Genomic DNA, 72089 nt, shown 5'->3' with positions numbered 1-72089 from the left:
ATGTGTATCCCCTCCCTAAGTAGATAGAGATTTCGCTAGTATTTGCCTAGAATTTATCCATTTGTATCTCCTCCTTGTGTGACTTTATCTCTTGTACATTTGCAATTTTTTTCTGTTTGTACCTTTTTATAACGCATGTAATCCTAAGTCCGTATGTTTTCAACTGGTTCTTATGTAAGTCAAAAATTTGCAAATTCGTTTTGTACCGTCAGTCCTTATGTTTGAAACTGGGTCCTATGTAAAGCGCTCTGACACCTTCGGGTAAAGTTCGCGCTATATAAAATTGCATAAATAAATCACTATTTTAATGACGTTGCTGTTGCATTTTACACTGCAGCTAACATCATGACTTCCGTCACACTGCAGTTGAACAATGTAGAAAAATAAAAATATGCTTCTTTTACTGTCCATTTTTGTGGCCACTGGAAGAAAGACCAGTAAAAGCAGTGCAACCGACCCCGCCTCTTAGACGACTGCTATGTTCTCACACTCCTAGATCAAGTTTCAAGACATGGATTTCCCAGAGCACACTGCAAGTAGTGCGTTCAATGTGCAAACAAACTCATTCATGCAGCCAGATAGAATGGCAACAGGGGAAAATGTGTCAAAACACGAATTAGGAATTGTAATCAAAGAGGAAGCGGAGGTTCTCATTTCTGGACATAACTTACGATGTGAAAACAAGGTATTATAATTGCCTTTGCTTTGGATACAAAAGGCACTTGTGACCTATAAATCGAAGAAACGCTGGCAAGGCAGAAGCACATTCCTTCACCTTACTGACAGAATATCTCCCAAAAATCGTTTCAGGCCCAAGTACATACGACAGAAATGTATTGTTTGGGAGCAAATACGTTGATTTTTGAGCTCACTCTCTAAACTGAAACAGATAGTTTCACGAAAGCTCTATAGTCTACACAGTGCTACCATTTAGATAGCGCTTGGTCCTGATCATATTTAGCGCTATCTGTTCGTGTTGTGAGGAGCATTTGCAGACAGTCTAGGAATGTGGTGGTAAGGAGGGGAGGCTACAAGGTGGCGAGTAGAAAGATATTACAAGTAAGGGCCATCAGCAGGAAAAAAAGGACTTCACATTTTCTGTGCCCTAGTAAAAACGTATAGACTTGCAGACAAAGCAAGTGCACATGGATATAGTCATCTTTAGTGCAGCAACTGTAGTGACCTGAGACCTATTATGTCAAAACATCCACTGCACCACATTTCTGGCTGTGCTTTACTACCCACTGAAGTCCGGGAGTCCATTTCATTTGCTCAGCTACCGTCAGAGCAAAGTTTCATCATACTTATGTTGTTAGATTAGGGCGTTTTTCCTTGTTACTCTCACGGTGACTCCAAGCAACACGTCTTTAACGCTGGTGCCACATGCTCTTGTGTGCAAAAGGCCTGTGGTCACACCACACCAGTTTTGTTTCTGTTGCCCTCACAACCAGTGCTGACTAGTTCCTCACGCTTCCAAATCCCACATCTCTACTGCTTGTAATTTTTATTTTGGGTACTTCTGGAGCATTTTACCCAAAGCAGCGACCCCAGCTCTGTATTTACTCCTTTTGCGCTTTCATTGCCGTCTTTTGCATCCATCACTCCAGTTGGAAGGAGTGTCTGTGCAATGGGAGGGAGGGGTGGGGGGGGGGGGGGGGGGGGGGGGCAGACCGTAAACCAGATTTTGTGTATAAAAGGACGCTTTATTGGAACAGGTGCACAATAACAAATTAAAAACTCCTCGGCCAATGCCTTACAAAACTAAACCTCACTAAATAAAAACACTTTACTTAAACCCGTCACCCCTCCCCCGCCTTTAACAATTTTCGAACCCGCCCCCACCCGTTCATTACATTACAAAATACAAAACACTATAATTCAATGCATAACAATCTAACGTACAAAATCCAAAACATTTGTTACACAAAAATCCCCTGCCTGCCCCTTGACCACCTTACGCTCCCCCAACCTCTGTAACTACCCCAACAATAAACCTGCCAATACAGCCCCTGTTGATGACCCAATCGTTAAAATATACAACCAAAAACTCAGCCAACCCTGGCAAACATCAACTAATTTCCGCACCGTACCTGCTCCAAGCGACAATACAAAAAGAAACCCCTTTCACACCAGAACCAAGAAAGCAACCTATGTAATAATAGAAAAATAGATAAAACTAAAAACCCAGATAAAAAGAAAAAGGAAAGGGGGTTTTCAAAAAGACGGGAGGGAGGGAGGGGAAACATTTCTCCCTAACTAAAGCTCCCAGCCACCAGGTCACCAAACCTAAAATGGTGGCTGGGAGAAGTAGCCCAAGGCAGTTATACCTTGGGCTACAATTGGGCTGCGATTGGGCTACAAAAACAAGCCCAAGAAACAGAATGCCCGCTTGATGGACAGCTACCCCCTCCCCCTGCCCCTCCCAAACAGCCCTGGGGGGGTACCACTCTGCGGTCAGCAACCTCCCGAAGCCCCCCTTGGGTGGGAGGGGTGGGGGGGAGCAGAGCATAAACCAGATTTTGTGTGTAAAAGGCCGCTTTATTGGAACAGGCGCCCAATAACAAATTTAAAACTCCTCGGCCAATGCCTTACAAAAATAAACCTCACTAAATAAAAACACTTTACCTAAACCCGTCACCCCTCCCCCGCCCCTAACAATTTTCAAACCCGCCCCCACCCGTACATTACAACATTACAAAATCCAAAACACTATAAATCAATGCATAACCATCTAACGTACAAAATCCAAAACATCTGTTACACAAAAATCCCCTGCCTGCCCCTTGACCACCTTACGCTCCCCCAACCTCTGTAACTACTCCAACAATAAACCTGCCAAAACAGTCCCTGTCGATGACCCAATCTTCAAAATAAAAAACCAAAAACTCAGCCAACCCTGGCAAACATCAACTAATTTCCGCCACCCAGAAAGCCGGGGGGAAAAATTACCCCCCCTCTTTCTGCCCCCCAACAAAAATTAACTCAGCTATGCATCCCTCGAGCGTTCCTGTACATTCAAACACCTAGACAAAACTTCTCGAACCTACAGCAAATAAAGGTCTATACCCATCCTAGATAAAGGGGACCCCATTGCCCCTAAAAAACTCTACAGACTCGAAACGAATATCTTTGTGAGTCACTCTCCCAAAACCTAGACTCCTACAAAACCTTGAAATTTCCAAGTTGAAGTTTCTGCATGCCCTGTCAATCGCCCTGGGATTTAGAGTACCCCTCCAAACTCTCTGCGGCATCAGCTCCGTCCACAACACGTGGCAACCCGACCACTGCTCCTTCAATAGAGCCAGGTCTTTCTTCATAGCTCAACCACTCCTTTCACCCCACAAAGATCATTTTCTCCCAAGTGTATTAACAGAACGTCCGGGCACTGACCCCCAACAAGCCACCTATTTAGAGCAGGTACCAATTCCTTCCACAACATCCCACCCTTCCCTTTCCAAACAATTTTAAACACCCGTTCATTAAAACCCAACGATTTTTCAAAATGAGAACGGCAAGCTTGAACATGGGCCCATTTGACGAAAGAATGCCCCACTATCCAAATGGTCAATTCCGAAGAGCCAAGGCCCAGTACCGAACCTGTAACAAGAAAAATAAAATGAGATTCGAAGCAACAAGGATGACGCCAGTAGCTCTCACATAGCGCTGAAAACCGATCGATGACCAGAGCCCCAACCTCATAATGTCCCCCCTAGACCAGCCCCGATTGCAGGCTTCCATTGCCACCCCAATTCTAAAAGAATGAGTCCCAAACTCTGCCCCATCCAAACCAATGTTCTTCAATGCTCTACGCAGCACCATGCGCAGCTGATACTCCGTTACCCGGCTCCCATCAGCGTGACAAAAAACCCTGTCACCCCCATCCCTTCCTGACAAAGTCTTCCAACGCTGAGCCCACTTTAATGGGCATGTCGCAACCGGGGAAGCTGCCTCCAGCCAAACGCCTTTCCCTATACTTTTCTGGTCCGTCTTTGCAGTGGACAACCAAATATGAACCCCCAGCTCCGCAAAAAATACTTCTTGCCAAGTGATAGCGTCCCATGACCTGGAGCCTAGAAGTTCAGAGACCCTGAAAGCCCCCAAAAACCTCCGAACCATAAGGGTAGAAAAGAGACATGACTCCAAACTGTCCCTACAAACAACTGGTAAAGCTACCAACAAACGCGCTAAAGTCTGCCATGACAAAGGCCTACGATCTGAAAGATCCCTAGCCCAACCTTCCAACATCCGCTTCCCCACCTCCCCTGCGGAAGGGGAGTAGCCCCACAGCAGTTTCCCCATAAAAGAAACACCTGCCAACTTCCCTGCAATGGTGACTTTTGAAAGGCCTTTTTCCAGGACGTCCAACATAAACTGAATCACATCTTCTGATTGCCTCCATCCCGCCTCCCGGCGACATGCACCTGAAGCAATGAACTCTCTCCATGCTAGCGCATATGCTGCACGTGTAGAAGTCCTACCAAAAGCTGTATGACCCTACGTTGCCTACATACCACAGATGTTCCGGCATTGGGGTCGGTGTCTTGTCCGCCTCCTTGGCCAGCCCACGGAATTTCTCCCAATGCGAACGAAATAAAGCATGCGCAATGTCATTGTCCACACCGGGGATGTGGAGCGCCGTGAACGCAATATCATGACGAAGGCACCCAAGCACAAACACCTTCAACAACTTCAAAATCTGTTTGTCTCTTGCTGACTGCCTGTTGATGATTTCCACAACAGCCATGTTGTCAATTCGAAATAAAACGTTGTTATGTGCCAGGTCTTTACCCCACAACGTCAAGGCCACTAACACCGGAAAAAGCTCCAAAAAAGCAATGCTCCTCCCACCATCCTTCCACTGTTCAGGCCACTTCTCCGCACACCACTTATTCTGCCAATAGATGCCAAAGCCCTTGCTGCTGCTGCATCAGAAACAATTTCCACATCCCACTGAAAATCCTCGTCCCTGGCCAATGGAATGCCATTAAATGAGTGCAAAAACACCCTCCACATCCTTAAATCTTCTTTGACCCCAGCGGACAAACGGACATGATGGTGAGGTAAGTAGTGCCCTGCCAATGCTCGACCCAACCTTCTACAGAAAGTTCTCCCTGCTCTGACCACCCTGCAGGCAAAATTGAGATGGCCCAACAAAACCTGGATGTCCTTCACCGTCACTTTGGACCTTGCCAACATCTCCTCCAACAAGTCCAACATCTTTGCTTTCTTATCCCCGAGTAACCTTGCCCGCAACTTCACTGAGTCAATTTCGATTCCCAAAAAGGACATCATCATACATGCGCCCAGCGTCTCTGACGCTAAAGGTACTCCCAGCTCTCCCATGAGCTCATGGAAAGTGTCCAGTGCTACCTGGCACTCCGCGGAGCCCGGTGAGCTGACAAAAAAGAAGACATCCAAATAGTGTGTTATCAGCTCATGGCCAGATCGTTGTGTAAAACACCATTGTAAGAAAGTGCTGAAACACTCGAACAGAGCACAAGACATTGAACAACCCATTGGTAATGCCTTATCCACATACCATTTACCTTCAAACTGGATTCCCAAAAGACTCCAATCATCAGGGTGGGCAGGAAGCAACTAATGCCGATTTTATATTGCATTTTGCCATTTCTGCAGTTGCGCCCGCGGTCACAACTAGTGACATAGGAACGTCAACTGAGGAATAGGACACTGAGGCTGCCTGCTCATCAATAAAATCATTGACCGAAGACCCCTCAGGCCACGATAGGTGTTTTATCAGTCTGTACTGGCCCACTTCTTTTTTGGGGACTACCCCGATTGGTGAAACAATCAAATCATCAACTGGCCAATCCTCAAAAGGGCCTGCCATCCTTCCTTCTCTGACCTCCTTATCCAATTTACCCTGCACACTTGACCTATGCTCCTGAGCCGATTCCGTGCCCATCTTCTCCCCCTTGGACCACTGTAACCCAAATGAAAACCCTTATCAAAACCGTCCATCAGTAACTATCTGCCTGCAAAGTTACCATACCCCTGCAACCCCTTCGTCAAAGCTTCCAATTTAATTGGTGTAGGAGCCTTTTGGCCCAGCTCCCTGAGACCCCTTACCTCCCTTGCCACCTTGGAATTGCTGAGAGGGCCCAGACGTGCTAGTTCCTGCCTGTTGCCACTGATGGCCTCCCTGCTGCTTGACTCCCCAACACTTAACCAAGGGATGTTTCTTCCCACACTGGGAGCACTCGTGCCTGAACCTACAATATTCCATTGTGCACAAGACTTTTTTGAAATCCCAGCACGCCCCCGATCCAGATTGTATAGCCGTTAGACTTCCCACCCCTTCCCTGGTGGGCTTTCCCTGAAAGGGCCGGTAAACCAATGGCAAGCCGCTCACTGTAAAAATAGTCTTGCCCCCCGCTGGTGCACCCATGGTGTGCTGGCACAGATCAGTATCCAACTCCCCCCATTTCGCCTCCGGATCCCAGGCCATACGGGCCCAAAACTCTTCATCATACTGTGCCCAGGCGTACCCACTACCTGTAATTTGTGCCTTTCGTATAACATCCATATATTTAAAAATGGACACGCAGCGCTCAGGGAATTTTTCACAATAAACACTGGCATGTATCAAAAATGTGCCGTCCAGTTCTCAATAATTAACGGCACTTTGAGTCACTTAGCCTACTCATACTCTTCCTCCTTTGACCCTTCTCTGGACCTCACCTCTCTATGCAGCAACTTTAGTAACTCCACATATTCTCCTTTCCAAATTAGCTCTTTAGGCATTAGCATCAAATAAGCGCCCAGAGGCTTAGTCACGCCCATGTAGGGCAATTTTTTAAACTTCAGCTCCATGCTCTGTAAAGGCTCCTTGCTTGGCACTTCCGGTTCTGTATTCATACCACTCTCCACTTTTGTGCTTGATGTAACCACTTCCCCAGCCCCCACACCTTGATCCTTAACATATTTACCCTTGTGGAGCTTACCACCCAACTCCTCCCGTAAGTTCTCACCCCCTGTTACCACCGACACCATTTTTGGTTTGGCCCGTGGGACAACATTCTCACCTGGATCTAACAAAGCTGGCCGACCAGGCGCCGATCTCCATGCCACTTGCTCAACCGGGTCTACCATCCGAGGAGCCCTCACAGAGGGGGCGTGCTCTCTTCTGGGTCCCAACGACACCGCCCTCCTGGGCTGCACCACCTCCGGTGCCTGTAAAACACTGGAAGACACATGAGAAGGCACCCCCCCATTCTGATTGTCCCTCCATTCCCCTTCCTCTGGGATATCTTCATCATAGTCTATTACCACTGCTTCCCCTATCTGTAGAGGATCCGTATCAACATCAACACAACTGGGTTTTCCACACCCCACTTTGCTTGAACCAGCCCTAGCGGCCACTGACTTCCTTCCAGGCGGGGGAGCCGACTGTACACACCGATACTCCCCCCTACATTGATCCTGCTGAAATTCTTGGTCCAGTGGCCAAGCTGACCACCGAGTCCTATTTGTCGTTGGGGCCAGCGAGGTCGCACCTGACCTTCCTATGCTGGCCGCGCCAGGATCCTCCGCCGGTACGGAATGTGCCGTGCAAGGCTCCACCCTCCCTTCTCCTCGGCGCAGTTGGGCCACACCGAGTCCGCAATCCAGCGACGCTCCCTATCCTGGAAAAAAAAAGTTTGGGCTGGTGTGCTGGGAACCCTCAAAAATCTGACTGGCCTACCACCCTGTCTGTCAAAAACTGCATTCCCCCCAACCTTAGTCACGCCCTGCCCCGGGCACGGTTGACTCACACTACCGACCTGCGGGATATAGGGGGGCAGGGGTCCTCAACCTCCTCTTCCCCACTCCACTCTAACATTGCCTATACCACCACACTTGAAGTACTCAAAACCTGGCCAACTCGGCCCTCCCCCGACACCGCCAAAGGAGCACACCTCCCCTGAAAAAACCACTCCGGGGGGGACTGCAAAAATCACTGCGACCCCTGACTTCCAAACCCCTCACCCTTTCCGACCAGGATGGTAAAACATCCAAACCCTCCCAAGCATCAACCTCACCAGACGGTATTAGAACCCCCACACCACTCCCGCCAGACCACATGTCTTGCCTCTGCCTAACCTCAGGGGAGTGTCGGACACCACACCCTCCAACCTGCGCCCATTCACCATCACCCACCGAACTACCACCCCTGGAAACAACCCCAACCCTAGGGGAAGTGTAAGGAGAAAAAAGCAGGGGGATAAAAGTATCCCTCCCCCTGCAGCCTCCACACCCAACTCAGCTCCCCCAACCTTGCCCAGCTCCACAGAAGAGGAAAATGCCCCAGAAACAGCCCCTCCCTGAAAGGCCCTCTCGCCTATTAGCCTAACCACGCCAGTTGGCGAAACCACATGCCTAAGCTGCCCCTTGTCCTCTACTCGGTCAACATTACACTGGTTCCCCCCCACAGGCGAAGGGGGGATAAATTCAGGAGGCATCAGTTCCCCTGCTTGTGTGCCCTTCGGTGACATGCTGCCACTGTGAATCACCACCCCCTTTCCTTTTGACCCCTCCCCTCCGCTCACCAGCACCTCAGGGACTTCTGAGGCGGCTGACAACAAGGCTGAGCGCCTCTTGCTGCCGCGCCCAACCCCGCGCGGGGGCAGACAAAGCCCTACGCTCCTCACCGCAAACAGCAGAAGGCCCCCAGCCACAAGAGAAGCCACGCTCTCTCCCGCCGCACCCTTCCCACCTGCAAACCCCCTCGCGCTCACCTCGGCAATATTGCCGTCACTGCTGCGCTGCATACGGAGCACCGGGGCCGCCTTCCTGGAACGCGGGCGGCCCTGCTAGGCCACAGGGGTCATCCTTGGGCGTTTGGGTGAGGTACACTCAGCTACTGCTGCTGCCATGCCCACGGAGGCCTGCGGCGCGGAGCGCGGCTGCCCGGACACGTCTCCAATGACCAGGTCAAGATGCCCTGCTTCACTCAAAAGCCTAGTGGTCTCAAGCACGCGGACATCGTCTGCCGCCATCCTAAACAAGCCACAAAAAAGTGAGTAAACCCTACCAAAAAGCACTGACTAAACAGGAAAAATGTCTCCCTAACTAAAGCTCGCAGCCACCAGGTCACCAAACCTAAAATGGTGGCTGGGAGCAGTACCCAAGGCAGTTATACCTTGGGCAACAATTGGGCTGCGATTGGGCTACAGGAAAAGCCCAAGAAACAAAATGCCCGCTTGATGGACGGCTGCCCCCTCCCCCCGCCCCTTCCAAACCACCCGGGGGGACCTCCCTGTGGTCGGCAACCCCCCCCAAGCCTCCCTTTAACAAGCTTCTGTGGAAAACCTAATTACACTTCTGGCCCCTGTTTTTACAATCACAACCCACCCCACTCACCGACGGTGCAGTGAAGGCCCTGTAACCGGCGAGCGTGTGCCAGTCCGATTGCGGATGGTGAAGTCTCCTGCAGAGGCACTGCCAGGCACACCAGGACCCACACACAACCATATGCACTGAAATCCAATCCTTTCTTCCACACAACATTCAAGACTCGGGATAACAATGAACTTCCCTCGCCTAAAAAAACAATACATCCATTTAAACAACATATATACCAAGCCTGGCGTGTGCAAACAAAGTGGCAGAGGTTCATCGGAATGCCCATTTTGTGCATTTAGGATCAAGCTAGCAGGAACCGAGTCTGACTTCTTGTAACAGTCACGTGGTTTCCTGTGTGAGCATGCATAGTGTTCTCAGCCTGTAAGCAAAGTGACCATGGCAAGGGTTAGGGACAGATGCATGTCAGGGAGGGGGGCAGATAGTACAAAATGAATGGATTTAAATGCATTAAGTGGCCCCTGCACAGCGTGGCACTGCGCATTATGCTTCAGAAAAGGGGGTGGTGATGGACAGAGTGTCTGAATTAAGCAGACCACTCCTACCCAGTCCAAAGATCAGGGCTTGATCCATCACCGTTTTTAAGCTCACTGCACCATTCCAGCTCAGAACTTGGCTACATGCAAATTAGTCTGCCCCTGGCCCAGTGCATCATAGGAACAGGGCGGACCAAACTACCAAGCCAATTCTTATACTGAAAAGGAAACAAGCTTCCGGGGACCGGTTTCTGGCATTACAGCCGTCTTCAGCCCGGCTTGCTAAATAACGGTGATGGATTCAGCCCTGATCTCTTGACTGGGTAAGAGTGGTCTGCTTAATTCAGACACTCTGTTCATCATCACCCCCTTTCTGAATCGTTTTTGGCCACTACAGGTGTGGCAGGGTATACTCAGACATGAGTCCCTTGCTCACTGCACCACCAGGATTCAAGCAAGCCGGGCCAACGACGGCTGAAATGCCAGAAACCGGTCCCCGGATGCTTGTCTCCTTTCCAGTGAAGAATTGGCTTGGTAGTTTGGTCTGCCCTGTTCCCATGAGGCACGGGGTCAGACTAATTTGCATATAGCCAGGTTCTGAACTGGGGTGATGCAGTGAGCTAAATAACGGTGATGGATTCAGCCCTGATCTCTTGACTGGGTAAGAGTGGTCTGCTTAATTCAGACACTCTGTTCATCACCACCCCCTTTCTGCTGCGCATTATGCAGCATCTTGCTACAGAGTCCCAACATACTTTCATGTGAAGTTGAGGGTGGCAATACAATGCTGTACTAGATTGTACCAGGCATTGGTCTAGCTGATATGAGGACATGTTTGGTTAAAGGCGAGAGAAATTTCTAAAATAATAGACAATATAAGTTGCTAAATAAATAAATGAATAAATAGGTACATCTGTACATAAATAGACAAATAAATAAATAACTGCATGGGTCCAAGCATTTCTTTGGACCATGCCATCAGTGTTGCTGAACGCTAGAGTTGCCAAATATGAAGGCTGCCTGGTCTTGATTCCACCTCAAGCCTTTCTCGTTCACCAACCTACAATTAATATCTAATTTGTTCAATATTGTAAGCCATTCGTCATCTCTGCATTGGCCCTTTTTCACTGTATTTATACCAAACCCTTCCTAATTCCTTCTCTCTTTTCAGCTTTTATCTCTCTTGGTCTGGTTCATAGTCGGATGATGAAAAAAAAGACCACTGCCCATAAGAGAAGGCATGTTTTACATTTTTTAATTCAAGGTCAACTGCCCCCCCCCCCCCCCATTACTTTAGGGAGAATTTGTTTCTATTTAAACATTGGAAAATACATTAGTTCAGATTTTAATTTGTAGATGAATATTATTGGCTGGTTGCCTGAGTTATGCACCCAGGGCAGGAAGGAACCACGATTCTAGTCAGGGAAAGCTAGATATACACAGTAAAAGATAACCTGTGCTCACCCTCTGGTAGCTTGGCAATGTGCTGTCAGGCGTATCTAAAGAAGAAAACTGAGAGAGCGCCATGTTGTTTTGGAAAATTGTAGGGTGCACCATATCTCCCATAGTCAGCACCCGCATATTTAGAGGGTATACCAACGTGTGCTTTTAGAGATATAACAGTAGGTTGGGAATTAGTGCAATGTGTAAACGATGTATTCATAACGTTGCAGATTAATGCAGAGCCTTAACAGGAGTGTAATGCTTTATATGATGTAGAAATGCTACTAAACGTGTGTATTGTAGGATTAATAAATTTCCATATTAAGAGTTGCACGTGTAGGAGATAGGATAGGACGCTTTAATATAGAAAAGAACTTACGTTTAGAGATGAAATGTAATGTTGTCTTTGTAACGGAATAGAGTGCATTGCTTATAATGTAGAATCATTTGTGTAGGGACAGATAAACCTTTCTTTCCTTTTGTAAATGTAGTCCAGACTTCAAATAGAGACGATAATTGGATGCCTGAAGTTCCTAGAATTGACTTTGATTTTCATTCTGAGTCATCTGAGACTCCTTCGTAGGATTATGTTTGTATTAGTGCCAGTCTATTTCTTGAACCGCTTGCTGAGTAGGCATGGGCGGAAAATCCGTTCCGCTCGCGGATTTTGCGGATTTTCGGGAAATCCGCAATCCGCGAGATTTGCGAATCTCCCGCAAAATCCGCAAATCCGCAAATCCGCGAGCAGCGGATTTTGCTCGCACTGCTCGCACTGTTCGCGTGAGTTCGCGTGAGTTCGCGCCTCGCGAATAAGTGCAAAATTGCAGAAATATGATCTTAGCAAAACTGAAAGTAACTACTTACCAGGTTCAAAAGTTCAGGCTCATCATTAGTAGCCATTTCCTGTAGTGCTTCCTGAGGGGCCCCTCCAGAGTTCAGTTGCCAGTTGAAACTATTATGTGACCCTGCTCTGAACCTCAGAATAGTTACACATATGCCACAAAGGTCCTGAATTACAGCTAAGGGAGACAAGCAGGAGCCAGGCTGGAAGTTAAAATCCATTAATCAGCCCCTAATTCATTATTGTCAGTTGGGGCAGGGCAGGTGTTGTAACTAATTTTGCAACAATGAAAGCACATAGCAAGTGCAAAAGATCACTAAGCAGGGCGCACTAAGGAAGCAGGTGCCAGCTAAAAAAATATTCTGTGACACATTAATCAGCCCCAAATTAATTCAGGTCACTTGAGGCAGGGAAGGTGTGCTTTGCTTTGCCGAAAATAATGTACACTGGACAACCAGAGGGTGTGGTGATGAAACAGAGGGTGGCATGGGTGGGCCAGAGGGTGGCATGAGTAGTCAGAGAGTGGCAGTGGTGACAGAGAGTGGCAGTGATGAAGAAGAGTGTCCCAAACAGGCTGGACACGTAGAAACAACAAGTTCGCGAAACTTGCGACCCGACAGGTAAGTTCGCAATTTGCGAAAGTGTACAAGACCCTCGCGAACTGGCAGAAACACGAGCGAACACAAAAAAAAAAAATCCGCAAATTCGCGGGAATTCGCGGATTTTGCGGATTGCGAATCCGCAAATCCGCAAAATTCGCGAACGCGAGATCCGCAAAATTCGCTCATGCTTATTGCTGAGGTGTTTGTATGTCCAATTATTTTTGGCTTTATAATAAATTCTTAACTTCAGTTCGTAGTCAGTGGTTCTTTAAACTGGATTTGATTGTTGATTTAAAAAGCTGTTTATTTACAAGTTTGGAAACCTCCCCTCTACACTTCTTAGCAGACAAAAAGGTCCAGTAGACCTGTCTTGGGATTCTGGAGAATCGATAAAGTAAAAATCTAGATGAGAATCCCAGCCCCTTCAGTTGTGTAAAGTATTTGTACAACATACACACACAAAATAACACAATGAACACACCATAAAAAGACTACACATAGGTTTAGAGAAATAGATTATTATATTCTGAAAAAAACAAGACCAAAATGACAAAAATCCAATATACATAATCCATTAAATGTACACCAAGGCAGTGAGGGTTCCTGACAAAAGTGCACTGGTGTTATTGCAATGATAATTCAAATTTCACTTTCCCACGCTCAACTCTCGGTTGTCCTACCACCACTGGGCAATATACATGAAGAATCCAATCTTAGTGGAAAGGAGCGGGCCCAAATCTGTAAACAAATATTTCTTATATTTTCAATTTGCATTTTCAATGTCTTTGATTAGGTTTTGAAAACACAAGGGAAGCGAGTTCCGGTCCCCATATAGCTGCAACAGCCTATTATAATGAATTTAATGAATTACATTCTGAATCAACCTTTTCATTATTCCACATTTTGACCAAAAATGTTCATCCTTATATTTCTCTGCTTGTCTTCAAACCATTATATCCATTTTAATTGTTCCTGCTTTTCAAAAAAACACAGGGGAATCACTGTTTCCTCATGCCACGTTTTTATTGCAAATTACCCAATGCATTTCAGGAATAATCCCTTCTTCATGGGTTTCTAAGATGCAAAAAAGAATTAATCTTGATCAGTTTAATAATAATCACTGTTAAAATAAGCAAATTATTATCTACCATATTTCTCTATTGTACAATCTATACACAAACGATGATTTACATTATTATTGTGCATTAGTAGCTTCGAGCACTCCCCATGCTTAATATTTAAACTCCCCATGATCTCTCGTTCTAACATCGCTGCAAGCGAAACCGCTTCCGAGCCACTCTATTCTCCCCTGGAGCCACGTGCTAAGTTCAGTTCAAACAACATTCTTCGGCGCGCTTACCGTGGCATGTATTATTTCAACCTTAAATTCGTCAGTTGTTAACGAGGTTCTGTCATAATTATCTTTGTTACAAATCCGTCCCACAGACAAACTGCATTCTACTCCCGCTCTTCATGTCGAAGAAAAGCTTCACTGAATGGTGACAAACGCTCACCTTATGTATTTGATTAGGTTTTGCCATAAAATGAATCTCAATGTCCCAAAAATATTTCCCATGGGAGTCTTGTCTTTCATGTCAATCTTAATGTGTATTTATTCAATCACATCACTAGTCGTCAACTCAGCCCAGCCAATGAATTTCGCCAAAACGCGTTTCGTCCACAAGGACATCATCAGGGCTCTAGATAACAGTAATGCTCAGCGGGCTCCTTCAACTTTCCATGCAGTCTGGCAAGGTGAAGCAAGTTGTGACAGACTTCTACATCTCCTATATTCTCGATTTTGTTATCTCCACTCTACATCCATTAAGATTTCCTCTAGGCTTAAAATCTCGTGTCCAAGTATTTCAATCAGTCCTAATCAAAGACATTGAAAATACAAATTGAAAATACAAGAAATATTTGATTACAGATTTTGGTACGCTCCTTTCCACTAAGATTGGATCCAATATACATAAGTTGTGAGATATGGAATTTTAAAGAAATGAACGCCGTGAACCACTTAGAAACAAGTAACACTAAAAAAGTCACTTTAGGTCATGCTGGACTGGGCAAATCAATGTTCGGGCTGACCGTGAAGGAGTACCGGCCGGGTACATTACCCAAGCAGGCCCCTGTGAACCAAGTACCTTTCCTGGTTGCAAATAGTGCAATGTGCTGATATTGAGGCTCGTAGGTGCAGGATGCATTGATCTTATCCACGCAGTGAAAGTGATGTGTCAGTTCGGAATACAGGTATTGGAGTTGAGAGGCATTGAGCGATGCATTGGATTCAGCCATGCAGTTAAGGGGATGGATCGATCACACCAAGCTGTAGTTGTGGCGATACACTGTCCGAGGAGCTGATCTCTGGTGGCAAAGTACTGGTTCCGATGCAATGCTCCGATTTTACTCCTGCAACAGGGTTGATGCACCAGTTCTGCTGCACACAGAAAGGAGATGTGTCAAAATCCATGATACAAGTATCTGGGCCACTTCTAGCGAGTCAGGCACAGGAGAAGGGTTAGAGACTTTGACATCCCTGAGTCTCATTCAACAGGAGGCAAGCCAACAAGACCTTGAAGATCACTTGGAGTGAAGGCAAAGTCCAGCTCTCCTTCTAGAGAGTCAGAGAGCAGCAGGCAGCATGGCAACAAACAGAAAAGCAAGCTGACCACTTGTGTCCTTTAAGAAGCACAGTAGTTCTTCTGGCAGAGATTCAGTTATAAGTCCAGTAGTGTCTGATTTTAGGGGGTCAAAGACCCACTACTTATATCCAAAGTGCCTTTGATGTGGGGTAACTTCAAAGCAGTTCTCTGAAATGCACAAGAATCCCTTTCAACCAAATGCTGTCTGCCAGGCTATCTGTAGGGGGCAATCAGTCATTTGTGTGGGGACAGGACAATGCCTATTCAGGTAAAGTGTTAGAACCTCCCTTCCATCCTACCCAAGCAAGCCCATTAGATTTCAAATGTATGTAGATGGAAACTCGTACATACCTATCCTTCCTGTGTTGTGGTAGTCTAGAAGGAATGCACAAAGTGTAGTTGTCACCCTCCCCAGACGTGTATTGGAGATAGACTGTCGGGCACACGGAGCAGTAAGTGCAGAGAAAGGTCCACTTTGTAAAAAATACATTTCTAAAACAGTAATGCTAAATCTAACTTCACTAGTAAAGAGGATTTATCATTACCATTTCAAAGATATGAAACATGAAAAAGATACTCCTATCTGATCAGGAAATACAGGTTAAAAGTGCATTAAGGAAATGCCCAATGCTATCCTATGAGAGGGGTAGGCCTCACAGTAATAAAAAAGCAAAGTTGGATGTTTGTCACTACCAAGACATGTAGAGATTGAACATACATGTCCTACCTTTTACTTACATGGCACCCTGCCCATAGGGTTACTTGGGGCCTACCTTAGGGGTGACTCATATGTAATGTAAGGGGGGATTTAGGGCCTGGCAAGTAGTTTTAAATGGCAAGTCGAAGTGGTTGTAAACTGTGCACACAGTCCCTACAGTGGAAGGTCTGAGACAGGTTTGAAAGGCTACTTAAATGGGTGGCACAATCTGTGCTGCAAGCCTACTAGTAGCATTCGACTTATGGGCCCTGGGTATATGTGATACCAATTTAAATGGGACTTCCTAGTAGATCAAATATTCCAATCAGGTATATACCAATGTCACCATGCTTGGGGAATAAGCGCATGTACTTTAGCACTGGTTAGCCGTACTAAAGTGCTTAGAGTCCTAAGGCCAACAAATAGAATCCGCAGAACAGGAGGCAAAAGGCAAAAACTCAGGGGAAGGATCACCCTAAGGATGATAAGTCTAACTCATGTCCCCCCAGCTGAAAGTGGGGAGATCTACCCAACCTCTACGGAGTTCTCAACACTAAGGTGGATAAACCTAGACAGACTCTCTGCACTGGTGTGGCCCACCCTGAAGTGCATTCCCTGTACTGAAATGGACCACCTCAACAGTTTTGGGTTCTCACCCATCACTTGCATGAGCCACTTAAGAGGCCTGTGGTCAGTCTGAATCAGGAAACGAGTGCTGCACAGGTATGGCTTCAACTTGTTCAGTGCCCAGACCACAGCAAAAGCTCTCTCTCAAAAACACTCCACCTCTGTTCCCTCAGGAGTAACCTCCTGGAGATGAAGGCTACAGGTTGGTCTAGGTCTCCTCATTAAGTTTAGATAGTACTGTCCCTATGCCATGCTCTAGAGCATCTATCTCAACAATAAACATATTGGAGAAGCCAAAAGACTAGAGCATAGGTGTTGTACACATGGCTTTCTTAAGGGAGTCAAATGCAGTTAGGCATGTTTTTGTCCAAATCAAATTTCTGGGCTGCTTCTTCAAAGTCAGTCTGTCAAAGGGGCAACAATGGTGACATATCCCTTTGCAAACCTCCTATAGTACCCAGCAAGGCCCAATAATGCTCTGGCCTCAGTCTGGGTTTTGAGGGGCAGCCCGGTCATGATAGTTTCTGTCTTGGCCTGTATGAATTGAGCCTTTCCCCTACCCACCAGGTGTCTCAAGTACACCACAGACCCCTGTCCAATCTGGCACTTACTTGCTTTGATAGTCAGGCCTGCCTGATGCATAGCCCGAAGAACTTCCTGGATGTGAAAGAGGTGGTCCTTCCACCTGCTACTGAAGACCAGTATGTCATCCGGATGGGCAACACAGAGGGCATCCATACCAGCAAGGACCTGGTTCGCCAGCCTCTGAAAGGTGGCGGGGCATTCTTTGATCCAAAGGGCATCATTCTGGAACTGATAGTCGCTCTACGGAGTGGAGAAGGCTGACCTCTCCTTTGCTCCCTCTGCTAGGACAATCTTCCAGTACCCTAATGTAAGATCAAGGATACTGAGATACTGGACAGCCTCTAACCTGTCAATATGCTCATCAGCCTGGGGGATGGGGTCAGCACCTATATATGCCACTGAATTTAGCCCTCTGTAATCAACATAGAACCTCAGTTCATGTGGGGAGCTAAGTGAGGCAGCAGTTTGTAACAGAACCTTAGGACCTGACCAGGGGCTACTGGAGGGTTCTATCTCCCCCAACCCCAGCATTATGGACACTTCAGCCTTAATGATGGACCTCACTTTATCTGACATCCTTTAAGCTGTATTATTAACAGGGAGGTTGTCCCCCATGTCCAAAACATTGGGATACAGGTGAGGGGTCTCAGGGATAAGGGAGACCAGAGAAGAGTATTGTCTCAACACTTGGTGGCAGTCTTTATGTTGCTCATGAGTTAGAGTGGGAGAAAGGATTACTCCTACCACAGACCTATCCTCCTCCTTGGAGTCTAAGAGGTCAGGGAGAGGTTCACGCTTCTCTTCATCTTTTCCAACTGTCACCAACAGCATGGTAAGCTCAGACCTCTCAAAGTGTGGTTTGAGGCAAATTACATGCAGCACCCTGTGGGGTTTCCTGTGGGTCTTGAGGTCCACCTGTTACAAAGCCTCAGCCTTTCTTTCGATCACCTCATAGGGGGCATTCCAGCGATCCTTTGAGGGCCTTGGTCTCTAGTGGCTCCATCACCCACACTTTCTGACCAGGTTGTAACTCCACATGGTAGAATATTTGTCAAACCATTCCTTCATGACTTCCTGCCTGGCCTCGAGGTTATTGGAAGCTTGCTTCCATAACTTAGCCATTTGGCTCCTGAAGGGTCGCATGTAACTCAATACATCTTGGGGTACCTTCCTGGAAGCTTGCTCCCACCCTTCTTTCACCAAAATTAGAGGCCCCCTGACTAGGTGCCCATACAACAGCTCGAAGGGGCTGAAACGAGCTCCTCTCTGTTGCAGCTAACTTTATGCAAAGTAGGCCTCGGCAGGCCTCTAATCATGCCCGCCAGCTCTTGTAGAACTTCTCAACAAGCCTGTTGGTTTGTGGATGGTAAGCGGTAGAGAACTTGTAGGTTACCCCACACTCCTTCACATGAACTGCATATAAGCATACATGACGTGTGTTTCCCTGTCAGACACAACTTCCATGGGAAAAACCCCATCAGGGCCTTTGCCACTGCAGGTGCAATCATGCTTCTCAAAGGGATTGCCTCTGGATACCTAGTGACATGATCAACCAGAACCAGGATAAACCTGTAGCCAGGGCAGTCTGGGGATCCAAAGGCCCCACAATGCCGATGTCAAAGAAGGTGCCAATCACATGTAATTGGTTAAGGGTGCTTTTAACCTCTGCCCTTGATTTCACACTGGCCTAGCAGGTCACACAAGTCCTACAGAATACATCTTAGGAATTCTTGATCCTAGGCCAATAAAAGCAAGGGACGATACTTGTAAGAGGTCTTGTCTTTGCTCTTATGTTCTGTTAGAGGGATTTCATGAGCCAGTTCCTATAGGAAAGCCCTGTATTACTCGGGAACCACCTGGGCCACTGTTGTCGCATGTCCAGGACCCTTAGGATCACTGTAAAGGAGGTTGTACTCAAAGTAAAAGTGGTAACTACAAATGGCATCACCTTCTGCTTGGACTTCAGCCCGTTGCTTCATGCCCACAAGGGTTGGGCACTCCCTTTGTGCCCTACTGAGCTCTTCCTTGGTGTGTCCTCCCTCTACATGCCATCCAGCAAGCCTAGGTAAGTCACCAAGGGAAGCAATGTTCTCTACAATTGACCCTGAGGCGGGTACTGCAGGTGCCCATCCATCTCACTGGTGATACATTCAGGGAATGGTTTCCCAAGTTCATTGCCTCTGCCCCTCCTAGCAGCTGGATGGGACATTGTTCCAGGGTCCAGCCCTTTTTACTCCCATCCTGAGCAGCCATGGACCGTATGCTAGAACAGATCCACCCACATCCCCCTAACATCTCCACATGAGCCCTGAGCTCCACTTCCTTGCTGGTAGTGTGCTCCAGGCCATTACCCAACAAACAGTCTGTTAAACCTGTTATCCTTAGAGTGGTCTTCCTCCAAATCTTTGCCTGCTTATTACGACCTTTAGCTGTATGTTTTTGTTGGCCTTACGACTCTGAGTACTTTACCACTGCTAACCAGTGCTAAAATGCATGTACTTCTACCCTGAAGATGGTGCCAATTGTGTATATCTCTTTGGCATATTTAGGTTACTTGTAAGACCCTTGTAAAGTGAAATACCATAAACCCTGGGCCTGTAATCCAAATGCTACTAGTGGGACTGCAGGACTGATTGTGTCACCCACATAAGTAGCCTTTCAAACCTGTCTCAGGCCTGGCATTGCAGAACATATGTGTGCAGTTTAGTGCTGGTTCGACTTGGCATTTATAACCAGTTACAATGCCTTAGACTCCCCTTTTATAACACATATGTCACTCATAAGGTAGGCCTGAGGTAGCCCTAAGGGCAGGGTGCTATGTAAGTGAAATGTAGGACACGCACTTTTAAGTTTTGCATGTCCTAGTAGTGACAAACAGCAAATTTTGTTTTTTACTACTGTGAGGCCTACTCCTCTCATAGGCTAGCACCGTGAGTTCCTTAAAACACATATAAGCTGTAATTCTTGTTTAGAAAGGAGTAGCTGCATTGTGTTTCATATCTGTAGAATAGTAATGATAAATACTTGTTAATGGTAAAGTTGGATTTAACAATACTATTTTAGAAATGCTACTTTTAGAAAGTGGACATTTCTTTTGTCTTACTGCTCTATGTGCCTTGCATCCTGTCTTCAATATACATCTGGGATGCATGACAGCCACAAACACAGGAAGGATGGGCTTGACAGAGGTCTCATCTGCCTTCATCTGCATTCTAATAGCCTTCCTAGCCAGGAAGGGGAGAGGGAGCAGACACCTACATCTTAATAAGCAATGTTCTGTGTCCCCCGGCAGATAACCTGGCAGACAGGGCTGGGATGAAAGTGGACCTGTGCACTACAAGGGCCTGCTTTGAAGTCACACCCACTTCAAAGGCACATTTGGATATAAATGCTGCAGCTCTGACCCTACCAAGACAGTACACTACTGAACCTGGGGAGAACCTGCCAGGAGTAAGGATCGCTGTGCTACAAGGATAGCCACTCTGCTTTACTGACTGTCCCAAGGAACTGCTTCACTGCTGTTTTGAGCTACCCTGCTGCCTGCTGATCTCTGCCCTGCTGAGGACAAGGACTTAACCATTGTCATTTGAACTTAGAATGACCCCAAGGGCTTGCTGGCTTGACCCTGTTTCTGAAGTCTCAGGGTCATAAAAAACTTCTTGACAATCTGCTGTTGAATGCTGGAGTATGCCATCTGAGAGACCTACCCTTGCTTGAGGTGTTCCTTTCAGTGCTGGGGGCACAGAAGTGGGTTCTGCAGCTGTTTCTGCATCAAACTCGGCCCATTAATGACTTTTTGCCAATCAGAGCTGAAACATTGCCCTTTGATGCTGATGCAGGAACCAAATGATATAATCACCTCAACTGCTTGCGCCTATGGACAGAGCGGATTGACATCGACACAGCACCTGCATCGTAAAGGCGATTGACGCCAAAGCTTTCATCTACTGTGCGGATCGCGACTGACGCTTCACTCGTTCCACAGCATTGACGACAATGTGCACCTCCTCGACTTGTCCCATCGAGACTTTATTGTCGATAATGTCGACCCATGTTCCACCCAAGGTACTTTGTCAGCGAGACCTGTCTGATTCCTGTAGCCAGCCTGCCTTCCATCACGGTTGGCCAGAACGTTTGATTTACCCCAGTCTTGCACTATTGACGTCTAAGCACTATTTTTGAGTTATTATTTAAAAAATCATAAGTCCTTGTGGGAGGTGAGGTCGGATATACAGACGCGGAGGCTGAATATATTGGCGAACTGCACTTTTATTGTCAGGAAACAAGGCTTTAGGTTTCACTACAGGGTCTGAACTTCCACACGCGGCACCGAGCTCTCCAAGGTTGAAGGGGTCTGCCGTGGTAGTCGATGTTTCTTCCTCTTCTTCCAAGGGTCGTTGGTCCTGGGGCGACCGCGTCTCCGTGGTGTTGGTTAACCGGAGGTACCGAGAGGGAAGAAGAGAAAGGGACCGTCAGTGATCTGGTTGGTTCGAAACCCTTGCTCCTACACCGTAAAGTAGTGCACGAAAATCGGGTATAGTGAAGGGGAGTGCGTAAAGGTATTGGAAGTGATGGGTAAGGGAATAGGGAGTGAGCGGGTATGGAATAAGGATAAGAAGGTAGGGATGGTTGAGTCATAGACCAATGCCCTAATCCCAGTCCAGTAGCTTTAGTGAAACAGTAGGTATTACTCGTTTACCAATGCACGTTTCGTAGTCCCCTTTACAAAATCCACCCACCACCCACAATGTCCTCCCTACCTCCCACCTCCCGTAACACACAACAGTTTCCCCAAAGGGCTTCGGTTCAAAGTCACTCACCGGCCCCGCCGTAACTCTCCTGAGTCACGGCACGCTCTCCAGCCTCCTCCGGGGGACACCACCACTCCTCCATCCAGCGGTCTTCGGTTTCCCCCGCCTCCTCCTCTAGGTCAGCAACGCTGTCTTGACTCTCGTCGTTCAGCTCCGGCTCCCGGCTCCGAGATTCAGCGTCCTCCTCGTGGTTCATCTCTGGTCCCGCCTCCTCGACGTTCTGCGACGACCCCGCTTCCTGTGAGGCGTCTGTTTTTATTCGTCCAATGTTCGTAGCACCTCCTCTAGCCGTTACCTCACGCTGTGGAAAGAGAGGAGAGATATCGGTCTTCGTCCAAGTTTCAGGTGATACGGAATGCCGCCAGGGTCGAGCAAGGGTGTCTGGGCTTTGTAGTTCCGCCTTAACAGGGGTTCCGACCCGATCTTTCTCACAGTCCTGTTCTGCTTGTTGGATTTTTGTCATTTCGGCCATGCTTTACTCATGACATTATTCTCTGTTATTCTAAACATGTGTGGAGTATCTATGTGGTATTTTCATTGTGTTACCGTGTGTGTTGTGAAAATACTTTAGATAATTGCACTTTAGATAAGCCTGACTGCTCTGTGCCAAGCTACCAGAGGTTGAGCACAGGCTATATTTTATTATGCACTTAGCTTACCCTGACTAAGACTGTGGTCCCTACTTGCACAGGGTGCATACTTCTGCTAACTAGAGTCCCAATTTCTAACACAGTCCACAACGCAGCCTGGCTCACTGCAACTTTCAGAAGACCTGAAACGCCCCACACTGAAATGGAACAAGGGCCACAGGATAGTCACCCTCAGTGTTGTCAGCCACCAGAACCTGGTGGAATGCATGGGGAATTACCTGCTGTGGGGAAACCAGCCGACTCTTTACCATAGACATACTGGCTCCTGTATCCCTCAGAGCCTCAACCACTTCACCACTGATGGTGACCCATTGCCAATACTTTGTAGTATTTGGGGACACATGGATCTTTGGAACCATCTCACTATCACCCAGGGACACTAGGGTAACATCAATAAACTCCCTCATTAACTGAGACAAACTCTTACCTCAGAACTATACTAGGCACCCCTGGAATATTTCTCCTAGTGGGAGGTGCTGCTCTTTTTGTGCACTTGGTATCCCCCTTGTAGTGTCCATAATCAAAGAACTTATAGCACTTGATGGGCTTGGGCTGCTGATCTTTGTCAGGGTAGTTTTTCTTCTGGGGCTAGATTGGGAATGTGAACCAGACCCTCTACCCTGTGTTTTTTAGGTCGAGGTATATCCGGTTTTGCCGAAGGCAAAACCGGATGTAAAGAGATCTTATGCTGTGTAGTAGGGCAGTTTAGACCCGCCTCTCAGCTCCGTTCGCTTCCATTGGCTGGCTTCCTAAACAGAGGCCATCCATTGGAAGAGAAGTGAGTCACTCAAAACAATCCCCGTCTTTTTCGGATTCGGGGGCGTGAATTTTGCTGTTCTTTAGCTCATGACGTCGTCCGTCACTCAGGACAGCAAAACACGCCCCCAAATCCGAAAAATTTCGGAAGCTTTGAGGCAGCCATTTCTGCCCGACCACCGCCGCTGCCGGAAGAAGTCCCGGCGTGGGGATACCCCCATCGGGTGCTCACCCCGCTGTTTATTTAAATTAAAGAGGGAGCCTACCCCTCATCAGCCCCGCATTACCGCCGCAGCCCAGGACACCCGAAAATCATAGCCGCGACCCGGAAGTAGAGTGGGCTAGGCAGGAAGCGGACGGGAGGTCTCCCCGCGCTCCTGCCCGGCAAGGAGAAGAAGCTCGTCCCCAGCCGCCGCCGACCGGAGAAGCCCAGCAGCCCTGCCAGCGGTAGAGAGGAGCCGCCGCCTCCCCAAACAGCCAGTGAGTGCCGTTTTTCTTGTTTTTATTCCCTCCTGTGCCCTGCCCCTGCCAGGTTCTGCCCTCGTGTCTCCTGCCCGTCTAGTCAAGAAGCCCGTCCCCAGCCGCCGCCGACCGGAGAAGCCCAGCAGCCCTGCCGCTGAGAATGCATTTTTTGCCCCCAAATCTTTCTGCAGTGTATGTAGCGCCAACTCGGCCACCAGAACTGGAGCGCTTTGCCCGCTCACAAGTTGTGTGCACCTTCAGTAACTCTTTTTGTGGACCCGAGGGGAGTGGAGCGCTTTACATGGGCACCGTATTTGCATTACACCCTCAGGCACGGTAAGATTAAGTGATTTGCCCGACCTTTTAATTGTTTCCTGAACCCTGCTTTAAAACGTGAAAGTACACTTTTTCTTTTTTTATTTTCTTTTCTTATTTTTGATGTTCCAAACTCATCATGAGGGCAGGCTCGAACATGGTATGGAAGCGCTTTTCACGAGAGCAAGTTACAGTATACAAGCCCACATTATTGTTATACGCTGGGAGATTAGTGCTATTAAGTACTATTAATATGCGCGCAGCGTTGTCTGCCGGGGTAGCAGAACACGAGCATCCTGAGGTGCCTGCCCGCGGTGCCTGTCCGTGGTGCCTGCTCGCGGTGCCTGCCCGCAGTGCCTGTCCGTAGTGCCTTCTCGTGGTGCCTGCTCGCTGTGCCTGTCCGCGGTGTCTGCCCGCGGTGCCTGTCCATGGTGTCTGTCCATGGAGCGCAGGTGGCCCTGGTGATTTGAAAGGCTGCAAAACTCATCTTTTGCCTGTTTGCTTTGGAGACCAAACAATTGAGGTACATATGGTTTTGTTGTTATATACACAGTGAAGTGCACGGCGCTGGTAGCGATCGGCAGCTTCACACACGTTATAGAAGTCTGTGCACACACAGGACTGAAATCTGTTGCCATCCTCAATTTAGCTTCAGATAATGGGTTCTGTGTTTGCAGGGGGAAAGCCGTTGGCATGTGGGCATTTTGAAATGGTTTATATCGCAGGCCCCAGGCCTTCCCCGAGTGTTCTGTTTCACTGAAAGTAAAGATGTGCTCAAAATGGCGAGTAGCTGGAATAATGTGTTTTTGATCCGGTGTTGTAATCGGTTACTATTCTACTATGTGTCGGGGTTGTTGTTGGCTTTAATCGGTAGTGGTCACTGTATATTTTAGGGCTGGTCACGCGAAAATATACTGCGCATGGCTGAACAGTCGTTTGTTGCGCTATGGGGACTTGTAATTTCTGCAGTGGCACCTCTTATTCTGGGTGGATCGTAGGTGTACGAGGTTGCTCGTGCTCAGTGCGCGTGGACAGATATGGAATGTGCAGAAGCTCTGCTGAAAGTGTGCCGAACTGGTATTAATGGGTGCTGAACGTGGTGGCGTAGTTCCCTTGCCATGAAGGACTGTGCTGATGTTTTGGCTGCACGCCTGTCAGTTGGATTACTCCACGTGAGTAGTTGCCTGTTCAGTCAAGAGAGCTGATTTTTGGGTAGAAGGTATTGACATTTTTGTCATGTTGAAATGGGGATGGGTGAGGCGGTTATTGACCCAGACCCCAGTGAAAATGTGCAATTAGTATACTGCGTGATAGGTTTATTTGCATCTAGCAGTGCCTCACTTAAATGTCTTTTGGTAGCAATAAAATCAGAGCTAATTTCCGCTAGGTTTCAGTTCCAGAAAACTTTCATCTCGTGACTGTTTCAGTTTCATCATTTGGTTATTGGACTGTCCATTGTGTGGCCAATAAGAATCAATTATTTCCATCCTAGATTTGGCAGCCTGTATGTACCCGAAGGGCCAAGTAGACATTTGCTTTCATATGACTTTAATTAATTTGTTTATAGTTTTGTGATTTCTATTTATCTAAACTGGATTTGTCACTTTTTTTGGTGGTAGGAGAGCAGTTGAGATTGTCGAGTCGGATGTCCGAAGTCAGACGCTTCTGAAACCTCTCGTGGAATGTAAGTGATTCCCTCATGGCTGGTTGTTATTCCCCCCCCACCCGCTCCATCCCCCTTCCCATTGCTGACTGGAGCGGGGAAACGTGGTGGTTTCCTTGCCTCCTTCCTGCCCGGCTTTGCCAATGGTGTGTTCAAACACTAGCTGCAAAGCCACCTCCTGGGATGGTGAGTAACATTTGGCACCACGCGCTGGGGCCTGTGGACCATCAATTGAAAATCACATCCAAGCGCTGCCTGAGAGCCCTAATGATCTTTGCAGATGACTTGCTTTGGGTGTAAACAGCTGGGCCTACTCCAAACAAAGGTCGCTTCAGGGCTCGCTGCTGGTCCTTGGTATTGTAGGGGCGTCCTTCCCCTTTGCAGCTGCATCCTATAAATGGGCAGCATATCCTCATTTTGTGACCAGCTGAGTCTGCATTACTGAATGCATCTGCCAAATGTCTACGCTCGTTCGTTGTCCCGAGCAGCTGTCAAGCTGCAGTGCTCGGGAGGCCATGAATGACAGTCTGGATTGCACAGGATTTTGATCTCCTTGCATGCTTTGTGGTGCAGGTCCTGCCTACAGCTTTAATGGTGGAATTAGAGAATTATGTTTACCAGCTTTAAAGCTGCTCAGATCTTTTGCACCTGTCCGGTACTGATTGGCATTGTAAAGAAGAACATCATATATCCTCCGCTCTCCCTTTCTGTGCATTCTACACAAGTATGCAAATTTCTTCACATACTGATAACCTCTTAAATAAATCTAAACATGAGTCTTGATTTAGCATGCTCTCCTGTGAGAAGCAACAGTTGTAACACTACGGTTTGCTGTATGCAATCTCCTTTTAGAGAACTTTACATGTGGCTAAGAATTAACTTGTGTGCTGTATGTAGGTAGGACAAAAATACTGTTTCAGCATAAACCCTCGAATTTCATTTGGTGGTGTGGTAGATGTTCACACCAACAGCTGTCCTGGATGTTACGGGTTATTTTATCTTGTTTGCTGCTGCTCGTAAGTGGCACTCCAGAGCCCACCAGTTGTTGTAGGGCAGTCTGTCCCTGGCATGTTGTCCTACAAAGAAAAGAGTCCCCGACTAAGTCTGCATGAAGACTAAGTTTCAATTCCCTGCAGTTGCATCTTTTGTGACGTAGAGCATACACTGATGCAACAGGCACATAAAGCGTGGGTGCTTACAGACTTATGTGATCGGCGGCAGCGTAGGCAGCCCCTGGATGTGACTGGCCAATGGTAACCAACTGAATGTCGATGCTTTTAAGGTGATACTGTACTAATATAGCGCAACTGTTGAAACTGAACCTTGTACTGTGCAGTATCCTCTGACAGGCTTTTGTACTCTTTCTTCTTGTGTTATTACTTTTAGGCAAATCGCCAACAAAGTCTCCGCAATTGTCTCAGGTTCCTAAACGAGTTAGTCTCCCCCAAATCTCTCGTGTGATCTCTGACGTCTATGGTGACCGAATGACTTCTGGTAACTCTGGGGGTGCAGACGATTCCTTCCCATTGCAACAGAAACTCCTCGTCTGCTCCCTGTTAATGATGACCCGACAGGCAAAAGTGAAGGAGGTGACCTTGGGAAAGGTAAGCAACCGTGTGTGATATGTGCAGTGATTGTGAACATCTAAAGTCTTACCATGTGGGCTTGCATGGATTTGGTTTCTCTAACTGACCGTCGGACATTCCAGTTAGATTTAGCAAGCACTTAATTTCTGTAGTTGTTGATTACGCTATTGGCATTGTAAATGACAATGCCATTTATTTATGATTTTAAAAAAAAGTCATGAGCAATGCCAATAGGTCTACCTTTAATAATGCCGAGACCATTGCATTGTAAATGCTTGTTTTTGAAGTCATGAAGAGAACTCCTTTTTCTCTACCCCCTCCGTCGTCTGATGGGAACCCTGACCACCCTTTATGGAGTCACCCCAGATACGTTTTTGGACACTCTGGTGATGATCCAGATGTTTGCCTCCTCAGCAAGCTTCCTGGGGTCAGTAAATCAACCAGGTGTTTGCACTGCTTTGGAAAACAAGTATCAAGAAAGTATTCCTTTAAAAACAAGTAGTACAACCCTTCATAATCATTAACTTTGCTGCTCCTCATCCAACCCTTCAGTGCCTTACCAGCCTAATCCAAGATAGCCACCCATGTTTGTGTAGAGTTTTTGACTGGCGCTGAACCATTGTCTGTCCTTCTCAGGGGTCAACACAAATTTGCTGACTAAAATGGACTTCATGGAGTGTAGCTAGTCTGGTCCCTAACCTCTAATGTAAGGAGTGTGTTCCTACCCACTGTGGGCATGTATCACTAGAGACTAACCCACCTCCACAGAACTTCTCCAGGGGACTGCTTACTTTCAAAGCCACCTCATGGGTTTCCAATCATCAATCATTAATCTATGTCACTCCCTACTTCATAACTAGGCACCATATATTTTGGTATATTAAATATTGGCTCATGAAAACACTGCAGGCATGCTGCCACCAGTACTGTTGTTGTTGGACCCCACTTGGAGGGCTGTAGTATCCACCTCATGGGTCATCTTCCTTTCCTCGATGGCTAGCCTCTTCTCTTCTAGAGTGTGCTACTTCTCTAGCTTAGCAAGGGCAATGGACTTCTTCATTTTGGTAAGCCCTAGCTTTAGTTGTCTTACCTCCCTGCTGTCCTCCAGCTCCTCTAGGGACAGGTTCTTTGAGGCACACTTCTGCTTGGTCTAGAGTGGACATCCAGGCCTGGGAGAAAAATGTTCCCCCTCCTCCATAGGGTGTATGATAAGATCCTCTGATTCTTCCTCAGTCCTTGATGCCTCCTCCTCATCCACTTCTCCTTCTGGATGTGCTGCTGCCCATGCCCCTAAGACTTCCTGAAGCTCTGCCTTCTTGACACTTCCCTTATGGAACACTCTCCTCTTTTGGCAGACCCCCTTAAGGTGGGCCACTGTGTATGCCTCCAGGTTGGTAAGCTCAAATTCCATAGTGCCAGGTAGGACCACAAATATTGCAGAAAAAATGGGACTTAGGCAAAAGGACTTTGGAAAAATCAAAAGATGTCCGAACAGTGAGTATTGAAAAAGGCTTAAGTTGGTACAGAGCTGTTGTGAAGAATGAGTTACTATATGATATTGCACAAACACAAGTCCTAGCCCACCACTGCCACCAATGTTAGAAATGGGACACCTGGTTGGCTGAGGTATGCACCTAGGCCAGACAGAATCCACCACTCTAGTCAGGGTAAACGTGATACACACTAAAAGATAGCCTGTGCTCACTCTCTGGTAACTTGGCACCGAGAAGTCAGGTTTATCTAAAGAGACAATGTGTAAGATATTTTTGCAACACACACACACACAATAACACAATGAATACACCACATACACCTACATACATGTTTAGAAGAAAAGAACATTATATTCTGAACAAAACAAGACCAAAACAACAAAAATCCAATATGTAGAAGTTAAGATATGGAATTTTAAAGGAATAAAGGCAGCAAAGCATTTCAAAGCAAGTAGAGCTAAAAAGGTTACTTTAGGTCGGGCTGGACCAGGGCAAAGTCAAAGTTTGGGCCAGCCACGATACAGCACTGGCCAGCTACAGGACCCACGCAGACCCCAGTGAACAAAGTACCTTTTCTAGTAACAAACAGAGAGATGCGTCAATGTCAAGGTTGGTAGGTAAAGGAAGTGTTGATCTTCTCTACACAGTGAAGGCAATGCCTTAGTTCTGAAGATGGGTGCCAGAGTCGAGGGGCATCAAGCAATGTACCAGATTCTGCCACGCAGTAGAGAGGATGCTTCGAGCTCACCAAGTTGCAGCTGTGTGATATCCTGTCCGATGCGTCGATCTCAAGAGACAAAGTGTTGGCTCTGATGCAATGCTCTGAGTTTACTCGTGCAAACAAGTTGATGTGCCAGTTCTGCCACACGCAGATGGGAGATGCCTTGAAATCCAAGGTGCAAGTATCTGGGTCACTTCCAGTAAGCCATGCACAGGAGCAGGGGTAGAGTAGAGTATTTGATATCGCTGAGTCTCAAGCAACTGGAGGCAAGCCAACAAGCCCTTGGATATCACTTGGAGTGAAGGTGGAGTCCAGCTCTCCTTCAGCAGAGTCAGAGAGCAGTAGGCAGCAGGGCAACAAACAGGAAAGCAGACCTTCCAGATCAGCAGTCCAGTTAAGTCCTTTTTATTAACCCTGGGCGAAGGACTTTGCTACGCCCACGGAGTGGGCGTAGTGTTGCCTACTTCGCCCTTTGCAAAGTAGGCGTAGCAGGCAACACTACTCCCACTCCGCGGGCGTAGCAAAGTTGCCCGCCACCCGCCTCCCTCCCGCCCTCCCCTACATACAGATTTTTAGCTAAAAAATGCATGCGCATTTCTCATGAGAATTGCGCATGCGCTGGCGGCCGCGCATGCGCATTGGTATCCAAGACGGCGAGCACGGCGGCGCGATTAGATAAGGGAGCCCCGGGACGCGGCGGACAAGGTAAGTGCTTTTTATTTTATTTTAGAACACTTTTGAGCTAAAATTATGTGTGTAGGGGATGGGGGCAGGCAGCGCGTAGTGGGGTTACGCGAAGTGCGTAGGTGGGCGTAGTTTCTCGCCCACTTCGCATAGCTTCGCGAAGCCCCACTATGACCACTACGTCCACCCTTACTTTTTATGCAGCATAGCAATTTTTCTGTTGTCTGACAGAGGTGCAGATAAAAGTTCAGTAGTATCTGATTTTAGGGGGTCAGAGACCTATTACTTATAAATAAAATTGCCTTTGATGTGGGGGTCACTTCAAAGCAGCTCTCTGAAGTGCACATGTATCCCTTTCAACCCAGTCTTGTCTGCTAAGCCATCTATGGGGGGTTTTCAGTCCTTTGTGTGTGGACAGGACACTGCCTATTCAATCGAAGTGTTAGCCCCTCCCTTCCATCTTTCTCAGGTAAGGCCATCAAAATGCAGATGTATGTAGATGGACACTAAGACACCTATCTTTCCTGTGTTGTAGCTGTCTAGAGAAAAACACAAAGTGTAGCTGTCACCCTCCTCAGACATGCATTGGAGACAGGCTGTCAGGTGCACAGAGGAGTAAGTGTAGAAAAAGGCCCACTTTCTAAAAGTGGCATTTTTAAAACAGTAATTTTAAATCCAACTTCACCAACAAGGATGATTAATGATTACAATTCCAAATATATGAAACATGAAAAAGCTACTCCTCTCTGATCAGGAATTACAGCTTAAAAGTGTATTAAGGAATTCCCAACGCTGGCCAAGAAATAGCAAAACAGGAGGTAAAAGGCAAAAAGTCTGTGGGAAGACCACTCTTAGGATAGCAGGTTTGACAGCCACACTACATAGATCAGAGGGACAGCTTGGATGGGAGTAACCTAATGTATAAAAGTTTTGTGCCTACAGTGGGTCGATTTGTAGTGCAGGATGAAGGAAACAGTTGATTACCACTTAAAAAATGGTTTGTGGCCTAAGAGATTTGTTTTTAAACCATTTGTCCTCTAATAAACCCATGTTGACACAATTCAGATATTTACATAAAATAAAGGTTTAAAAGAGTGTTTGTTCCTATTATGGTTCTCTTGGAATATGAATGTAATGTTTTTCTTTAATTTATGCACACAATATTTCATACCAATGCAACTTACCTGTAGCACATGCCAAGTCATCTATGAACTGTGGCATTTCCGTGCATGTGGGCTAGGCCAGGGCCATCTCTGAGCTATCCTGCTGGTACAAACAAGACAAACTTCAGAGATATAAGTGAGGGTGTATGCTTCATGATGTAGGTAGGCCTACTAAATCTGGGCACAAGAAACCATTCAATCCTTTTGAATATAAAATTCCAAAATGTAAGTGAGTATTGATTGTTATTTTAAAATAATGTTAAGTTCTTACAGATCATATTGCTTATCATAATCCAATCAGATTGACTGTTTTGCTTGAAAGATCAAATATACTTATTTAGCATAAAAAATCTAGGTCCTGATAAAAACAGGTTAGAAAGCTCCTGACCCAAAAGCAATTTCCAGTGGAGACTGTTGGGCTCTCTCTCCAGTAGCAAAAATCTGCCAGGTAGTATGTGCCAGTGACCTTCAGGAGGCTCGGCATGCCCTTTTTAGGGTTCAGCCTACGACAGTATGCGCTAGCACATGCATCTCTCTTGTGAGACACAGATGTATACACGAAAAGGGGGTGGAACCTGCCTGTTGCTTACCATTTGCCTTCTTCTGCATCACTCTTCTTTGTAGCCCTCTTCATTAACCAGTGCAGCAGAAATTTCCATTCCAATGGTTGCTGTGGAGCAGGGACCAAGCACAGATTGATTCAGCGTAATCACTGCTCGTCTGCCGCTCCCGACATGATTGAGATACTATTTCTTGACTCCCCCCACTCTTGTTCCCTACTGCTCCATCCCCATTCTTGTCCCACCCCAATTACTCTCCTCCAGCTGTTGCTTGCTCCCTCCTATTCCCCAGAGGTTGATTTCCCGTACCTCTCCCATAATCATGGAGTGTTGTTTGCTCCTTCACTCCCCTGCTGCCTGCCCTCTCACTTGCCCTCTCCCTGTCCCTTGTGTTTCTTGTTTAATTTGAAATACATTTCCACACGTACTTGAAATGCGAAAAACATCTGGTGTTGCCAGTGCTTGTTTATATAGGAATCACATTGATAGTCTTGCCGGTTTATATTTCTGGAAGGGTTTCATATCAAATTCACTGTGTTTACATTTAAGTTTTCACAAATCGTACATCTTTTTACAATAGTAAACCGTGATTTTCCAGGATCCTGGCACGAAGCCCGGTGTGAGATTTACTGCTGGAACTGCCAGAATCCACATAGGAAGGGGAAGACATCCTGGGTAGAATCCTGGGGACAAACAGGGTTGGGAGTGGGTTCCACTGTGCCCCTAGCAACAGCACATTCTGGAGCACAGTGCTTGCCTCTGACCCTTTCCAGCAATTCCCTGACATAGTTGTACTCAGGGGCTGTGCGACCATTTGGGCGCCGGGGCGTTGCCCCACCTGCCACTAACGCCACATGCCCCCATGGCCCCAGGGCCCATTCATAATTTGTTCAATCTCGTTCTACTTAGTCTGATTGTGTTGAAATATAACTTGAGTCGTGGCGCGCGGCTGTCAGTTTCGGGCCGGCCCCTGACCGGGCCACGCCCACTTGGTGGTGACTGACAGACAACAAGCAGTTGTTACCGAGCGCAGGCAGCAGCAGTGCGCATGTTCTGTTTTGGGCATGGTCATTTTTACGATCAGCCCAAACATGCCCACCTCTAGCCGCTGCCTTCCCCCTTTGGAAAGAGAGGGACCGAGGGTTGCTTGCTTCATGCAGCAGCCCCTGCCCCCCGTCTCCTAATGGGCGGGGGGCATCAGTGCTCTAGCCAATCCTGGCATTTCTAATGCAGCGTCTGGATTGGCTGTCTACACTGAACCGTCATTGTGTCCACTGTGGGAGGTTAAGCTGCTGTGAAAGGATACACACCGTGCGTGCAATGAAATAGTACACTGACTGCGCTGTGAGTGGTTGCAATGCTGCACCGTGAGAAGATTCACTACTTCACTCTGAAAAGTGTTACTGTATCGTGAGGGGGCAGTGAGATTCCTGTCTTGAGAGGTTACACTGCTGGGTGAGTGCGCACTTTGCCCCGCGGGTGGACCCACTCGCCTCCCTGGGCGGACAGGTGTGCTCCAGAGTGACGCCGCCCTGCTCCCTCCTCCCGTCAGCAGCCATGACATGGCACCGGAGGTGCGGCTCCCACAGCTGATAGTGAGACTTCCAATCTGGCACATGGCGCTCGCTGTCTCACGCCTTTTCTCCTTTGTAAAGTGCATGCCTTCTTAAATTACTTTTATGAATATTTCTTCCAGTGTTGACGCAACTTGTATACTGTAAAGTTTCGTGCTCATGTCTGGATGTAATGCCTTGATCTTGTGAGGTTCAGAGGCGTATGTCAACCTATAGGACATCTCCTCATGTTGGCTTGTGCAATGCGCCTATCTTGTATACAGCTGAATAATATTGCAAATGAAGGCAGCCCAGATTTTTAAGTCTCTTCACGGCCGCAGTCCCAAATTCATCAAATGCCTCCTACCTAGGTACACCCCCTCCCGCAACCTTTGTTCCGCCAGCCTCCAACTTCTGGTCACCCAGTCTTTTAAGCTACAACGTCAGGGTGGCTGCAGGTTTGCGACTCTCGCCCCCTGACTAAGGTACTCCCTTCAGTTAGAAATCCGATCTTGCAACAACCACCTGAGCTTTAGGAAAATGCTCAAAACATAGCTGTTTGCACAGGCCCACGTGTAAGTCTTCCAAGGTCCCGGTAGACGCTAGAGATAGCGTCAGCGCCAAGAAACCTCCCGGTGAACGTGCGCTCTACAAGAAAATATTAAAATAACATAACTTATTTAAAATCACAAACACATGTCAGACAATGGAAGCATAGGCTGCGTAGCTTGAAGAGGTGTCATGAGAAATGGTACTGGCGGTAAAAGTGCCGGCTTGAGTTTGCCACATTTTTGTAAATCTGCTTTTTATTTGGTTTCTTTGTCTATCTCTCGATTTTTCTTAAGGAAATTGAATTATATGCTGTTTTTTTATTTTTCGGTGTGCCTTGTTGAAATCAACTTGTTGTTCTCGACTGTTGGCTCATTTGTGCCAGCTTTGTGCACAAAACTATTAAGAAAAATAAATACGTGTAATGCCTTTTCTATTTAATACCTGACCGGAATATTATCTATTCCACACAGTGCCCGTGTTTTACACAAAACATGTACCGTACAATACCAGTGCACAACAATGCTTGTGCTGCACTGACCATCTTCTGTAGCGTACCTGTTCTCTATAGTACCAGTGATATATAGTGCCTATGTTGTGCAATACCAGTCCCCCCAGTGCTTGTGATATATAACGCTTCATTGGTATATGACAGTTGTGTTCAGTGCCAGGACTGTGTGATGCTAATAATGTACAAAGCATGTTCTGGCAGTTGTTAAAGCACTTGAACGTCGGTTCCTTTCATCTCATGATTGGCGTTGTCCAACCTTTCACGACTGCTCTGGCATTTGTTGTGGCACTGCAGAAAGCGATAGAGACAATTGACACCACCTGCATCTCTCTACATAACTTGTCATGTTTCCTCTGCCCGCTTTTTGGGCATTTCTCTACTGGCATGCTTTACGCAGCCTGTAATTTACCTGATGCGCTTACAAATCATTCAGTTAGAGCATGGGTACTCACAAACATTCTCTCGGGCCAAATTTACAGTGTGGTTTGTGGCCGAGGGACGCACAGGTGGGGGCGGGGTCAGTGGGGGCGGGGCTAGAGCAAGAAAAAAACTGTGACCATGAGGTTGAACACAGGCCCCTGCAGCGGACGCCTTCGTCCACTGAGCCAACAGACCCTGCATATACATCTCTCTCTCTCTCTCTCTCTTATAGGCCCTGGCACATGCAGTGCACTTTACTAGGGACTGGCACATAAATCAAATCTACCAATCATGGAAACACCAATCCATTACACATTTTATACAGGAGCATTTGCACTTTACCACTGGACTGCAGTGAGGAAAGTGCGCAGAATCATTACACCAGCAAAAACAGAGTCCAAACCGGAAGGTCAGAAAGCAAAAAGTCAGGGGAAACACACAAAAATATGCCAAGTCCAACAGATACAAATACATATACAGGTGCAGCTGAGAGCGGCGGGGGTAGGTGATGGGGTACAGGCGACAAGGAGGTGGGGTCTTCCTCACTGCTGTCTTACTTCTATGGTGGGCTATTCCTGAAGGAGGTGTTGTTGACTAATATAGTTTTCAAGGGTACACATGCTGACAACCAGCATGACACAATCAACACAACTGCCAGTGGCCTCACTTATGGTGACTTACCATTCTTCAAGGCACTAACAGAACACGTTTGTGGTATGAGAAAATTCCGTAAACAGATCACGAAGTGTGTAATCTCCAAAGGTGGGTACTATGTGGCAGAACAGCACTTACAGATCACACCAACGGCAGGTGTAAGCAGCACAAATGTACATAAGATTAAGTGAGTAGTTGATGCTGTCTGTAAATCAGTGATAGCTATTACAAAAATTTAAGAAAGTACGCCTGCCTGCCCGGAAGCATCTGCACTGCACTATTAAAATGATCTGGGATGGTTCTTTCTTATAATTACATTTTTTTACTGCAGGCATATGACTGCTATTTAAAAATGTGACCCTGACCTTTAGTACAAACCATCACTTGTGAAAGAATAGCACACAGTGGCACAGATGGACAGAGCATGTGGTAGGCCGGCGTCTGATATGCATCTGATTAGACTGACAGTGTTGCCAGTCACTGTCTTTGTTACAACAGATTTGCAATTGCTTTATTAACCTTCTAATTTGCTTGAAAATGCACCATTTTACCACTCTTTTTTCAAAATGTTCTCGGGAGAGAACCCCCCGGACTCCCTGTAGGTGGTTTGGGCTCGCTTGCTACGCTTGCTCAAAACATTGCAGTACGGCTATTGTTGTACTCCTCACCACTTTCAAATGTCACCAGCCACCACTGATTGTACTTTCCTTTCTGTCTCCACACACTGTTCCTGCACATCACATACACACAGCACCGCTGTTTATATCCCTGCAAAACACTCTTTCCCATCCCGTTGTTAACGCCCCACCCCACACACACACCATTCCCCGCTCCACCTCCATTCGCAGGTCATTGGTACCTCCTTCTATATCCGTATGTGCTCATGAGCATGGCAATGACACGTGCATGCTTGAGCCCTAAGTGTCACTTAACCAAAAATTAGAATGTCTTGGGTCTCTGGATCCACCATTAATTTATTCATGTATACCTTTAGACTTCAGACCTATAGGTGGAAGAGAGACGGGGTAGGTTGGGATCCAGTCGGAAGGTACAATATTTTACAGTGGGTCCCCATTCTTACAGTCACCACTCTGCTATCCTGTTACGCTGCTTTGCATCACAGGGGTGCTCTCTACTTTGGTTCACGTTTCAACCCTGTGGAGATATCTCCCAAAGGAGGTTGTTGTGGGCAGAGCCATTAGGTCAGGGCTTGTTGGTAGAGCGGTGTTTCTGGGTTGTCTCAGTTGTTTGTTTCCTTAGACAGGCATATACATGTCTCCAAATACCCACACTGTAGTACCTGCAGTACTTAAGTATTTAAATTAGGTTACATGCAAATCTTTCACTTCACTTTGATAATATACTGTGCACCCGAAAAAACGATTATTTAATAGCCAAACCTGGTCAGGAGGAGTTAAATCAGTGCAGTGCAATAAAACCTCAGTGCAGGAAGGTTGCTTTGGCGACTTTAAAAAAGAGCGCATCCATTCAACTTGCTTCTAGATTATAGGTCGGATGTGAGCTAGAATTTAACACAACATTCGGCCTTCCCGAGGCGCACTGCTTCAAGTACTGTGGCACTGGTACTTGTAGTAGTTCTACCGAGCAATTAACTGCACGTATGGCGATTTAAAGTGAAAGATATATAGAAATATACAACTTCAGATGGAGCATGAAACCTACTGCTAGAATCATAGTCTGATGTGAGGTAAAAAGGGAAAATCAGTGGTGGAAATGGAAACGTTGCTCATAAGCTTGCTGTAAAGATGCTTGGCTAACCTGCAGATCACACGCCCAATCCTGAAATAATGGTTATGTGAATTGTGCAACTACTGTACGTAAAGCCTACATTTGTAATCAAGCAGGTTTTCACTCTACAACCTGCACTGTCTTAATTTCTGAAAGGTGTGAATGTAATACACTGCCAAATAAGTTAGGCAAGAGTGATATACAATTCTTCGCTTTATATTTCACGTTACATATATTCACTTTTAATAGCACTCACATATCAGGTACATAATGTAATGTTTACTGTCTTGCTAAGATTACTAATTTCTACTCTTTTGAAATTGCACTTACTGTCTACTATTGAAAATAGGTAGTAAAATACTTCAACATCTTACCTGGAAGAATAGCTTCTTGTCTATATGCTCTTAAACTAAGGAGGGTTACCATTCACTACCGAAAGAGACAGGGTACTATAACACTAAAATCAAAGAAAATTTTCCTTTTGTGCGTATCAATCACCACATACTGCCCTACTTAGTCACGAGCTAAATGGACATGCAGTGAAAGAATTAAACCATTCAGAAAATGCTCATCAATACCAAACTACCCCTGTCTCCTTAAAATACAAAGAGTACCTGCTTATTAATAAGCAAATAATACTGCTGAAAACAGTTAGGTATATCTACCATATGTCACATACTATGCACAATTTAAAAAACACGGTTTATAATATTTTTCTAGTTAATTTCAGATCAATAATCCACAAGAAAGGTTTGAAATCTCATGAATCACGATTAAAAAAACTACTTATCACATCGTTTTACTCCGGCAATTTAAAAATGCATTACACATAATATTAAAAAAGATTTTGTCAATGCGGCGTCTTGGTGGTACTTGGAATGGTTCGCCCTACCTTCTTCAGGACAACTTAACATTAAAATTCAATGCATATATTCTTTTTTGATCCTCCTAAAGATCCAGGATATGATGTTTTCTATTGAGCCTCTTTCAATTCAGTTCTCTTACAGTGTGCCAAACTTGTAATCCTACATTTTGGTCACTCACAGTGGTAAATTAGGCATCCTTTTACGGCAGTTTGTGGAGAGCGCACCTCTATTATGATATGATAAAGCAGAATTACCATCCCATTTGTAATAAGGGCCACAGTAAGGATTGAATTAATCAGATATTGGTAGGCACTAGTGATATATCAATACGGGATACGAACTCTGTCTGAACGGAAGAGAGAAGCACTGGACAATTAATTAGCGAGGTGCACAGAAGGATACAGCTATCCCCTCACTATCCCCTCACCAGCAAATAATAAAATAGGGAAGCAGGCCATAAACCAATATAACAGAGGTGCCACCTCGTATTGCAGAATTTGTGGTGGTAATCCACAAACAATAGGTATCAGTAAGAAAGACAAGGAACGAGGGTGACAGCACACAAGCACTACAAAACTTAAAGTGAAAGATGTACGTGACAAATGCTGTACTAAAGGGGACAAATGCCAAATGCTATTGATCTGGATATTTAAACATTAAGCAAGTACGTTCCATTACGTCATTGCAGTAGGAGGCATGGGTTGAGGTTGGAGGTCGCTGAGCCTAGTTCCCAATAGTTTCATATGCTGATTTGTACTGACTCATCACCATGCTTACTATCGACAAACAACGCAAAAGTGCAGTTGAAAATTGCAAGTCTTTGTATTGTTGTGTCATTTTTTTATGAACAACTGAACAATACTGAAAGTGATCAAACAGCTCATTAATGAAGTACATAGCTTATAGGTGAGGGGGCAGGCGCTTTGGGCCTCGCACACTGCACCACGAATGCAAACCCCAAGGGAGGGGGCTCCCCACCTCTAACTCTTACACTGGCACCATTTCGAAAGGTTGATGCACTCGTGGGGGGCCCCAGCGCAGTTAGACAGCCGCGGGGCCATGGGCAGCTGCCCACACTGTCCATGCCTTGCGCCGGCCCTGCTAACAGTGCTTCATAACTGGCATTTCCAAAACCGGTGACAAAATCTTTAACATGCCGTGCAGGTCTCTCCAAAATACATCCAGTTCCCCTTTGCAGAGAAAAAACATTGCACGTTTCAGTTCCTCCTTGTGATCAGGAAATGTTTTGCGGTTTTTCACAGACTGGCTCACCGGACTAGAAATTCAAGTACCAGAGGCACGTTGTCCCCACAGACGAGTGTTTCACCGAGGCGGACAGACGGCGGGCACACAGTACAGATATTACTTCTGGCTGAAGGTACGGCTGCGTTACATACTCTGTTACTAGCGTCTTTCACTGGATTCAGTAAACACTGGTGACACGACAAAGCAGCATATCTGTCGCACGCAGAAACTGATTTTTGGTTGCAATACCAACCGAGCAGCTTCACATTTGACATTACTTTTGTGAGTGAATCGGGTGCGTTTTCTATCACTGCAGACAGGATAATCAGAAGGAAGGACGAGCGAGTCTATGAATGAGAGCAGGCTGTGATAGTTCGAAAGAAGCACTTTATTTTGTCAAATTTTGAGGTAAACATTTTAGCTTCTCTTTTCTTAATCGGTCAGAAATGGTTAAATGAATGCTTGTATGACAAATAATGTCTAGGTCATTCTACTCAAATGTATATATAGACCATCACGGAAGAAAACTAAAGGTTTAAGTAACGTTATTGTTAGGTGACTATGTCAGTGACAACAAAACTCAACAACTACAGAAATTCACCAGTTAAGAAGCTAACTATAACTTGTGCCTCTGCCATGCAGTGCTCTTGACCTCACATATTACATCACTCATGACATATTCTATGACATCATTTTAATGGTATCATCCAATGAGTGTGTTAGTTCGTTTTATAGGTTCCATAGTGGTGGGTACCTAACATAGTGCCTAATTTTGTACAGCCTGTGTCCAGCTAATGAGTGTAAGTGTTTACAAAGTGCATGTGCTCCTTATGAATCATAGGTACGTAGAGGTATTCAATTCGTTGTAAATCTTAGTATTAATTAGTAACTCTGTGAGCAGATGACAGCTGATGTCTTGTATTCAGTTTGTTTCACACAAGGTTCTGCAGATAAACTTTCCAACAGGGCAAAGATTCTACGTAGTTGATACAAGTAGATACTAAGTATTGTAATTAGACATGATGTATTAGATAGAATCGTCTCAGCATGGCAATTTTTACATAACACAGAAGAATGTGTGCACCAGGTACTACAACATATATACCCACTAAACCCTGGTGGTTGCTAGGGAAGGGAACAAGAGGCTACGGGGTATTCAGGGTGAACTGGCCTCCAAGTAAGACATGTACACACAAAAAGAACTTCGTACTTATAGGAGTACTACGAGGGACGCACCTTGAGGCAAGTGTGACTACAGGGGTCTCTCAATTCCCCCCTTCCCATAGGACATCTATACCCCTAACTTGGGGTTTCAAGTTAATTCAGTAGAGATGGATTTTAAACCCTCACTTCTCTCACGGGCCCCCCAAGTAGCTTTTAGAAGTGCCTCCCTGTCTTCAGGTGAAGGCCCTCTCTCTAGCAAACGCAGTTTCTAGAGAGCGAGGACTGCCAATGATGAAGCATGACACCTGGTGGTGTGTGAGGCCAGTCCTTCACATTTTCTGATATGCCCAGCACCCCACAGAAAGAGGTGTAGTGCACCTTCCTCCAGATTTAGAATCAGACATTCATTCAGGGAAGCTTCTTTTTGTGTGTACATGCACCAGGTACTAACCTATGTTCTTTTGCTTCAGAAGATGGGCTATTTCTAAAGTATTCACCATAGTATGAAGGCTGCAGTTAGTATGGATCTTTAGCACCTTCAGGCCTTGATTATTTTAAGCAAAAAGTGTTTTTTATTTGACGAGTGTTGCATAGAGTATGCACTGTTCTTAGTAGATACTTTCTAATACTCTCTGGTATATTTCTCATAAGAGTGTCACTGTCTACAAACAGTATGGTACAGAGTAGTCTCTCTCCATTGAGTAAACACTGTTTACAGTACCCGCTTTTCTACTCATATCAACTTAATTTCTCAATAAAGATTCGGTGACCGTGAAAGGTTTGATACGGATAAAAATCCCTCCATAGTAGGGCATTCATTTTTGGAACAGACATTGAGTATATTGAGGAACTTGGCTTTCTCTGAACAGTTCTATACATTTGAATATCTTGTGCAATGAGACAGTCCCATATATCTGTAGTTGACTGTTAATGTGAACTAAGCTACCCATTAAGTGAATGCCATAGGGTCAATGTTGCACATATCACATGCTCACTACACCTAAGGGAGTTGTATCTATGATGACATTAATGATACTTCATATTATTCTGAGCAATTTTGAATTTACTTTAAGGACTCTACTGCTATACTAGTTTATAGAGTATTGGGTAGAAAATCAGTGATGTCATCAATGATGTAATTTCAGATTTCATCAGTGATGTCATAGAACATGTCATGAGTGATATACTATGTGAAGTCATAAGCAGTGCATGGCTGAGGCACAAGTTATAGTTAGGTGTGGTTTTTGGAGTTCAAAATATGAATTATTCATTATTATTCAATTCTTCTTTATTCGGATAAAAACATATCCATAAAAGAGCGAGTCACATAACAGCATGTTAAAATACAAAAGTTCATAGTAATCATAATGAAAATTTAAAAGCAAGTTCAATAAAGACATTATATACATATTAATGTTGTCACTGACATATTCACCTACCTGTAATATTACTTGAATCTTTATTTTTTTCAGTGTATTTCTTAGGTTCTTTTTAAACAAAAAAAATATATTTTTATCACATCTAAATATAAAGCTACTTCAACCTTTGTTTTTTCATTGAATTTCTAGTTTTTTTAGCGTAAAGTAATTTATCACCATACGTAAAGCCAATCCGGCTGCGCACTGCCTATGGCTGTACACAGCGGGCGATTGGCCCCACATGCTCCTAAACCCATGCTGAGTATGGCAGCCCAAATTTCCTCGACAGGAAGGGACCACAATGTGTTGTGGTAGCACCAAAATGATCGATTACAAAACGATCTGGTTTTGCAAGGCCGGTAACCTGCATTTTTGGTCTATTTAGGGAAACCTACCAAACCCAGATAATTCTGAAAACTAGACACCTGGGGGTGTCCAGGGAGGTGTGGTTTAAGTGGATCCCCCAATGTTTTCCTACCCAAATGTTGACTTGACCATGGGGCCGTGCCCTAACATGCCCATAAACTTATCCCTGGTGCCTAGTGGGCTTTATGCTCCCCACAGAAAGACTGTGCCCATTTTTTGGGTGGGGTGGAGGCATGAGCATGCGCATTCTGGGCAGACCTCACACCACCAAAAAGAAAAAAATCAGAGGCTGTTACCCATATCTGCATGGGGGCAGAAAGACTATGCCCGTTTTAATTTAGTGGGGTGGTAGGGGCATTGGCATAGCCATTACGGACTACCCTCACCCCTGCACAAAGAAAGAATAGCCCCTGGTGCCTAGTGCACTTTCTGGCTCTCCCCAGGTGGCTGTGCTCATTTTTTTGGGGACTGGGGGAGAATTGGCATGCCCATTCTGAGCAATACCCACCCCTACACTAAGGAAAAAAGTATTCCCTGCTATTGCGTCACATTCTCCCTAGGGGAGGCAGAAAGACGTTGGTCCTCATTTATGTGGAATGGGGATGGCCATGCCGACTGTGGGAAGTCCCCACCCCTCTTTTATTAAAGAAAAAAGAAATCCCTGATGTCTAGCTGACTTTCTGCCCCCACCCCCTTCCCAAGAGGCAGAAAAACTGTTCCATTTGTGTTTGGGGGTGGGTGCATTGGCATGCCCATTTTGGGCAGGCCCGCCCCTATATATTTAAAAATAGTGCCCCCCATCTGCCACTCAGTGGAGGCAGAAAGACTTTTGTCATTATTTCATTTGGGTAAACATAGTCTTGGCCATTGTGGGCAGTCCCCACCTCTCTTTCATTAAAAAAATCCCTGGTGTCTAATGGGCTTTCTGCCCCCCCGGGGGACAGGGTGATGGTAGTAAACTCAATCTTCCTTCCTGAGGGGGGAAGAAAGACTCTTCTTTTTGTGTTTGGGGGTAGGGGCATCAGCATGCCATTTTGGGCAGTCCCCAACCCTACGTATTAAATAAAAATCCCTGTGGCTAGTGGGCTTCTGGAAGGCAGTTCGGGGGCTATTGGCCCCATTTGCCTACCGGGGGGCAGAAAGACTGTGCCTATTTCTGGGAGGGGTGGGACATTACAAAGCCTATTCAGGGCAGTCCCAACCCTAAGTCTACATAAGAATGTAATCCCTGGTGCCTAGTTGGCTTCTGCCCCCACTGGGGGCCGGGAGGGGGCCCCCATCTGCGCATTTTGGGGTGAAGAAAGACTATGGCAGTTTGGGGAGGGTTAAGGGCATTATAATGCCCTTTCACAGCAGCCTCTGCCCCTAGATATATATAAAAATAAATCTCTGGTCCCTAGTGGGATTTCTGCCCCCTTTGGGGGGGCAGATTGGGAGCTACTGCCCCCATCTGCGCTCCGGGGTGCAGAAAAATTGAATAAGGTCATAATTTACAGAGGGAAGCAAAAGCCATTGCCCAAGGTGCCGCAATTTAAAATCGTAATTTATGGTGAAGTTGGAGATTAACTAGCATTTCTTAAAATGGCACTTACAGAAATTTGAAACAGGGGTCTGAGAAAAACCTCAGACTACATGTCAAACAGCTTAGGGATGTAAGCCTTCACAAATTTAAACACATTTAAACAAATTTAAACTGTTATTTGCCACAAGTATTCCACAAGAAAAGAAAAGAAAAGAAAAGAAAACAGTTAATTTTCAATGCTTTAATAGATTATTCATTTAAATAGAAACAAAATTACATTCATGAAAAAGCAAGATTATACATGAGATATGCTTATTTCAAGAAACAGTCATCATATCTAAGGTTTAAATGGTTTAAATCATAAAGATCATCATGCTCAGTTGAAACAAACTGTGATGCATTAAAGAAAATCAATAAACATTTCCCAATGCATTTTCAGGTTCACCATGAACCCTTCATCAGGTGATACATTAGTATTGAACATGAAATCATAGTAGTAAAAAACAATGACGCTAGTTCTTTGTAGGGTTCAGTCCAGATCTACAACACAGAACAATATGGATATCAGAATGATAAGACTCTTGTAAGATGTGTACAACGTAGTATGCATGATTTAAAATAGTACTCAAGAATTGCACTATGACAGTGATAGAAACACGCCACCCTTAAGGGATGTGTTCTTAAGTCAATTGGAAATGAAAAAGGAAAAGGAAAGAGTAGATAAAAAAGAATATTATAACACCCCCATGTGCTGAGAAGATTCTAAAAAGTAGTGCCAAGAAAAAACGAGTGCCAAGCAAAAACGAGGTTCTAAGAAAAAAGCTTACCCCAATAATGGGTTGTGGAATACTGAAATTATTGTATGTAGGATTCTCATTGGGTGCAAAAAGTTGCTGTCACTCTGTTAAAAAGGGGTAAAATGGTATGTGTCACCATGTAATCCAAAGCGTACGATGAGAACAATGAAAAACATAATCAAGGCAGTTCTTACCAAAAGAACCACGTCAGAGTTCATGATGGGTCAGGCTCAAAAGCTACTGTGTCACGAGTCCACACCGCACTGAAATAGCAGTATACAACGTTCAAGGTATGCCCATGAAAAACGCAGAGAAAGCATTTCTGAGGACTGAAAAGGCTAAAGGATCTTACCGGAGTGGACGCGAAGTCCCAGTGCCAAGGATGTGTGTGTTGATTGCGGCGTTCGAGAAGCTACAAAATAAGCAAGGTAGCGCTGTCAGAAGGATCTCCGCATTGTAAAACGTTGTGACAACAATACGAAACAACACATAATGGTGATGTGTCAATGCACTCACCAAAGGCTTAGAGGTTCATGGCATGTAGTAAGAGGTAATCCACATGCATGGAAAACAGTGTCCCACGTGATGTGGACCTTACCAATGAGAGCTATTGTTATTGTCTACCAGGTAACCGTGATAGAGGAAAGACTATCGGGCGCAGTTCATAACGTGGAGTGAAAGAAAACCTGATGGGTCTGCCTTGCTATAATATATTATGGGCGACTCGATGCCAAAATTGAAAATCTCCCTATGTTACCTCTCACTAGAGGATCAAATAAAATGTAAATACGTGCGCATTCATCTTCTATATACAAGGAATGAGCAAAATAAAGGAGGACACCTCCTTACTGTGAACAAAACTTTATTGATAGTGTTCGAAGAATCAAGAACACTATCACAAGTAATTATAAAAATTAAGTAATATGAGGTTTAGATGCTAGAATAGAGGGGATGTCTTGATGTGTATACAGAAACACAAGGGTGGCTGGGCCCAATGGGAAAGAGGGTAGGCAGGGCCTCACAATATGAAAATAGAAAGTTTGCCTATGCCTCCAAACTTACTTAAAGTACATACTAGTTCATGTACAAGTAAACCACAACTAGTTAGTTTACAAGAAACAATTTATGTTTTACAATGTGGTACTCAGTTTACAAAAGAAGAATTCACAACAAACAGAACAAAGATCACTATCAACCTCATGTCTGAGCCATATAGAAAATTCAAAACAATAAATACGAATGTGCAATGAACCCAAACATGTAGTGAACAATTAGAAAAACAGTGACTTGTAGACATATACATACATCACATTAAATACATGGACCAAGAAACTTTTTGCATTTGTGAAACAGGGGCTCTTACAAACATTTAGGAACCCGGGGAGAAAAATGGAAAACAGTGTTTACAGTATTTGAACTCCCAAAACCTGAACAGGAACTTATCAATTGAATATCAGGAATAGTCCGTTTCTACAACAAATGACAATGGCCAACCGGTCAAACAAGGAAAAGAGAGTGCCGACGCGTTTCGAATCCTGATTAACAATTTGCAGAATTCTCATCAGGGCAGACTGGATCTAGTCCATGGGCACTATTTAAAATGAAACAAAACAGAGTGTTTACTATCTAGCGGATCCTCTAGCCATTAATCTCGGGACAGTGCGATTTACAAAACAATTCGTACCTTGTGTAAATCCTGCCCACAGTCAATTCTGGATAAGGGGAAATGTCGTCTAGGCAAGGAGGCCTACACTGCAACAGAGTAATGGAGTAAATAAGTACTGGCCAGGTGCACAGGAAGGGAATGCTTGAAAGCCATTATAACTCGGTTACCTGCGTTTTTAAGGAAGCTGAGCCACATCTTCGCCACATGGGGTGAAGTTCCTTTATCTGAAACATAGGTGACAGAGTGCGACTTAGTACACTGCTTGTTCGATGACTAGCTAGTCGCGTGTAGATTTTAGTGCTTAAAATGGTCCACTTACTTGGGCACCGATCCACAGTTACCTCAGGGGGGGTTTCTGTTTTGTGACAACGTTTCGCCACGCAGGGAGCAATTAATAATCTGTAAGAATGAGGAAAGGGGCACCGTGTTACCGCGCTGCTATTTGGATGATAGGTGGAACACAAGTTGACAATTTTCAAGTCTATCCGCATTCGCGCTAGTCGCGTATGGATTTTAAACTTTTGCAAGTGGTCCACTTACTTGGACACCGAGTCGCGGTGACTTCAATGGGGGATCTGGAACAATTGGTTTGCATGACAACATTTGGCCAACACACGAACCAATTTAAGAACATAATTCGGAATAACTGGCATCTTCTTGAGACTCTAGAGCATCCCCTCTCAAAACCCATCTTTGCTATGCGCAAGAATAGAAGCATAGGGCAACATCTAATTAGAGCAGATAGTCACATCACAGCACCCAAAAGCGACCTTGTCACACAGTGGAATCTGAAACCAATATGCGGACACCACAAATGTGGCAATTGTGTTTCATGTTCGAGCACCATTGAAGGTGACATGTTTGTAAACAATGGCATTAGATGGAAGCATGACTGCTTCACGAATTGCAAGACTCGAAATGTCGTCTATGCAGTGGTTTGCCCATGCAACAGAGTTTATATAGGCAAAACAAATCAGCCCATTAATGCTCGCATTACCCAGCATCGCTCCCGGCTTAAGAAAAAAGTTATCACTGCCCCCATGGTGGAACATTTTATCAGTAATGGCCATTCTGAGACGGACTTCAAATGGACCGTATTGGCATGGATCGACCCTAAACACTTTTTAGATGTGGATACAATGCTGTTGCTCAAGGAGGCGTACCTAATCTTAAAGTTTGACAGCGTAAACAAGGGTCTGAATAGCCTCAGTGAAATAAACAGGGCTTAAATAATCTGGCTGACACTACATGTCCCATAATGCACCTCAAGGGTTCTCAGTAACCTTGATCGGTTCTTTGACACTACAGGTCCCAGCATGCATCATTATCTGGTCTTTTGCCTGATTGGCCCGTTACCAACTACATGGTTTGGGCTACAATGCCGGCGACGCCCAGGGACACTCACATCCCTTGGTTATCGCTGTGGAGCAAGCACACTGATCGGATTTGGTTTAGACATATTGCGGTAAGCACGGAAGCGGCCACTTTCCATAACTGTCAACTTTGTATTTGGTATGCACAGAAACGACAACGCGGTAACGTGTACCCTCTCCTTCCCCTCGCAGACATTTACTCAAGTGTTAATTGATCGGAGAAATGCGGTCTTAACATCAGAACCCCCATTGAAGTCACCGCGACTCGGTGTCCAAGTAAGTGGACCACTTGCAAAAGTTTAAAATCCATACGCGACTAGCGCGAATGCGGATAGACTTGAAAATTGTCAACTTGTGTTCCACCTATCATCCAAATAGCAGTGCGGTAACACGGTGCCCCTTTCCTCATTCTTACAGATTATTAATTGCTCCCTGCGTGGCGAAACGTTGTCACAAAACAGAAACCCCCCCTGAGGTAACTGTGGATCGGTGCCCAAGTAAGTGGACCATTTTAAGCACTAAAATCTACACGCGACTAGCTAGTCATCGAACAAGCAGTGTACTAAGTCGCACTCTGTCACCTATGTTTCAGATAAAGGAACTTCACCCCATGTGGCGAAGATGTGGCTCAGCTTCCTTACAAACGCAGGTAACCGAGTTATAATGGCTTTCAAGCATTCCCTTCCTGTGCACCTGGCCAGTACTTATTTACTCCATTACTCTGTTGCAGTGTAGGCCTCCTTGCCTAGACGACATTTCCCCTTATCCAGAATTGACTGTGGGCAGGATTTACACAAGGTACGAATTGTTTTGTAAATCGCACTGTCCCGAGATTAATGGCTAGAGGATCCGCTAGATAGTAAACACTCTGTTTTGTTTCATTTTAAATAGTGCCCATGGACTAGATCCAGTCTGCCCTGATGAGAATTCTGCAAATTGTTAATCAGGATTCGAAACGCGTCGGCACTCTCTTTTCCTTGTTTGACCGGTTGGCCATTGTCATTTGTTGTAGAAACGGACTATTCCTGATATTCAATTGATAAGTTCCTGTTCAGGTTTTGGGAGTTCAAATACTGTAAACACTGTTTTCCATTTTTCTCCCCGGGTTCCTAAATGTTTGTAAGAGCCCCTGTTTCACAAATGCAAAAAGTTTCTTGGTCCATGTATTTAATGTGATATATGTATATGTCTACAAGTCACTGTTTTTCTAATTGTTCACTACATGTTTGGGTTCATTGCACATTCGTATTTATTGTTTTGAATTTTCTATATGGCTCAGACATGAGGTTGATAGTGATCTTTGTTCTGTTTGTTGTGAATCTTCTTTTGTAAACTGAGTACCAAATTGTAAAACATAAATTGTTTCTTGTAAACTAACTAGTTGTGGTTTACTTGTACATGAACTAGTATGTACTTTAAGTAAGTTTGGAGGCATAGGCAAACTTTCTATTTTCATATTGATGTGTATACAACCATCTAAACTTCAAGAGGACAAAAGCAGAACTGTGCAATTACAGTGGATGGAACAAAGAAAGTGAAGATGGAAAAAGGACAGAAAAGGAGATAGTGCAATCCCGTACAATCTAAATGACAAAGGAGCCTACATTTACAGAAAACACAGTAATTCATAATGCTCATTGAGACCACCCGGGATAACAGTTCCCAGGTGTTTTATCCAGTATGTTTCCCTCCGTGCCAGTGCTGTGTTAATGTCAATTCCTGAGATAGTGTCCACTCGTTATAGAATGGTGAAACGTAATTGTGGGATGGTATGTGTTGTTTCTACCCAATGTGCTGCCAGAGAGGAACTCATGATTTTATTGCAAATGCGACTTTTATGTTCTACAATGCGTGTTTTTATTTTCCGGCTGGTCCTTCCTACACATACAAGCCTGCACGGGCACTTGATTGAGTAGATTACCCCCTCTGTGGTACAGTCTGATGTATGATGTAGATTGATTGCTTGGCCTGTGTGTGGATGTGTGAATTTGTTACCCGTAATGACATTACCACATTGGCCACAGTTGTTAAAAAAATGTATGCCCCTATAAACAACCTTGTGGTCTCTCTTTGATGGTTTTAAAAGTTCCCAGAGTTTTTGTGATCTGGTGTGTGCAAACATAGGAGTACCATAAAGATTGTTTTGAAATTAGGTTGATTGTCAATTAGTTTCCAGCGATCCCGTATTATGGATTTAATCCTAGATGCCTGTACTGAGTGTTTCAAAACAAACACTTCACGTTTCATCAGTGGTTTTATTCGTGGTGTCAATAGGTCTTCTCGTGGTTTCTGTAAAACAATATTTTTTGCCTCAGCTAATGTGGCTTCAGAGTAACCTCTCACTCTATATTTGGTGATTTGCTGCTCTTTCAGATCCTGGCATCTGGCCGTGTCCGAAATAATTCTTTTTATTCTCATTATTTGAGAGATAGGAAGATGTTCTTTGAGGGATTATGGATGAGCACTTAAAAAGTGCAGAGCAATATTTACATCCGTAGGTTTTGTATATACAGGAGTTCCTAATCCGAAAGCTGTTTTTGTGATCTCAATGTCTAAGAAATGAATTTTATCTGTCTCAATTGCATGTGTAAATTGTAGTCTGGAGTTGTATTGGTTGAGTTCTGAGATACTTTCTTCTAATTGCATGCGGGATCCCCTTCAGATCACAAGAATGTCATCAATGTATCGTATAAATAGTACTGCATGTTCTTGCCAAATTTGGTTACTAAGTATGTGTTGTTCCTCAAAGTGTACCATAAATGTATTGGCGTATGAGGGGGCCCCAGGAAAGCCCATTGATGTGCCTGTTCTTTGTACGTAGAACTTGTGTTTCTAGGTGAAACAGCTGTGATACAGCGCAAAGTGTAACAGCTTCAGTAGAAATATGCTTTTATCTTGAGCTAAATCAGAGTGTAACAACCTCCATTCTACTGCCTCCAATCCTTCATTGTGGGCTATCGAGGTATACAGGGCTACCACATCAATTGTACACAATAGCAGGTCTTCTTGAAACAATTCTCTGATTGCCTCCAGTTTGAGTAAACAGTCAGTCGAGTCTTTCACATAGGTACCCCATGATTGCACTAACGGTTGGAGATGGAAATCCAAGTTGTAACCTAGTGATTCATGCATCGAACCACATCCTGCCACGATGGGACGAAATGGTGGAAATGATTTACTTTTGTGTATCTTGGGTAACATGTATATTTCTGGTACCCTAGGTGTGGAGTTCATCAGAAATTTCTTAGTGCTCTCATCAATAGTACCCATCTCTACTCCTTCTTGCAGTATCTCACTGAGTATTGTTAGAAATTCTTTGGTGGGATCTTGTTCCATGGGAATGTAGGTGTCTTCATTATGTATCTGATCGTAAACACTTTTGTTGTAAAATTCCATGTCAAGAATTACCAAGGCACCTCCCTTATCCGCCGGTTGAAAAGTAATGGATTGATCCTGTCGAAGTTTGCTGAGAATGCCTCGTTCTTTATTTGTCAAGTTTGGATGGCGTGCCGGAGTGTACTTTATCCGTTCTAAGTCTTTCTTAACCAAAGTTTCGAAGGTATCCAATGTTTTATGAGAGATGGGTGATAGGAATTTGCTTTTAGGCTTGAAGCTTTTTAGTGGTTGAGTCTGTCTTCAGGAGTGGCATTAATGGAAAAGAACCATCTTAGGAGGAGCTTTCGCATCAATTTGAAGAAAGCAACTTCTGCCTCCAAGGTGTTTGATGTATATTTGGGAACAAACGAAATACTCATATTGAGTATCTTCTCCTCTTCACAAGTCAGTGGCCTCTTTGAAATGTTCATGACTAAAGAACTCACTTCTTTGGGTTCCTCTGTGGTCTGCCCGTCTCTGTGTTTTTTTTTGTTTTTTCCCCTCCCGGTGTGTTGTTTGACGGTGGATTGCTTTTGTCGGGAGGTGTCTTAGAGCAAGGGCCCTCCACTAAAAAAGGCGGTTTAATAAGTGATGTGGTAGCTATCTCTTCAGTCGTACCTCCAGGTTGTTGGGTGATGGTTTTAACAGTTGGTCTTTGCAATGAAAGCTCTTGGTCTGTAACAATGCTCTCCTCAGATGAGGTTGCTGTAGGGTTTTTAAACACCCTCTTCTGTACATAAGCTTCCACCCATGAGTATACCTCGTCTAACTTATAATCAAGTGTGTCTCTTCGAAATTTTCGGGTTTTGCGCTCATGTACTTCTCGAGCATGAGTCTCCAAGTTCTTGTTGATATTTTCCAGTACTTTATCCCAGTCTTTTTGTTCCATTCGTTGTGAGATGTCATCTTTCAGTTTGTTTATGTCATACGTAAGTTCCCTCAATACCGTCGAGATCTCTTCAATAATCAGGAGAATCAGATCTAGTGAACACTTATTGAGGATCGCGTACCATCTTGCCATGAATGTTTTATCAAATTTAAAGAGCATCGGTCGTAGAGCAATCCTGGGGCCACGGGGAATCCTTTTTACCTTGTGATATTCAATAAGTGTTGTGGCATGAAGATGCTGATTCACTTCTTTACGCATCATATATTCTAGCTGTCTGAGTTGCTGTGTTGTGGTGCCGGATGATGAACTGAAATCTCTCACATCTTTCACTAAAGCATAGATAGTTTCTGCGTCTTCTGTTGAGTATGCTTTGGTCTCAGCTTGATTTGTTGTCAGATTGGATATATCTTGCCAAGACATGATTTCAGTGGGTGCTAGTCCACAGTTGGGCTAAAAAGGTACTATAAGCTAATAAAGGGTGGAACCGCACACCTCAATATAGGTGAAACCAATTACGAATGGAATGGAAAAAATAAAGTATGTGATAAAGGAGTCTTAGCGTGCCTACATGTAATGAGGGAAGAAGCCCAAGTCCCTCGAGGTAATAACAATGAAACAGGAGTCTGAGAAAAAAGAATATTATAACATCCCCATGTGCTGAGAAGATTCTAAAAAGTAGTGCCAAGAAAAAACGACTGCCAAGCGTTTTTCTTAGAACCTAGTTTTTGCTTGGTACTCGTTTTTTCTTGGCACTACTTTTTAGAATCTTCTCAGCACATGGGGGTTTTATAATATTCTTTTTCTTTTTCATTTCCAATTGACTTAAGAACACATCAGTTAAGGGTGGCGTGTTTCTATCACTGTGATAGTGCAATTCTTGAGTACTATTTTAAATCGTGCATACTATGTTGTACACATCTTACAAGAGTCTTATCATTCTGATATCCATATTGTTCTGTGTTGTAGATCTGGACTAAAAGCTACGAAGAACTAGCATCATTGTTTTTTACAACTATGATTTCATGTTCAATACTAATGTATCCCCTGATGAAGGGTTCATGGTGAACCCGAAATGCATTGGAAACTGTTTATTGATTTATTTAATACATCACAGTTTGTTTCAACTGAGCATGATGATCTTTATGATTTAAACCATTTAAACCTTAGATATGATGACTGTTTCTTGAAATAAGCATGTCTCATTTATAATCTTGCTTTTTCATGAATGTAATTTTGTTTCTATTTGAATGAATAATCTATTGAAGCATTGAAAAGGAACTGTTTTCTTTTCTTTTCTTTTCTTGTGGAATACTTGTGGCAAATACCAGTTTAAATTTGTTTAAATTTGTGAAAGCTTACAGCCCTAAGCTGTGCGACATATAGTTTGAGGTTTTTCTCAGACTCATTGTTCTTACCTCGAGGGACATGGGCTTCTTCCCTCATTACATGTAGGCACGCTTAGACTCCCTTATCACATACTTTATTTTTTCCATACCATCCGTAATTGGTTTCACATATATTGAGGTGTGTGGTTCCATCCTTTATTAACTTTTAGAAATTTGCCATTTTCTTGCCTTAGCCATTTGGTGCCAGCTGCCTGTCTCTGGATTACATGAATGGGATGGGTGACAGCCAAGCACAATGCGGAGCTTAGGTGTGACTGGATGAGCCATCACTGGCAGTATGGTAGGTAGGAGCTGGGCCTAGCCCCAATAATATTTGAAGAAGCTATTTCCTGTCTCCACACAAAGGGCTTCATGCCCCTGTAGGTAGTCTGGAGCCAGGGCCAGGAAGGAAGGGAGCCTGTTCACTTCAAAGCCACGTTTCTAGAAGTTTCTCCCCACTGCAAAGGTTCAACTGGGTATAAATACTGGACCTCAAACACCACCACTTCATTACACTTCTGGACCTGTGGATACTCTGTCAGGAAGAAGGACTGTTGCGTTGTTGAAAGGACTGCAACTCTGCTGGACTGCTGCTCTGAAGGAATTTCTGCAATGCTGTGCTGCCTGCTGCCCTCTTGCCTGGATGAGAAGGATTGTACCTCCATCTCTTGAATGCAGAGTGACTCCAAGGGTTAGTTGGCTGGCCTCCTGAACACAACAGGCTTCCAACAACCTTGCACGGTCACTTGGACTCTGCCCTCTGTGGCCTACCCTGCCAGGTTGTCCCACAACAGTCCTGGACCATTGAATTTGGGATTGAGGTATGCTACCAGTCTCTGTGGACCCAGAAGAACAGCCCCAAGCAGCACCGACACATCTCCTCTGCTGCATGGATTGGGCCAATTGCAAATACTCATATAGTCTCTTCATACCACATTGCCTTCGAAACTGCGACTGCATGATGCATCCTTTTCTCAGGCCATCGCATACCTCAACGACGGCAGCCTTGACGATGGCACTGGGCTCCACATTGCAGCCCTGCAGTTCTTCGGAACCGACGTGACACCCCGACTGCATGCTGCATCTCTGATCCTGGACTTTACATCACAAGCCCCAATGACGGGATCCTCGGCGATGATGCAAGCCCTCATGTCGCAGCCTCATCACATCTTGGAACCAACGCATCACTTCAGCTGTGAAATGCGTCATCAACCAGGATCCACATAATGCTACGTAAACCAGGATTTAAGGTACTTTGTTCAGCTGGCTTATCTTGGTCTTTGTAGCCGGGCCGCAATCCATCGTAGTCGGCCTGAACTTGTGACTTTGTCCTTGTCCTGCATGACCAGATGTCCACCGTTGGCACTTTGTGCTTTTTGGCGTTATTTTGAACTAAGACTTTAAAATTGAATATGTCGGGCCGTAGTCATTGAATTTTTGTTGTTTTGTTCTTGTTTTATTTATTGAAGAAAGTTCTTTCTTTCTAATGTAGTGTGGATCCTTTTTGAGTGCTGTTTTCACTTTATTACTGTTTGAAGTGTTGCACAAATACTTTAGCTTCCATGTTTATTTTCAGAAGTGGTAATGTTGTTGAAATCAGAGGATAAGCACTGCAGATGTCACTGAAGAAGTTTGAAGGGGGAATATAAACCAAGTAACAATAATCTGGAGCGGGTGTCAACAATATATAGTTGGATCCAGTGATAAACGTTAAATATAATTGGGCCAGAATTGTAAAGCAAGAGTCTTTGTTTAAAAAGAAGCAATAAAAGGAATCCAAAATCTCCTTTGGGTGGGTCTGTGTTGATGCCATACTTTTCCTTGAGAAGATTGAGCTGTTCCTCTTTCTTCTTTGTGTCCATTTTTTGAAATGCTCTGTTTGCATTGTAGTATAATACAACAAGGTATCTGTTGCATAGATAGAATCCAGAGAGAAAGTCACACGCATTTTTAGCATCAAAGATATCCTCGTAGACGACATATGCTGTTCCTCTGGACTCTGGTGTGTTTCCAACTCGGATTTGTCGAATAGGTTCGTACTTCCCAAAGATATCATACATTTCTTCTCCAGTGATTTTGTAAGGCAAATTCCATATGTACAAGATCCGATTAACTTCAAGCAAATATTTGCTCTCTTGGCCGCTTGCATCACCATGGCTGCCAGTTACTTTGGTTCAAACAAAAACAATGGTTCTGTCGGAATTCAAGACAATTTCTTTGTTATGTTAACCCCTTCTATGCTGATGACGAACCCCAGCCGTCATGCACTACGGTGCTCGTGTGCTGATGACGGCTGGGGTTCGTCACGGCCCGCCCCTGTTCGTGTTGTTTACAGCACACCAGGGGAATCGCGGCCGCATGGAAGGGGTTAAACTCTGCTAGATACTTTTAGTGCATTTCACATTATTAATCATGGTAATACTGTATACGACATTTGTAAAGGGAATGAAGAACACACACCACAATTATGATTTTTGCAAGGGTATTCTTATTTTTTGTAAATTTGCACGAGTTAATCCAAGTTAAAAAATTGGCTTTCCAAAAACAATAACTGACATTACAGTCAGGGTGAAGTGCTAAGGCGAGTGATAGTGATAAGTGATTATGTGACTCTGCAGTGGCACAATAACATATAGACACATAAAATAACATCAGTCCATCTTTTGACATCAGTAACCTCAAGCAACACGATTATTCATTTTATCTGCCGAGATTCAGTATGGACGGATTGATAGTATAACGTCGACGTTTCGACCCTAGTAGATGGTGCAGATTTATTAGCAATCGTATCGGGTCTTCATCAGGACAAAAAGGTAGGACAACCTGCGAATGAATAAGGGGTGTCTTTAGTACAGGATGTGTACTGTGCAATGAATAGTGAGTCAAAGCCCAGCATGCCTGCTCATGTGGTAATTTTGAAGGTATGTAGGCTTCTTCCGTAGCCTCTGGGGGCGGGGTGTCAGTCGACACCCTTGTTGGTATTTCTCAAGAGGGGTATATGTAGGTAATATGGATATTCAGTACCACAATTGTAAGGGTTGAACATAAGTGCTGGAGGTTCATACCTGTACGTACCTTGGCAATAAATGCAGATTTATTCACCAGCTGGTTGACAAATCAGGGAACAAGTGCTGCGATAGCGATCACCTGTGAAAATAATGGAGACCCTCTGTAAGTACTGGTCCCAGGGGACAAGGCTCACTACATGATGCTAATGTATAAAAACATGCTTGAGGGAGGATGCTGGCTTAGAGCTTAGGGGGTGGGGCGGGCAAAAGTGGACAAACTAGATTTTCCAAGTTCATTTTAAGACATAGCTTGGAATCCCCTGCTTTGGATGTTGAAAATTAACTTTTGTAATGAAATAGCCGGCCTGCTGTAAGATGTGTCCCACGATTAGGGAAATTGTTAATGTGACCAGTGCAGGGAAGGCGGGTTACTAGAAGGGAATCAACTTCGCCACACGGTGGCACTCGCACACCGAGTATCACTAAGGCCATGATATAGTCTTTCAAAATTCTACCGAAAACTAAGTTAATTATAACCATTGGGGCATTGAAATATCTCCGATATTCAATGCGGCCCACTCACAGCGGTGGTACTCGCAACACAACTCAAGCTGTTATGGCTCTAAAAAATAATAAATATTAATAAATAAATAATTATGGTGACGGACTACCTATCTATGTTGGAGATTCCAGCATAGAGAGTGTTGCCGTAATCTTGTCAGCTGGTGATGAGGGCCTGTGTGATGGTCTTTCTGGTGTTGCTGAGGATCCATCTGAAGATTCTGCAGAGCATGTGGAGGGTGTGCAAAATGAGGAGACGATTGCATGATTTGTCATTCCCTTGTCAGTTGGCTGTCAAGAATGATGCTGAGGATGTGTCTGTGGCCTGTCTGTGTGGGTGCTTGTCCGAGTTCTGCTGGCCACCAGCTGTGGTCTCATGTGGAGATCTTCTTCCCAAAAATCAGTACTTCTGTTTTGTCAGAGTTGAGCTTGGGGCAGCTGTCTCTCATCCATTTGGTTACATCTGCCATGGAACTGGGGAAGTTGGTTTTGGCATTGATAGGATCCTTGGTGAGTGGGAAGATGAGTTGAGTGTCATCGTTGCAGGAGATTATGTTGAGGCAGTGGTATCTGATGTTGTCTGTGAGGGGGGTCATGTACATGTTGAATAGGGTGGGGCTGAGGGATGATCCTTGGGGTCCACCACAGGTGATGTCCTTGGGTGCAGCGGAGAAGGGAGGCAGTTGGATGCTCTGTGTGCTTCGTGAGAGGAAAGAAGTAATCCAATTGAGGGCCTGCTGATGTATGTCTGCGGTGTGGAGTCTATCAGTGAGGGAGTGGTGGGAGACAGTGTCAAATGGTGCAGAGAAGTTGAGGAGGATCAGAGCCCCAGTTTTTCCATGGCCGAGGAGAAATCTGATGTGTCTGAGGCAGGGATCAGCACGGTCTCAGTGCTGTGGTTTGCATGGAATCCAGATTTTGAGGCATCACTTATTTGTTTGTGTTCCAAGAATTAACTGAGCTGTTGGTTGATGGCTTTCTTCAGTAGTTTCGCTTGTAAGGGGAGCAGGGAGATCGGTCGATAGTTTTTGAGGTCACTGGTTTTGGCTGAGGGCTTTTTCAGGAGAGGTTTTCGAGGCTAGGTGTGGTGGGTTTTGGGGTGAAACCTTTGTAGATCATAGCTGTCTTGCTGTGGAAGTAGTGCGAGAGGGAGTCTCAGTGTTGTTGGGAGTGGTGGATGGTGTTCCCTGTGGCTGGAGGGTTGGCAAATTCCTTGACAATCTTGAATAGTTTCTTTGTGTGGTTGACCACGGTGTCGATGTGATGGCTGCAAGAATAACCATTCTATGGTACTGGAAAAGGGTGAGATTAAAATACATCAAATTCATGGTCAACATGTTTTATGCCACTGCTGTTCATAAGGCTTACATTGCATTTCATCAGACATTTCACCAGGCCCTATCAAAATATATCTAATCTTTGCTAGGGACAGTTCCTAATTGAGTAGTTAAAAAATTATCAGAAACATTGGTTAAATCACCAGCATACAGGAATGGACCCTTTGGAGTGCATGGACAAACCCATCTCAGAAGTACATCCGGGGATGCAGACATCAGCCGGCACACGACGCTCAGCAAAATCCCTGAGTTCGGTTCATCCACACCAAGGGGCCCATCCCTTTATAGAGGTGGGTCACTAGTATTGGAACTACAACCTAAACATAGTAGGGTAATTTGGTGATCTAGCCAATTTTTCTGGTGCTCTTCAGAGTGGTGAGGAAAACTATATTTTAACTACTAGATTAAGATCCTCTCCCTAGCAAAGATTAGGTATATCTTGATAGGTCCTGGTGAAATGCCATTTGACCCTTAGAGACAGCAGAGGCATGAAACATGTCGACCATGATTGTGATCTAATTTATTCTCATATATTTCGGGTACCATAAAATGGTTATACTTAGTAGAAACTCAGACCATTATTTCTTCTAGTTTTTGCACCTTTTTTAAAACTTGACATAGGTCCTTAATCCCTAATTAAAAAGACAGCAAAGTATCTATAGTCAATTTGAACCCATCTTAATATTCAATCTTCAGATTTAGGGACTGGTACACATCAATACACCTAGTCCTTTTCAGGCAAATCAAAAGAGGTCTAACAAAGTGCAGTGTTGAGGGGCCCGTTGGGCATTGCAGAGCCAGTCCTGTGTTAATCAGGCCAGATGATGAAGCATGTCATCTTTCAGTGGCTGAGGGCACTTGGTCCTAGTGACATAAGGTTTTTTTGGTACTTATCATATTACCTTGAACCCAACTTTAAAACAGTATGTCCCATTGAATGTGTTTTATTATATAAGCGATTGTGTACTGATAAATTATTTTCACTCACTCCGAAGACTGCAACACAGCAATGCCCTTTATGCCATCAAATGCCCATGCAGCTTGTTATATGTCAGGAAGACTGAGAGAAAAATAAAAATGCATTAGGCATCTGTCACCTCAAGTGGACTAACTATTACTATCACTAACCATTACTGTTGAACAATTCTGATTTCTTTGCGGAGATGTTTTAACCTTTGTTGATTTATGTTATTTGACATAATGAAATGTTGACCAATGAGTCATTTGGAATAAATATGATTTGGTTAATTAACACATGGATATAAACTGTTGATCGTGTAACAAAATATTTCACTGTAGTGGTGCACTCCCTGTCCAAGTCGCATTTAGGGCTTGGCCCCTCTGGTATACATTACAGAATGACTAGGCAATAAATGCAAGGTCGTAGCACACTGATTGTGTTCACTATTTTATAAAATGTACATTCTTTTGAATCACGGAGTGTGCAATCTGCACACTTTATATGTAGTATATGTGTGTCATGTGGAGTGTGACTATACCGCATTGTGGAGTGGATGTATCCGTTAAGCGTGACAGGTGTCTAAATTAGTGTTTAAAGAGTCAGGAGTGTTTGGGTTTTATAAGTATGCATCTCAAAAGTCAGGTGTTTGTACTGGCCCTCATGGTGTGTGTCTATACACAAGCTTGTATATCAGTTGGAGTGCAAATAGAGTCAGGAGTGGGACAAGGTGCATGTTTCTCAAATGGGTGTCGAGTCAGGAGTATGGAATCAGGACTAGGAACCGTAGCGTGTCAACTGTGTGATTGGTATGCTCTCAATCTGGATTAATGTGGACACCTGTGAATCAGTAGAGTAACTGGGCACTGTATATCTGGCTTCATGTCAGGTGAAATCAGTCTCCTACATGTTTCTTTCTTTATGCACTCTTGTTTATTTACTGGTTTACACTCTTTCACTATTCACAGACTTGTCATCTTTTCCACTTGCATTGTTCGGCACTTATTAACCTTATATATATATATATTTTTTTTTTATGTTTACCCAATACATGTTTATGCACTACATTGTGTTAATGATTTGGCCACCGTAAAATACTTTTAAAACAAGATACACTTTCTTCCTTTTCAAGAACATACTGTTTGAGACTATCTTAGGGTTCTAACATGTTTTATTTTCCATTATTCCTCAGAGAGAAAAATCAAATAAGCAAATCTTTCCAAATTTGTATATGAACAAATGGAGACCCGAAGTGCACCCCTTCGAATCCGCTTATATCACAGAGAGCAGAAGAAGGGGATTTTCAGTGAGATTCCCAATTTTTTATTAATCAATGACAATAATATATTAATTGGTAGAGGATTTAACTGCCAACTGAAACTCAAAGACGCACGGGTATCGCGATGCCATGCCATCCTGGAACCATATTTGGACAAGGACAAGACGTGCCTGCAGTTTTGCTTCAAGAATCTGAGCACAAAAAGCAAAATAAAAATCAATGGCTTGCGTCTTCGCTATCTCCAACAGATTCCATTGACACTGACAAACCGCATTACATTTTGTGGTTTCCAAATGGAAATCAATGTGGAACCTGGCATTTCATTGGAGGACTGTCAATGTGTTGTAACTGTTAGCGAATCTCCATTGTACCATGAGGCGAAAGCAGAAGAGACAGATGAACAGGACATGACGCATGAACTAGAAGAACAGACAAAAGCCATCCATTTGAGATAGAATCAAAGAAGGACCCTTGCCTCAAATCTGACATTCCTTTAATTATCAGCCAGTTTAGAATTTTTTTTATGTCAATGCAAGTACTGTGAAGAATCGTCTGTATGAGTAGAAACCACAAAGATTTTAAGTGCTGAGTTACTTCTGCTGATTTGGCAATGCGTGGGTTAAAGGACGCAAATAGTCCAATTTCTAAACTCTTTACCAGGTGACATTTGTGCACTGCATATTTGAACTATGTACAGTATAAATAAAGAAATATCTATAGGGCAATTGGATCTACTCTAATTTTCAGAGTGACTCGGAAGGCAGAGGTATGGGTAGAAAGTGCTTATATAGTGTGTTGTACATGTATACATTTACTAGGGTCTGCTTTAACATTACTGAATAATTAATGCCAGCCCTTGGCCATTCACCCAGAAGTTGAGTTTTTAATTGTTTTTAGGCGTGCTTTGATATTGTAGTTGTATGCTCAACCTATTCCTGCCAAGTCTTTCAAATATACATACATTGTGTTTTATCCTGCAGAGAAGAGTCTCTCTCTCTCACCCTTCATGCTATTGGCTGGTTTGGGTCATGCTGCCTCCTATGAAGTGCTGGATTTTTTAATTGTTTTAGAAGGGCTCCTGTGAAATCCTGTCATACAGATGGTCTCTAAATTGGGTGGACACTTTCCACATCGTTACAGTCTTGCCCCAAGATGGCCACCTCTGAAGTGCTGTGAGATCAACAGCAAAATCTGCAATCATTCAAGACTTCAGAGTTGCAATGCAGGTGTGCAGTGGGAATAATCTTTATGCAAATCATAGCTTGCGCCAATACCCAACCACATGCCCACTCTTATTCTATCCCTCGCCTCAGTTAGCTTCGCCTATGTAAGCCGTGAGCTCATCAAGGGATTCTTGAAACATAGTCAGTCTAATTTCTGCATTGAAAGGGGCCCATTGCAGACCGCTGCTCTGAATCAGAGCTCCGCAGTGACAAGGCTCTGATCCGTATCCACATATTGTCCCCTGCTGTTCTTCATACACATATGTTATGTTATATGGTATTTATAAAGCGCACAGCTACTCCCAAGAGTGTTCCGGGGCATGTGGTGATTACCCCCAAAGCGTACCCTCTCTGTGCCAGCTTCCTTTTTGTGACACTTCCGGACTATCTTCTGGCAGAAGTACTGTAAACTTTAGCGACAGTCTGAAGACACCTTCCCCAGCGCTTTATTACGTTACTGTTTCATGTTTATTATGGTTACAATCTGCACTTTCCTTGTTTTAGTGTTATATTGATTGCTGGTAACTTGTTTTGTTTACACAGTGTTATGCTTTACTTCTTTCCAACACTTTACATTGACACATCTATTGTAAGTCTACGTAAGTCTAGTTGGCTGTAACCAATTCAATAAAATTGAAAAGATGCACAAAAGCCGCGCTAGTTGCACCATTGCTGAAAACGATGGTCTAAAAAAAAACTACTTTGTTCATGAGATCGCCCTTTTCAGAATACAAAACTTCAATTCGTCATTATAAAACTGGTTCGTTCTATTAAAACAAGTGTTTTGATTACAATTGCGCTGAATCCCCTTTCTGAATTTCCCTTCTCTGATGGCTTTTCAAGAATTCTCAAAGCGGCACGTTTCATAACAAGCCACATACCTCTTGTCACTGGGCGTAGTTCAAAAACAACCTTTAACATTTTTTGACAAACACCAACATTTGAAATAACTTCAAATGTTTCTCTAAACCGTTTTCACTTGTAGACTACGCCAAGTCCTCAAGGATTATCATACTATAATTATTTTAAAATCCAAAGTCTGCCCAACTGTCTGACTAATAGTTACAAGCATCAATTTAAAGCCATCTATGTATAACTCTAGAAGACCAGAACTGTATTTCCGCACTAGTATGCCTAACTTTTTAATGTAACCTTTACTCACCCTACACTTGAACTAATACATTTCTTTAGAACTTAATTTTGGGGAAACATCCTTTACAACGCAACTTTTACCACGCAGTGCCTTTACGACACAACTTTTACAACGCAAACCATTACAACGCATTGCGCTGGGGGGGGGGGGGGCTCCAGGATAGGGAATAGGTTTAATTTACTGTCCAACACCTTCCCTACTATCCACAGGGACTGGAGTTGGAATAGTAAATTAAACTATTCACTATCCAGCGCCCCAAAGCACTATGCGTTGTAATGGTATGCGTTGTAAAAACCGCGATGTAAAAGCATGCAATGTAAAAGCATGCGTTGTAATGTCATACATCCTAATTTTGCCACAGAATGGACCTTAGCTGCTTTCAGTTGGTTGGCAAACTTCACCAAATTGATCTGCATCTATTGATGGAGGCAGAGTATTCCTGATTCATCTCCCAGTACTGTCATCACTTTAGAACTGTGGAGACCAAATACTGATTTCGAACACACCCGTTCAAGAGGTTTGCTAGCATTACCACCAACAGCATTTCCACTATCTCTCTACCACCACTACTACCATCGCCACCATTACTGACATCATATTTACCACCACCATTAACACTGCAATTACAGACCAGACCATTAATGTTACCACTACTACTACCATTAGCACTGCCATCACCACTTCTGCCACTACTACCTCCACTATCACCGCCACACCAATCCCATGAGTGTAAGAGCATTGAGTGTTTGGCAGTGTTGTGTGTTTGGTTTAGAGAAACGATGATGTGAGCTTGTGTGTGGAAGATATTGTGTTTGTGCTGTCAGTAATACCACCAGCATAGGCAAAAGCAATTGGTCTGACTTTTGTGTGGCACATTTTGGGTACATCTGGCGAAATGTAGGTAAATAAATTAAACCCCATTTCTAAATGATACAGAATAGTATCCTAATGTAAACATTGATCCAAGGGTTCTGAGGTGCTCTACAGTCCGGGATGGGCCTGGATCAGATAAAGTGGCCCTCACTGCTGTGGTCGGAGGCTCTAAAGAGGATCCATTTAAAGGAAGATCTGCCAACTCAAACAAGATCTGCCAACTCAAACAACTAACCACAGTGTTGTATGGTCCACAATATTGAATGCCGCAGAAAGGTCCAGCAAAACCAGCATACCGAGTGTAACCATGTTTTTAGCTTCATGTAAATTTTGTTTTAGGTGAACATTGTTTTTATTATTCAGTCTGAAGTGTTGTTTTTGGCCTCTGAAATGGTGATTTTGTGAGCCTTAAAATGTTTCACAAGACAAGGAAAATAGAAACCTATGTGTTTCCATTTCTTCGTTGATTATTGAAATACCTTAAAAAATATCCATACTAAACATGTATGATCTCTGTCAGTGTGTTTTTGCTGTGGACTTGTCTAGATTTAGTTTGACTTAATTTAATTTTACAGCTAAATTCTAGAGTAAAAATAATAATCATTAATTAAAATATTCTAATTGAATTTAAGATGGCATATGCGAGTGGGTTTATAATTTTCTGCTTTAAGATGTGAAAATTAATGAGCAGCATTCTTGAAGGACAATCATGATGAGCAGGAGTTTGGAGGGCATAGGTTTCAAATTGGTGAAGACAAATTAAGATAAAATGCTTTTGAAATCCTTGTTTGTAAATTCCCATTTTTTTAGTGGTCTTAAACATGTATCTAGGCTCAATCAATGGGACAGGATAAGTCATTTGGTAATTACATTTTTGAATGATCCGTAAGGGAGTACCGATGCAGCCCATTTGCACTTAGTAATCATTTTTACATAGTATGAATATTATTTACCGTGATTGGTCATTTAAAACTAAAAAGATCACTTGGGGAATATTCGCCAGCTAAGTTGGAACTTACCCACAGAAAAAATTGGATCCTGCATAACTCGTCGAATATGTGACTCACAAATCTGGAAGTTTGGTAGATTACCTGCAGGTGTAACCCTAATATACAGATGGAAATATGAATGTTCTGGGTCGTGACCATGCCAAATGTATTAAACACCCTCAAAGTCACAGGTTTATGGGTGTGGACAAACATTTTGTTGGTAGATTCGTACCCTCGAACCCACGAAAAATTATTCGTTTCCAGCATGAGAAAGGACACAGAATCTGTTTCAAAGAGGCAAAGGAGAAGGGGGTTTCCATAGTGGAAAATTGATTTTCTATACCTCTCCAGCTTTGACCAATGTGAAGGGCAGAGTGCACTTTTAAAACTTGTCAATTGTTGTTGTAGTTTATCTATGCTGGAATCCTTTACACATTAGTAACATATTTGTTTTGAATGTTGAAGCAGCCTTCAAGTCCTTGTTGATATAGATTGAATTTTGCATGTTTAATTCTCTTTTTCCACATTTGAGGTTACAGATTTTTCATTCTAAGAATGCGACATGTTGCATTTTAAGTGGGAAACATCTATTTATGGTGACTGCTTTGTGGAAAAGTCCATATCACCAATTAAAGTTGTTTCTACTGGATTCAGGTGGTAGACCATGATATTTTTAACATATAAGGAAATTCTTTGGAGTAAACTGAAATCACATTTTAAAACTGGCTATTTGGGATTAATGTTGTTTTATTAGTTTCAATTTGTTTTATTTGGGCCGGGCAAAAACGGGATAAGTTAGGATTTGGTAAAGTGAGAGAACAGCCTAAAACGGCTGATTCTCCTGTCTTATAAAACCTGCCATTACGCCACACCATTAAAGATGGGGAGGCATCAGGGTTGCAAAGATAAATCTTCAACTGGCTTTGTAGATGGAAACCTTTGACCAAGTGGACTTTCCGCGACTGGACCGCAAGTCATAGTGATGGTCGCACTCACCATATTTAGGGCTAGACAACCATCACTAAATTTACCTCCCCAGGACTACTATGTGAGGCAAGGCAGTCCCTGGCATGGAAACTTATTAATGGCCCTGAAGCATACAGAGAAGCCTCCCTGTGTGCCAGTGCCATAACTTTCTTTGCTTTCAACAATAAATATCCACTTTGGGAGTTTGTTTCTGGAAAACAAATGCTTTGTCAAGCGAGAGTAACAAATAATGCACCCGCTAGGCAATATTGACATCCTTCACTGTAACCACCTAAATATGGTGTTACTCAGCCAGAGTCACAAGCAATAGGCTTAGCCACAAAAGTCGGATGGTGTTTTATCAGGAAAAGTGTGGAAACTGGGTGGAATGAATTGTGTTGATATTTGCAGATTCCGGAACCTTACCTTACAGAAATGTGAGGTGTAGGTTTTAAGTCAAAGTTTACGTTTGCAGGGCACTTTGGTTAAGAAACCTTTGTGAGCACTGCCCAGGGGATAAACCTCCAAAAAGGACAACCTGGTGGGGGCAGAAAGGCTGTTCTTAAAAATGTAGGCAGGGAGAATACTGGCCCATAACAATAGCAGCAGCTCCTCCCTCCACTGATGCCTTCCTTGGAGCCTGTTCGGTGGTCCCTGCTTGGTGATCACAGTCCTAAGGGCGTCAATACACACCCTCTCTTCTCCTTTACAGAGGTTGACTGCTTGCTCAAACCCCTGTGAGGAAAGAACAGATCAAATGTCCAAAATCACCACAATAAAGGCACAGTCCTGCTTTTCATCACTGTTCTCTTTTATTCTCTGATAAATGACCTCAGGCTGCCCCTACTTACATAGGTTCCTCTTTAGGTAAAGAATCACTGTAATTGTTTTGTTTACGAAGGAGATACTTACTAGTAGAGCCTGCCAACCCAACTTGATAATTATATCTTTCAGTGTATCTTTCTTCAAGTCTTTGCTCTATTAACAGGGCTATATCAATTATAAGAATATTGGAATGTTGGGAGCTCCGTTTCAGAAAATGGAGTGCTCCCTGCTTCTACTGGCCGGTAAAGGCCCGCAGAGCAACATTCCAATGTTCTAAAAAGTCTTCTCGAAGCTCGAGGGGATTTATATCCCCTCGAGCTTCGAGAACCCTTTGTTTAATTTGTTAGAACCTTCTGCCCTCTAGTGGCAGAATGTTCTAATAGCGTTATAGCCCTTCGTAGCAGGGCTATACCGGCAATTAAAGTCCCGCTGTCTCGTTAAAGTCCCTCGCCTTCGGCTCGGACCTTTAACGATTCAGCGCGCCTTTAATAGCCGGTATAGCTCGCTACGGCGGGCTATAAGGCTATATTAGAACATTGGAATGTTGGGAGCTCCGTTGCAGACAATGGAGTGCTCCATGCTTCTACGGGTTGGTAAAGGCCTGCAGAGCAACATTCCAATGTTCTACAAAGGCTTCTTGAAGTTCGAGGGGATTTATATCCCCTCGAGCTTCGAGAACCCTTTATTTAATTTGTTAGAACATTCTGCCCTCTAGTGGCAGAATGTTCTAATAGCATTATAGCCTTTCGTAGCCGGGCTATACCGGCTATTAAAGTCCTGCTGTCTTGTTAAAGTCCCTCGCCTTCAGCTCGGGCCTTTAACGATTCAGTGGGCCTTTAATAGCCGGTATAGCCCGCTACGGCGGGCTATAAGGCTACAGTTCAGAATATTAAGTGGGAAGATGAGCATGGACTGACTCATCTTTTACCTCCTTTTCTAATCCATGTTGAAATTATGCCATTTGGCTTCTCTCATCTCAACTAGTTTCAGCTGCCAGTTTGCAAAAATAAGTCATGTAAGTCAGTGCATCCATGCTACCTTTCTGGATTTCACAGAGAAAACCCTCAGTGGAATGCTCAACTTTGGGGATGTTTAAACATCTTTGTAAAGGCGATTATAAAGGTAGCATAATACTCCAGGCACAGATCAGAAGTGGTACCTTAAGGTTTGGCCCAAGTAAAATGCAGGTCCAGTAAAGACAGCCAATTAGATATCCAACTTTAGATCAATCATGAGAAAAATAAGCAGGCAAAATGCTAAATATACCATTAGGGAGTTGAACAACGCTCTAATTTTCAAGGGATCCTCAGAAAAGCCTGTGCGCCAGAACGAGCTTCTAGGATGTCAAGAGAACTTAATGCTGAGGTCTGTCTGTTTGAGGGCCATATTTTCAAAGCAGTTTTCTTAAAACTATTGAGCTACGTATTGGGAAGTATACATGGCTAAGACAGACAAAGACAGCACAACACCCCACAACTGCAATTGTGTTTTGTTTTTTGTTGTGTTAGAATGTGTTATGCTGTTGTATTGTTTTCCTTTGTTGTTGGTTAAGGTCTGCTGTTGTTTTTGTTGTTGTTGTCTTTGTGTTGGCCTAGGTTATGTTGAAATTTATTGTGTTAATGCAATATATCTAATGTTTTGCAGTGATGGTGTGTGAAATTTTGTGCTGCATATTAACATTTTTATTGTGTGTTGTTTTTGTGCTGCATTGTGGTTTTACTGTGACATGCTCTTGTCTTCTTTTGAGTTTGTGGTCACACATTCCATCCCTGTGATTTTGGTATTATTGTGTTGCCTTGTTCTTTTGTACAAGCTTTATTGGATAATTGTATTATCTTATTGTGTGGTTCGGTTGGTCAGGTTTAGGTATGTTATGCGCTTCATTTACACAAGCAATACTTGTCCAGATGCACTAAGAGGCAGGTCTCAAACCGGGGACGCAGTTTGTACTCTCATATTTTGTGACCTGTCTCTAATTGTGCCGCATTGCCTATGTATAAACAGGTAAAGTTGCAAAATCTTCAGTCACTGACGGTCGCTGAACGATCTACCTAATGAACATTAATTAGGCAGGTCAGTTCAATTGAATACAATTTATTTTTATTGCAGATGAATTTACATCATCACATTATAAAACCATACATGACCGCACATTCAAAAAAGTTCAACTCAACAATCAACGGTACAGTATCCTGAATGTAAAATCGCTCTGATTCTCTCAAGGAGCAGTACCATATTTCAGTGCACGGTTCTAAAGAGTGCAGCTCGCTGGGCCCTCCACTGTCATTGACTCTCCTCACCACTCTGAGGCTCACCTGGGGCAGAAAGAGAATTTGGGGCACAATTCTGAAGAGTGCCAGTCATTAATTTATTCTGATTGCGACTGTTGATTCACATGTTTGAGACGCTACAAATAAGACCGTAATTTGGTAGGTTGCATTGGGTCGGTTTTCACACAACTATTCGAATTTCATTGACTGAATTTGTTTTGAGTATGGGGAGTCGACACCTTCAAGCTCCGCAAAATGCAAAGTGGGAGACAGCTACAGCAGTCACAAGCAAATGGAGAGCTTTATCTGACCCCCAATGATCCCCTACAGCAGTCCAGTGCGAGTGGTGCCATTGGAACACGACCCCCGAGCAGAAGCTCAGAAAGGGTGGAGGGTCAGAAGTCGGGGAACCAGCATCTAAGTACAAGCAACATGGCATGCATTGATCCATCTTTAAATAGCGTGCCGTGAATTGATCTTCCCCCGGCATCTGTACTATATGTGTCTATATTGGCGGGGGTTCCACCGTTGAGACCGGGCCAAAGGGAGAATTATGAGGATCTCAAGAAAAAGTGTATCCACTGGCTTAATGTGAACCGGCCACTTCCCCCCATGGTGTCGGCTGAAATTTTATTTGCAAGACGGGTGGACTGGGTGGAAACCAGGAAAAAGAGAGTTAGGGGTGATTGCATTATCGTCAACTTTAGGGATAGTAGAGCCGAAGAGCATATTCGTGGTTGGGAGCAGCATTGCACGGATACCCAAATTAAATCACTCCCTCTAATTTATTTCTACCCTGCTAACTTTCTGCCCCCCGTTAGTGAGTCTTCAGGTGGGAGGAGACTAGATCTAGGGAATATGGGGGGTATCATTAATACAAGGAACAGGTATGATGTGTTATCAGGCCTAGAAGATTGTGACGTCAGATTACTTGCAATCAATATGGTATCTTAGGTGCTCAACCTGGTGTCATCCCTAGCAAGACTAGGACTACAGTGATCTACTTGGTAAATGCTGTAAATGGGTCAATTGGCCATCCTCCCGAAAGTGTCAGTGTCACTGATTCAGTGGAGGGTAATTTACCCTCCACCGAGGCATCAGGAGTAGTAGAACTATCACTAACCCCAGGTGCAAATACGAGTCTAGAGTGGCCTCTTCACAGGATGGAAGTTCTTCAAGATTGGACCTTCCTATAAAACATCCTATTAGCATGTCATTGTTATCTTGGAACAATGCGGGACTGGGTTCTAAATTATCTCTGCCTTAGTGGTCAGATTTCATTGAACAACATGACATATGTCTCTTTCAAGAGACATGGGCGGTAGATCCTGTGTTCCATACGGGATATCTTAGTTACCAGGTTCCAGCAGTAAACAAAGATAAAGGCCGGCCTGTGGGGGGATTGGTGATTTGGGTCCGGCAGGCATTAAAATGCAAAGTATCCCAAATAGGTATACATAACAAGGACATTCTCGCAGTTATAATTACTCCAGATCGGGGTCCTTGCCTGGACATTCATAATGTCTATGCAAGGGGCCTTCCGGAAGGGCGAAGATCGGAAGTGGTAACAGCTGTAGAGCACCTGTTGGATGACACACCCAGTAATAGCTGGACGATCATCGCAGGGGATTTTAATACCACGTTTGAGCCATTAGGACCAGAGGAACAGTGTCTTATGGAAGAGGAAGATGCAAAGTGGGGTATACCTATTCTTGAGATCCTACCCATTAAAAAATGGACAGAGGTGGCCATCCAAATGAAGGGGCTGTGTATGAGACACCAGCTGAGGGCCGTGAATGGACGTACACAGTCCGACAGGAAGGGGGTAGACACATTTATTAATGGCAGCAGGGCTAGCTTTATTGATTATGTGCTAGTCAGTTCAAATCTGTGGGAGTTCCTTAAAGACATGGTCGTAACTGCTCATGTAGAAAGTGATCATAATCCCCTTATTATCACTGTGGATGGGATATTCGGGGTAGACACTATAAGTGGGGAAGAAGCTCTGGCTTGTGATCTGGTACTATCTAACGACATGTGTCACCTGAAATGGTGTAGTGTTATCGAACACCCAGAAATATTGGTAGCTATAAATAATGAAGTGCTGGATGTGTTGGGAACTGACGAGGATAGCTGGGGCTCGAAGTCCCTAAAAATTGAAATGCATATAAAACTTTTTGACCGACTGAAGCTATATTTTTGTAAACCTGGTAATAACAGGAAATGCAAGAGTAAAAAACCTAATGGGTGGTACAACAAGAAATGCCGGCTTGCAAGGGCAGAGCTGGGGTTAGCCTTAAGACATGGGGATTCAGGTAGAGTACGACAGGTGTGCGTTCAATATAAGAAAGCTGTTAAAAAGCCAAAAAGCAATGGGATCAGGGCAGATGGCAGGAGCTAAAGGAAGCATGTGAGACAAGAAACACAAAATTATTTTGGGATAAGTATAAATGGGATGGGGGGCACGTCCAGACCCACCGCAGAATAATGTTGCCCATCACCTGTGGGTTGAGTATTTTAAACTCCAGTATGCTTCCCAAGTAGATGAGCGGAACATAGATCCATTTCCATATAAATTCTACACCAGTGGGGTATTTTCACTAGAAGATGTGGATAGGGCTTTAGACACAGTTACACCCATTTAAAAACAAGTTTGTATCCGCCCCCGGGCATTGGACTTGGAGTCACTGGCAAAAAGAGACTTCCACAAGTCCTTATGCCTGCCGCACACAGCGCACAACCCCAAACGCCATCTTACACAGGCCGTGGGCCATCCAGCCCTACACACGATTTTAGCCTACAGACTACACCCCTGCCCCTTAAAGAATAATATGGCCCCGAATGGGCAGGATCGGCAACTCCGGAATGCAGGCTCTGTAACTACAAATGTGAGTCTCTGGCCCACCTTTTATTCTGTTGCCCGGCCCTACGCACAGCATGCAGCCTTTATCTCAGGCCTATCATAAGACAACTAGGGACGCGTACCGCAAAGGAGGCGGTCT

At 44.4% G+C, this 72089-nt stretch overlaps 1 protein-coding gene and 1 pseudogene across 1 annotated transcript; one reads left to right on the top strand and one right to left on the bottom strand.

Moving 5' to 3' along the window:
- Positions 1–39753: 39753 nt before the first annotated feature.
- Positions 39754–61328, top strand: TIFAB (TIFA inhibitor). Its single transcript, XM_086931513.1, has 2 exons — positions 39754–39823; positions 60702–61328. The coding sequence occupies exon 2, from the start codon at positions 60749–60751 to the stop codon at positions 61241–61243; it is 495 nt and encodes a 164-aa protein (XP_086787639.1). The 5' UTR covers positions 39754–39823; positions 60702–60748; the 3' UTR covers positions 61244–61328.
- Positions 55265–55800, bottom strand: LOC147702922 (splicing factor 3B subunit 6 pseudogene; annotated as a pseudogene).
- Positions 61329–72089: the final 10761 nt, after the last annotated feature.

This window comes from Lissotriton vulgaris, chromosome 7 (assembly GCF_964263255.1).
Source record: "Lissotriton vulgaris chromosome 7, aLisVul1.2, whole genome shotgun sequence".
Taxonomy (NCBI): Eukaryota; Metazoa; Chordata; class Amphibia; order Caudata; family Salamandridae; genus Lissotriton; species Lissotriton vulgaris.
Note: the sequence above shows the minus strand (reverse complement) of the source record. Positions and strands in the feature narration are given on the sequence as shown.

What these genes read in the sequence shown, in the direction of transcription:
- TIFAB (XM_086931513.1), top strand. Translation starts at nt 60,749, where the DNA reads ATGGAGACCCGAAGTGCACCCCTTCGAATCCGCTTATATCACAGAGAG.